Raw genomic sequence first — 72,089 nt, forward strand, 5'->3', positions numbered from 1 at the left:
CATTTAGAATAGGAAAGCAAACAGTACAATAAAATTTATTAAAGCCTATTATAGTACCTGAGAATAGTTTTGGCAAATCAATATTAGATAGAGATTTTCAATAGATTTTGGCAATGTATACCATTCTTAAAGAAAAATGAAATTTTAACACCACCAATAATGCTTGAACAAAAAGGATCAACAAAGAAAATCCACTTAGAAGGAAGTCATGTTTTAAAGAAAAGTTCAAGGCTCAAAATCATAATTCATATCACATCTAAATTGGTAATTTTGTTTGAATTCACAAATAAACTAAAAAGGAATGTAACAATTGATGTGAATGTTATATACATGACAAAACAACCAGAAAACCCCACCTGATCAATTTTCAATGGTTTCCCCTCAAAGAGACAAGCATCTGTTGGTATTATATGTCTAAGTTTAATATTGATGATTTACTTAAAACCAAGATTGATGCATCTTGCTCATTCCACCTATCATCTCGAGGAATTAGGAATGAAACTATGACGAAATCATTTCATGAGGCAAAGAAAAGAAAAATAGAAAGAGAAAACTAAATTGCATCGATAATTAAGCTAAATTAGAGTTGGCAACCATTAATATGAAATGAATTAAATGCTAATAAGCCACCTTTGCTTCTAGAGAAAGACGAACTATAAGAGCAGTTATAACATTAGCCACATTGTTTTTCTTGATCAAACTAATTGTTGAACTGATGAGAAGCAAAGTGATAATACCATAAAGTATTTCTAGTTAGGGAGCTTCACCTACATACAAAAGTTTAAGAAACAATTAAAATCCTTAATAACAAAAGCATTAGAGGCTCGAAGAAGATGTTCTAGAAGCTTTAGCAACAAGAACTTTAAAAGCTGAACATACAAGTGCAACTGTCATTATATAGCAGCGACCTCTATAACCCATAACAGAGGATTCCATATAAAAATCAAGAACTTCAAAAATTTGCTCTTTTGAAAGATAATTTACTACAAAAACCAGCACTTTTTATTTTTTACTCAATTTTGATTGAAAAACAGCATTGGGAGAACAGAAAGGTGCAGGATAGGATGAGTTTTGAACCTTTTTTTTTTCTCTTCAAACTTGTTATGCTTGAAAATGGTGAGTCTCTTCTCATCTCTGCTTCCGAGAAAGGTGATGGTTAAAAACTAAATGAAAAGAAAACATATGCAATGAAACTAAAAGAAGTGGAAAAAGAGAATGAAATCAATGGTGAGTTAATGGAACCACTTGGTAGCAAGAAAGTGAAAAAATGTTTGGTCGACATCAAAGCCGTCTCATCAAAGCTTAGCTAGTGATTTTGCAATGAAGGTTGATACCATCTCAACTCGTGGGACAAGGCAGCACCGTTGATCAAGGAGTTAACGACAGTGACATCAGCAATGCAACGATGACCTGAATGAGAAATTGATAGGGTATAGGGGTATTTTAGTCAGATAAGGAAGTATTTAAATAAATAAAATAATAACTTTGATCATTCAATGACATTTGGTTTTTAGGATCAATTTCTATTTCAACTAGGTCTTTTCACTAAATTTTTCTAAAAATTTTTCAGTTTAATAAATTTAAAATTTAAAAAAAAATTAAATGTGTGCTGCAGAGATTAATTTAGACGGCCCTACTCTACACCTATCTCAACGGAGGTGCGGAGGAGGCTTCCTCCTCTGAGGGAAGAGGGAAGCCAACTCCGGATTCCAGAACACTGGCCATGCTCCACCGAAAGTACGAAACCTAGCTCTACCTCATCTCAGAACGCTGTCTCTCGTCAACACAAGCTACACGAAGCCGTTGACCAACCATAGCCGCTGTGATCCCACTTTTCCGACACGGTGGTTATCGGAGGAATATCTTATAAGTCATATCAGCTGCGTTATTGTCTTTAACTTTGTCTTCCTTTCTCTTGCTCATTTTTGGACTTAGCAAGGCTTGTTGGAGAAGGGTAAGTTTCCTCCTTCATTATCCACCTTCTTTCTTCCACTATCCTTCTTGTTTTTTTTCCCCTCGTGGTTGAAGCATGACATGGTTGTAGCTCTTACTTTTTCATTTTGAACACGTAGGAGCTCTAAATTTGAGGATTTCCTGTTGGAGCTTCAAAGTGTCAAATTTACACTTCAATCCTTGTGCCACAAGCTCCTTAAATGATTAAATTTCAATTTTAATTAAGGTTTAGAGTCTATCTTGGACGTCGCAGATTTGGGGTTGTTGGAGGCTAGTAGAAGTTAGAGTGTTTTTCATGTGATTGATTGAATTGTTGCGTGTTGTTCTCTTCGAGATTGATTCACATCAGGATTATGGTTGGAGAAGAGTTCAATAAATAGCAGTGTGGCGGGTATGCACAGCGTGCATTCGATAAAATGTTTGAAATAATGACTTGCAATTGGAAAAGTAGCCCCTAATGATTGCAATTCTTACTTGGCCATAATTTTTATGACGCTTGTGGTATTTACTAACTTGGAAGTATTAGATTGGTATCATCTAAACTTCATTAAAATTGCAAGATGGTACTTCCATTCCAATAAAAATTTCTATTTCAATATTAGGAGTTGACTTATGGAACAGGTAATTCACTTAACCTGTCAGATTAAGAAAATAGCATGATGATCTCTGGTGAATGTTAAAGTTGAAGAGAAATTAAAATTCTCAATGATGACTTGTTTTGAAGTTAAAAGTGTGATTCTACATGCAGTCATGTGGTTTTGTTGTGATGTTTCTGGGGATGCAATTTAGCATATAAATGATGATATTTGGCTGGGAATTTGGTAGTGCCTTGGATTGGTTATGTACTTTGGATTATAATTATAAATTAATCAATTTATGGGCTATACAAGACCTTAGTTTTAAGTTTACTTTATTGTGTAATTGCTGTCTATGATGCTAAATTGATATTGCAATTGGGATGTTTTGGACCTGTTGAATTGCTGGAAAATATGCAGAAATTATCTGGTTTATGGTGTTATGATACAGAACTCTGATGAAAATTTGAGCTTCTAGTTTTATGATTGAGATGGAGAATTAGTGGCCAATGATATTGCAAAATATAATGTTGAAATCAAATTTTGATTTGAAATTTGTAGTGCAAAGCCGTGTCATGCAGATCCTTATCATGCAGGACTGTGGTGTTTTATTGTGATATTCATGAAAGCTTTATTGTTGCTGTTTCAGACATTTTTCAAGGTGTTTTGAAATTATGGTATTTCTGCATATTTCTTCATGACAGTTTGGTTTAGATATTTTCTTTACTAGTTGTTTTGGTTTGTCGAATCAAACTTATGTATTTTTAAGATATAGTTTTATTTATTTTTTGTCAATATCATTTAACAGTTCCAAGTCCTTATTTGTTCAACTTGATCTTAAATGTTTTGATGGAACATATTCAAGGGAAAATTTCGAAATGTATGCTCTTCGCGGATGATATAGTTTTTATAGCAGAGACAAGAGAAGAGGTTAATTGCAAACTTGAGTTATGGAGGAGGACATTGAAGTCGAAAGGTTTTCGTCTGAGTAGAAGTAAGACGGAATATTTATATTGTAAATTTGGTAAAGAACTATTCGACAATAATTTGAAAGTGAAATTGGGAGACCACATTATACCTTAAGTGGAAAAGTTTAGATATTTGGGAGCCATTATTCAAAATGATGGCGAAATCAATGGAGATATTTCACATAGAATTCAAGTTGGGTGGTTTAATTGGAGAAAAGCTAAAGGAGTTATTTGCGACCGTAAGGTGCCTAATAAACTTAAAGGAAAGTTTTATCACACTGCTATCAGACCGGCAATGTTATATAGTAGTGAATGCTGGGCTCTCACGGGATAGCAAGAGCATAAAGTTGGAGTAACAGAGATGAGAATGTTACGATAGATGTGCGGACATACACGTAAAGATAAAATTCGAAATGAGCATGTACGCGAAAAAGTGAGGGTGGCACCTATTGAGGAAAAAATGGTAGAAAATCGGTTGAGATGGTTTGGGTATGTACAAAGAAGACCAAGGGAGGCACCAGTGAGAAGAGTGGAACATATAACTTTGAGTCCGATTAAGAGAGGTAGAGGAAGGCTTAAGAGAACACTCTTGGAAGTTATTGAACGCAATCTCTTAATTAATAATATTCCTAAAAGCTTGATAGATGATAGAGCACAATGGTGTCTTGCAATCCATGTAGCCGACCCCACCTAGTGAGATAAAGGTTTGTTGTTATATCATTTAACAGTTCTAGCAATGTGTGTGTGTTTTGTATTTCAGTTCAATTTATGCAATTAAAAATAGATGGGAGACCTACTTTTCTAAACTTTTCAATGATGGAGAGGATTCATCTAGTAACTTGGAGGATTTAATAACTGGTGAAGGAGAACAAAGTTTGTCATTTTATCGAATAATACGTGATAAGGAGGTAAAGGAAGCTCTTAAGAAAATGGCAAATGGTAGAGCCAACGGACCTGATTGTATATCTATCGAAGTGTGGAAATGTTTAGGTGAAGAAGGGGTGAGATGGTTAACTAAGTTATTTAATGTGATTTTACGGTCCAAGAAAATGCTTGATGAGTGGAGGAGAAGTACATTAATTCCTATTTATAAAAATAAAGGAGATATTCAGAATTGTACTAACTATAGAGGGATTAAACTCATGAGCCACACAATGAAATTATGGGAGAAAGTAATTGAGCACAGGTTGAGATTGGAGACAAGTATTTCTGAGAATCAATTTGGTTTTATGCCAGGTAGATCAACTACAGAGGCGATTTATCTACTAAGGGGATTAATGGAAAAGTATCGTTGTAAAGATAAAGATCTACACATGGTTTTTATTGATTTGGAAAAAGCTTATGACCGTATATCAAGAGAAGTGCTTTGGAAAGCGTTGGAAAAAAAGGGAGTACGGATTGCTTATATTAAAGTCATACAAGATATGTATGAGGGGGTAAAAACTAGTATAAGAACGCCTAGTGGTCAAACAAAGGATTTTCCTATAAAGATTGGACTACATCAGGGATCATCTCTGAGTCCTTATTTGTTCAACTTGATTTTAAATGTTTTGACGGAACATATTCAAGAGGAAATCCCGAAATGTATGCTTTTCGCGGATGATATAGTTCTTATAGCAGAGACAAGAGAAGAGGTTAATTGCAAACTTGAGCTATGGAGGAGGACATTGGAGTCGAAAGGTTTTCGTCTGAGTAGAAGTAAGACGGAATATTTATATTGTAAATTTGGTAAAGGACTATTCGAAAATAATTTGGAAGTGAAATTGGGAGATCAAATTATACCTCAAGTGGAAAAGTTTAGATATTTGGGAGCCATTATTCAAAATGATGGCGAAATCAGTGGAGATATTTCACATAGAATTCAAGCTGGGTGGTTTAATTGGAGAAAAGCTGAAGGAGTTATTTGCGACCGTAAGGTGCCTAATAAACTTAAAGGAAAGTTTTATCACACTGCTATCAGACTGGCAATGTTATATAGTAGTGAATGTTGGGCTCTAACGGGATAGCAAGAGCATAAAGTTGGAGTAACAGAGATGAGAATGTTACGATAGATGTGTGGACATACACGTAAAAATAAAATTCGAAATGAGTATGTACGCGAAAAAGTGAGGGTGGTACCTATTGAGGAAAAAATGGTAGAAAATCGGTTGAGATGGTTTGGGTATGTACAAAGAAGACCAAGGGAGGCACCAGTGAAAAGAGTGGAACATATAACTTTGAGTCCGATTAAGAGAGGTAGAGGAAGGCCTAAGAGAACACTTTTGGAAGTTGTTGAACGCGATCTCTTAATTAATAATATTCCTAAAAGTTTGATAAATGATAGAGCACAATGGCGTCTTGCAATCCATGTAGCCGACCCCACCTAGTAGGATAAAGGCTTGTTGTTGTTGTTGTTGTTGTTGTATTAGACTGTTAGTGTGTCTTAAACCTTATAAATTTGGGTGCAATATGGCTATTTGACTGCTTTTGCTTGAAGGCCAAATTATTAAATTGTAATTTTTATTTGCTGATCAGGGTTTTGTTGTATAAAAGGCCAAATTACCCTTCTTCTTTTTTTCTTTGTCACTAATCAGGGGTTTGATGAATACAAGAATTAGTTGTGGATGATGCTGTAGAAGTTAATATTTAGAGCAGAATGTTTCTTGGAGAGTTGTGAGATTTTGTACTTTTTATCGTGTTATGGACTAATAGTTTGAACTTTTCTTTCCTTGATTGATTTTATGAATTAAAACATCACATAGGTTTTCGACTTTGACATGTGGAGCTCTTACTATTCATATCACTGTTCTTGTCTCAGTTCACTTTTATTTTGTTCTGTTTCAAATTTCCAATTTTTGGACCCATTTTTGTGTTAGTGATATTTGTAATAATGACAACACTACAAAGTTTAGTACCGTAATTGTACCAGACCAGCTCATGCGTGCCTAAGTTTCATCTTTTCTCTTGAGCTATGAGAACTCACTCTTGTTGTTTGGAGATCAAGATTTGTTTGTGAACCTCTTTAGTTCCAAGGGTGGTTAGATTGAACTTTGGCCATAAGTACAAAATATCTGTGATGTCCTAATTGTGCAGCAATAAAATGAATTGGTTTATGTTTGTTTCATCTACTTCCTCTTAAAAGTGGATTACCATGTTATAAGTTCATTTGCAATATTGTATGACTTAAGTTTGTTTCCTCTATATGAATATGCAGGAGTTGTGTAGAATAAGGATGGGGAGTGTTACTGAAGGAAAGCTGAAGTTTTGTATTGACAGAGGGGGCACATTCACTGACGTTTATGGGGAAATCCCTGGTCAGTCTGATGGCCGAGTGTTGAAGCTCTTGTCTGTTGACCCATCAAACTATGATGATGCACCAGTAGAAGGGATCCGAAGGATTCTTGAAGAATTCACAGGGGAGAAAATTCCAAGGAGTTCAAAAATACCCACTGAGAAGATAGAGTGGATAAGGATGGGTACAACTGTGGCAACAAATGCACTTTTGGAGCGAAAGGGAGAAAGGATTGCTGTGTGTGTTACTCAAGGTTTCCGAGATTTACTCCAGATTGGTAACCAGGCTCGCCCCAACATATTTGACCTCACTGTATCAAAACCATCAAATCTGTATGAGGAGATTGTAGAGGTGGAAGAGAGAGTCCAGTTGGTGCAAGATGAGGAGTTAGAACATCAGGCTAGTTCATCATTGGTTAAAGGTATTTCTGGGGAGCTTGTGAGAATTGTGAAGCCTCTTAATGAAGAAGCACTGAAGCCAGCACTGAAAAGATTGTTGGACAAAGGAATCTGTTGCTTGGCTGTTGTGTTGATTCATTCATACACTTTTCCACAGCACGAGCAACAGGTTGAGAAGTTAGCTTTGAGTCTGGGATTTAGACATGTTTCTATTTCATCTGCTTTGACTCCTATGGTTCGTGCTGTTCCTCGAGGTTTAACAGCAAGCGTAGATGCTTATTTGACCCCAGTTATTAAAGAGTACTTATCAGGATTCATGTCCAAATTTGATGAGGGACTGGGGAAGTTAAATGTATTGTTTATGCAATCAGATGGTGGGCTTGCTCCTGAGAGTTCCTTTTCAGGGCATAAAGCTATTTTGTCTGGACCTGCTGGTGGCGTTGTTGGTTACTCACAAACTCTTTTTGGACTTGAAACAGATAAGCCACTAATTGGATTTGATATGGGAGGTACATCTACCGATGTAAGTCGTTATGCTGGAAGTTATGAGCAAGTGCTGGAAACTCAGATTGCTGGTGCTATAATACAAGCTCCCCAGCTTGACATAAACACTGTTGCTGCTGGTGGAGGATCAAAATTGAAGTTCCAATTTGGAGCATTTCGAGTTGGACCAGAGTCAGTTGGAGCACACCCAGGTCCTGTGTGTTATCGGAAAGGTGGGGAGCTGGCAATTACTGATGCCAACCTGGTTCTGGGATATATTATTCCTGATTATTTTCCATCGATCTTTGGGCCAAATGAGGATCAACCTCTCGATGTGAAGTCTACGAGAGAAGAATTTGAGAAGCTTGCTGGACAAATAAATGCTTACCGAAAGAACCACGATCCATCTGCAAAATACATGACAGTGGAAGAGATTGCACTTGGTTTTGTGAATGTTGCTAATGAGACAATGTGTCGTCCAATAAGACAGCTGACTGAAATGAAGGGCCATGAGACTAAAAATCATGCACTTGCATGCTTTGGAGGTGCTGGACCTCAACATGCTTGTGCTATTGCTAGATCGTTGGGTATGAAAGAAGTGTTGATTCACAAATTTTGTGGAATATTAAGTGCATATGGCATGGGGTTGGCAAATGTTGTGGAAGAGATGCAAGAGCCTTATTCTGCAGTCTATGGAGCTGAATCTATTGTTGAGGTCTCTCAACGAGAAGCTGTATTGTTGAAGCAGGTAAAGCAAAAGCTACAGAATCAAGGGTTCAGAGAGGGAGGAATTTCAATAGAGACATATCTAAACTTGAGATATGAAGGTACAGATACTGCTATCATGGTTAAAAGACAAATAAATGAAGATGGAAAACCATGTGATTATGCAATTGAGTTTGTGAAGCTCTTTCAACAGGAGTATGGCTTTAAACTTCTGAATAGAAAGATAATGATTTGTGATGTTCGTGTTCGTGGTATAGGAGTTACCAATATACTGAAGCCATGGGATTTAGAGCCAGCATCTGGTAGTCCTAAGTCTGATGGCTACTATAAGGTATACTTTGGAAATGCTTGGCAAGAAACTCCTCTATATAAGCTTGAAAACCTGGGTTATGGCCACACAATGCTTGGCCCTGCAATCATTATGAATGGAAATAGCACTGTGATTGTGGAGCCCAACTGTAGGGCCATTATAACCAAATATGGCAACATCAAGATTGAAATTGAATCTTCTTTAAGAAGTGTTAAAATATCTGATAAGGTTGCAGATGTTGTACAGCTTTCCATATTCAATCACAGATTTATGGGAATAGCTGAGCAGATGGGAAGAACACTGCAAAGAACTTCCATTTCAACAAACATAAAAGAACGACTTGATTTTTCTTGTGCTCTCTTTGATCCTACTGGTGGCCTAGTTGCAAACGCTCCTCATGTCCCTGTGCATCTAGGGGCCATGTCTGCTACAGTTCGGTGGCAGCTCAACTATTGGGGTGACAATTTAAAGGAAGGAGATGTTTTGGTTACTAATCATCCTTGTGCTGGAGGTAGTCATCTTCCTGACATAACTGTTGTTACGCCAGTTTTCTACGATGGAAAGTTAGTGTTTTTTGTTGCAAACAGAGGGCATCATGCAGAAGTTGGGGGTATCACTCCTGGCAGTATGCCGCCATTTTCAAAGTCCATATTAGAGGAGGGAGCTTCCATTAAAGCATTTAAGCTTGTTGAAAAGGGGATTTTCCAAGAAGGGATCACCAAACTACTTCAGTTCCCTGGCACTGATGAACAGGGAAATAAAATCTCAGGAACTCGAAGGATTCAGGATAACTTATCAGACCTGCGAGCACAAGTAGCAGCAAATCAGAGAGGAATTTCTCTTGTCCAAGAGCTCATTGAACAGTATGGTCTGGAAATTGTTCAGGCATACATGACTTATGTACAGATGAATGCAGAAGAAGCAGTGAGAGAGATGCTCAAGACAGTCGGTAATAAGGTTTCGTGTAAGTCAAATGACAATTTTGTGACTGTTGTAGAAGAGGACTACATGGATGATGGATCTGTCATTCACTTGAAACTAAGCATTGATTCTAATAAAGGAGAAGCTATTTTTGATTTTGGTGGGACCAGCTCAGAAGTTTATGGTAACTGGAATGCACCAGAAGCTGTTACAGCTGCTGCAGTAATATATTGTGTTCGATGTCTGGTAGATGTTGACATTCCTCTCAATCAAGGTTGTTTGGCTCCTGTGAAGATTGCTATCCCCGAAGGCTCATTCCTTTCCCCGAGCGATGTGGCTGCTGTTGTAGGAGGTAATGTTCTGACATCTCAAAGGATAACTGATGTGATATTTTCTGCATTTCAGGCCTGTTCTTGTTCACAAGGTTGTATGAATAACCTCACTTTTGGGGATAATACTTTCGGCTACTATGAAACCATTGGTGGTGGGAGTGGGGCTGGCCCTACTTGGGATGGTACTAGTGGAGTCCAATGTCACATGACAAACACAAGAATGACTGATCCGGAGATTTTTGAGCAAAGATATCCAGTAATTCTGCACAAGTTTGGACTAAGAGAAAACAGTGGAGGTGCAGGATTTCATAGAGGTGGTGATGGGCTTATAAGAGAAATAGAGTTTAGGCGTCCAGTTACTGTCAGCATTCTTTCTGAGAGACGTGTCCATGCACCGAGAGGGCTGAAAGGGGGGAAAGATGGTGCTCGTGGGGCTAATTATCTTGTAAAGAAAGATAAACGAAGGATTTATCTTGGTGGTAAGAATTCTATTGAGGCGCAACCAGGTGATACTCTTCAGATTTTGACTCCTGGTGGTGGTGGATGGGGTTATCCGTCATAAGAACTTGTTGAATTTCTACTGTGATAAATTTGATGTTCCACGATGGGGGTAAACTGTATTACATAGTAATGTAGGATGCTCTCACATGCCAATTGAATAATGTTTGGATAGTATCATAATGCTATACAAATAAAGTTCATCATCAATTTGTCTTTGCTAAAATAATCTAGCACTAGCAGTAGTGCAGCATTACTTCCAAGAAATAGTGGGATTGTTAACAGAAGATTGTTGTATAATTGCTCTGTATATTTTTGCTGTGAATCATAGGATCCTTTTGCTGTCAAATCTCTGCTGTGTCTGAGTGAGTCAAAATCTAGCTCGTTCTTAATCCTCTTGAAAGAATGACACTTGCAATTTTAAAATTTAAACTTACACGGGAAAGGGTAAAAAAATTAATCTTCCTCTGCTGTAAATTGCGTCCTAGCTCCTCAGTAACTGAACCAAATAACTGCAGTAACTATTTGTAATCTATTCTCACTGCCTGTTGGAGAGTTGTGGGCCTGCTAAGCCTGGGGCTGATCTTTTGGGCTTTATGGCGGTGCCCCTTAAATCATCATCACCAGTATACGTACTACAATTTGTAATTTTCCTCAGTTTTTCTTTTTATATTAATTATTTTTAATTTTTATATATTTTTTCTGTCTCAAATTATAAGATAACTAGTATACTCCCTTGTGTGATGTACAGGGTTGTGGGTAATAAGTTTTATAATCACAAAGGTTGAGAAGCTAAAAGTATGTTTGGATTGAAGAGAATAGAAAAAATGAAAAGCTTATGTCAATATATCTAAATTTCTTCTGATGAATAGAAGGGGGAAAAAATCTCTTGGACTTTTTTTATGTGTCTCATCCGAACAAGTCTTTAGCCCCTAAGGATACGTGTAAGCTCAAGAATGGCTATGTTGCTAGGTTGAGAACAAGTTTCTTCTAAACCAGTTGTAATAAAGTAATAAATATATTATTTCCTTCTCTTCTATTCGCCCTTTGACAAAAATTGCTTCTATTTATCTGAATTTTAGAAGTCCAAGGCAAAATTAAGTATTATTTTTTCAACCACTTTCTTATCTTTGCTAATTTTACTAATTTTCGAAATTCAGGACAATAAATATTACATCTCATGATTATTATTTTTAATTTTTTTAAAATTATAAAATATTTATTTTTTAATTACACATTTGAGTTTGCTAAATTGAAGAGGTGGCAACCTCTCATTCTCTTGCCTTCCAATTTTTGTATATTAATAGAATGATATTTGATAATAAAAATAGCAAATAAAATTATTAAAATTCATCCTAAAAATTTAATTTTGAAAAGTAATATTTTATAAAAATATTTCCTCTAATGTAATATTTAATATATAAACTTAGAAATATATTATATTAATTATGACCAATCCATCCACAATTTAACCATAGTTGTAGGTGAACCAAAACATGTCTATCAGCAAAGGAGTCCAGGAGACAAAGTAACACATGCCCTATGTTTTATCGTTGTCATCTATTTATTATTATCATATTGTATGTGCCCTATGACAAAACACAAGAAGTCGTCAGCAACACAACAACGGTTCAAAATTAATGAAATATTTAAATAAAATTTTAAATATTTTAAAAATAAAAAATATTTTATACATTTAAAAGTTATTATTTGTATTTTGTAAAGTTATTATAATTTGACATGTTAAAACCTTGGTGGTTGTGGGGTGGAACCACCTTTCTATTGATAGGAATTAGGGGACAAAGTGACACGCGCCCTATGTTTTATCGTTGTTATTATTTATTATTATTTATGTTATATTGTATGTAACTTTTTTTTTAATATTTTAAAATTTAGCTATAACATAGTCATGCCTCATTAAAAATGAAACACAAACGTTTACATACACATAAATTGCCAATATCAGTTGAATGCAAAAACTCAAAAAAAAAAAAAACAAGAAGAGGGAGAGAGCTTGCCTTTGACATATTATGTGTCTGTTAATAATTAACAAAAAATTATCAACTAAAGTTAATATAAGTGATATTATAAAGATAATTAGGGTTTGAATTACCTTTATATATATATAATAATTTAGTTGAGAATGGTCTATTAATTGCTCTTAGTACCTTAGGAAGATATTATGTGCTGTAGGTGAATCTTATACTTACCAAAAGGAAAAAAAATCAACATCAACAATAATTTTTAAAATTAATAAATTACTTTAATAACATTGTAAATATTTAAAAAATAAACATTTAATATAATATTTAATGTGTGTGTGTGTGTTATTATTTGTATTTTGTAAAGTTATTATAATTTGATTTTTTTTTTTTTGATATAAGAATGTCTTGAGATTAAGATATCACCTAAATTTAAAAAACCATATTGTAATTTTTGATACAACCATTTATTTATATAGACTTCCAAGAAACTTAACTTTTTAAAAATCTTTTAATCCCAATAATACAAATTAAAGATCCTTAGTTTTCAAATATATTTTTTTTTTACCTTACAAAAGATAACGGATTATACCAATAAAGCAACAACCTTGTACAATTTTTTTCTTCTTTCGAATCAAAGTGGCAAATGACAAATATAAAAACAAAAGATCAAAAAGTAAATTACTTTCTTCAACTATACGCCTGAAAGTGGATTTAAACCAAGTATTCCCATCACTGATATTTCTAACTGTACAAAAAATGGACATTAACGTAACAAGGCTCCTACATCAGCAGTGGCACCACTTCGATTCAATTCATTCGTGATCATAATAATAATAATCTACAATCTACAATCTACAATTCTACAAAAATACAAGAATTCATCAGGTTCAAGGAGGAACCCCATGAAATTTTTACACAAATTCCCCACCACCATAGGATCAAATCAGTTAATATCAGTTGAGCTGATAATAGAACCTGAGGGCCAAGGCTCTATCATCTTCCTCACAATCCCATTAGAAGCCATTACTCTGAAGTGAAGCGCAAGTCATCAATGGCAATGGACAGATCGGATTCCAGCACCTCCATGTTAGTAGTCTCCTTTTGCTCAGTACTGCCATTGATGATGCCATTCTCTTCTTTCGCTTCTGGTGGTGGTGGAGCTGCTGCTATAATACAGTCCTGGAACCTGAAGCAGGTGATGAGATGGTCATTTGTTAACCCAGCAACCTGCATGAAGGAGTACACGACGGTGGGGCCCACACTGCGGAATCCCCTCCTCACCAGGTCTTTGCTGATAACATCTGCTTTTGGGGTTTTCACAGGAACCTGTCTAGGGTACCTGAATCTGCTCACTATGGGCTGTGGTTCACAAAGCTCCAAATATACTTCTCAAATGACCCAAACTCACTGTGACCTGGCATATCGTTAAAAACCTGCAGAATGTTAGGTGTGGTGATGATCATCATATCTACAAAAGCTTTCTGCAATTATGGCTGTTCAGTACAAAACGGGAATTTTCGTGGCAAAATTCTCAGGTAGGTAGATCCAATCCGAGCTATAAAATGTTTTAAGAATACATCACTCATTAACGAATATGTAAGCATACTAATTAGCTTTATAGTGAGGCCCACTTCTGATGCACCCATATTTTTGGTTTAACGTTAGGACAATCCAGCTAAGCAACATGGCAGGTTAAAGAATCCAAAATAATTAGTTATAACTGCTATTGCATAATTTGGATTCCTGAGAGATCAGGTTCACAGAAGATCATGCCATTCATCGTTCGTCCCATATGGATCTTGCATATTGAATAAGGAACAGGACCACCACCATCATCCCATTACTTTAGCACTGAATCTACCAAACCAAATGATCACAAAATAACAATTTTAGGCCATTCAATTGATTGAGCAGAAAATTCAAGACACACTGCCTATCTGTCACATTGTCACAACTTACAACGATGAGGCAAAAAGACAGCGCCCAAATTAAACTCAAGCACAATGCTGAAATATATGTGCAACAGTACAGAAAATACCACCAAACCTTGCAAGACATAAACTTGCGGACTTACTTGTCTAACTAGTGTAACATTGTAAGTATACAATCAAGCCTGTGGTTCATGGTTTCTCTTCGCTTCTAATGGGTCCAAGAATTAAGTATAAAACTTAGGAACCAATTACCAAGGTGCATGTTTTGTTATTTGATAATCTACCTTTGTTATTTGACGCGCATTCTCAATTATAGCACGCAGTTTAAGTTCTGAGAGTAGAGAGCTCGCAGCAGTTCCCGGTGCCATTATTTTCTTCTCATTCATATTTGAGACAGAAACCGGATCAAATTCTGCAAAAACTTCCCTGCAAATAACCTCTAGTAAAAAAATACTGCAAGCAAAATCGTGGGGAAAGATGTTACGGATGAGGGCAAAGGTTTCTCAAGAAGCCAGTTCATATTTGAGGCTTGAAATTAATTTTGAAGTTAAAATGAAAAGAAAAGGCAGTATGCGATTTGTAGAGAAGCAATACCTAAAAATATGTCTTTTGCTTAGAATGGTCGGCCAACTGAGTTCTCCCAGAGCACTTGAAAATACAAGAAGCTCAAATAATTTCCTGCATGAATAAAGTGTCAAGATAAACATCTACCTGAGGAGGAATATTCTTATTTTCCTTTAGAAGGACTTGACAGTCAAAATTTGCATCACATACTTGTCATCATGAACCGGAACTCCCCATTCTTCATCGTGAAAAGTAGCATAACACGGCTCTATTGTCAACAGTTGAACTTAGTTAGGAAGCAAAACTGAGAAAAATGCTAATCAAGTTCAAAACAAATCTTATGAAGACTTTCTGGAAAAGATAAGACCTGGCATCTTGCTATAAAGACCACTCAGGTTAATAACCATCAATATGTCAGGACCAGGCACATACCATTTCATACTAACTAATAGGTATGATACTATATATTTCATTTTTTATCCTGAAAGCATCAAACGAAATCTATGAGGGGGGAAGAGCAAACATTGAAGTGTCATACATGATAATTTGAAGCACAACACAATAAAATTAAAGGGACTCAAATATCTTACGGAAGCAACCAAGCATCAGAAAACTGAAATCCAAGCCCATTTGACGACTTATAGGGAAAAGAGTACAATCAAATCCAAATGTGACAGTTTGAAGAACCCAAAATGTTTAATCTATAATCTCAATCTTGATGAACTGGAATTCATCTCCAAGCCCAACGAAAATCATACAGTAGCTATATAAGCTCTGGATAAATTTGAAGTCAACTACCATGTGGATATTCCTGATTGAAATTTGAGATAATACCAAATCATGGGCCGTGTCAGTTCCAAAATCAGTATTCGGTAATAAATGTCTTCTTATGCATTCAGGAAAAGTAAAAGAGAAGAACAAACCAGTATTTGGCGTAACCCAGGCACACCGCTTCTTGGACTGCAAATCATCAGGAGGAAGAGATTCTAAAACACCGTCAGAAGCAACACTCCTTGGCTTTGTCACAATCAGCTTCCTTCTACTACCTAGACTATTTGACCGAATCAATCTGCCAGTAGATGCTCGACTATGAAATGAATCTGTGGAGGCATCAGACGAACATGAAGCGTTCAAGGACAAATTGCAATGCAACAACTGCTCATGCCGACGGAGTACTGAAGCAACACTTGAAGGATGTGACTGAGGAGAGGAAGTGACAATTGTGGAAAATTGACGCGATTTCTTCTCTTTTGATGACACAATCTCGTCCCGCAATTTATCAGCATTCCTCAGTGGTTTCGAAGTTGGTTTCCTCGAACTATATGATCCAGACTTGTTTCCAGCAGGTCCAAGCACAGGCCTTGCTTCTGAATCAGCAACATTCATAGACCTAAATCTTGGAGCTCCAGACATTGATTTGGGTTCCAGAACTTTCCAAACAGTCACAAAAAATATTCCAATTTAACCGGCCACCACCCAGTGGGTTCTTTAAGCGCCAATATATATCAGCAGCCTATGAAACTCAATGAAACCCTCATTTTTACAGTAGTTGAACTCTTCAACACTCCCAAACACAGATCTTAGGTTCTTGCATCCAAAATCCTATGACTGTAGTCTCAGGCTCTTGGATACGTGGGAATCAGTCAAAGTTCTCAAATTACTCTCAGAGACGCTCTGAGCCACCCAAAACCTAAAATTTAACAGACAACAAAGCCACTGACCCCGTTCCTCTCATGCCCAAAATTCCAAACAGCCCAAACCCGGAAAACTTGAAGCCAGTAGGGTTTAGGACTATAACATGATCGAAGCCAAAATGGGTTCACCTTTTTTTTTTTTAACCAAAGTTAGGGTTTAAATGGGCAAAAAAGGGGTTGCATTCTATCTATATTCCCGATAACTTTCAAAACGAGCTTACGAAAGCCTCGAAACTCTGAGATTCCATTCTGCATTGTGGAAAACGAGAGCACTCTGCAACCTCAAAAAGAAAGAAAATACGGGCGTTCAACTGTGCCGCGTATTATTCATCTCTCTGTTTTTCCCCACTTCAGTCGCTCCACATGGAGAAAAAGCTGACACATTCCTTTGCAGCCACCATGCTTTTTTTCCCCAGAAATTAGTAGGGAAAGTTTCCCAGAAAATGCGAGGAAAAGGGTGTCTTCCTCCAAGTGACACAAACACACTGAAAAGCAATGGGTTTGATCTTTGATATTCGAACTAATATTTTGATGTCCGAAGTTGATTTGAATTTGATGTAGTGAACTAAGTTTAATTAGCGAAAAGTTGAGGAGACGGAGAGAGAGAATCAAGGAGCAAGTGAAGGTTGGGACAGGGACAAGATTAAGCTTTACCCGCAAATCCGGTTCTTGCAGTGCATTTTTACCGGCTACGTCCGGTACTTTCCTTGTCGTTTTGCTATGAAAAACTCTTGTCGTTTTTGCTTGTTGTTTTCTTCCACTTTTTCTAATTCTGCTTTTTAAACATTGTTAGTGGAAAATGAGAATTTCATTGTTATGATAATGCAAGACAAAGAATATAATAAAACTTTAGGTTAAAGAACAGAATGGAAAAATTAAAAAAAATGTTATGAATATTATAATTAGTTTTGACGTCCCAACCTTTCACATTAGAGAGTAAGTACTAATATTTTAAAGTTACAAGTAAAATTGAACTCACGATCTTTTATTTTTGAAAACATACTTATTATTAAACTATTTAAATTGCATAACTTTCAATTTCAATTATACAATTATATTGTTTAATTTGCTTCTTTACATGTTTGTAACTCTTGGAGTTAATCTTTCATGTTGAGGTCATATAAATAAAGGTAATGTAGACACATGGGGGATAAAAAAAAAAGAATAAGAATCACTCCTTCTTTACTGAACAATTCTCTCTTATTTTCTTCATTTCTTTCATCTCAATTTCTTATTCTTTCTACTTTAAAAACATTTTATCAACACTATACTTAACCAAATTATTCCATGGCACAAGTTTTTAGATTTTCTTATCGATCATTTGTTGATTCCTATTGATTATGTGGAAATAAGTCAATCAATCCAATACAATAAAATTTTTCAGGTTTCTTTAGACACAATGATGGCCTTGCAATTTCAAAGAAGGTATATCAATTATATTTATTCATGGCTAAATTGAAATTTATGTTGAGTAATATAAAAATTTACCTTATTTTATTTTTACTCTATGGCATTCTTATATTTTTCATAGTTTATCACTTAAAAGTTTAAGCTTTATTCTTATATGTTTGTAATAATGAATTTGATTCGTATTGATATTTTAAATTCATGTTATTGAATGGCCATGAGCCATAATACTACTTTTGATATTATGATTAAATGTCTAGAAGTTATATCACTTTTGATAATAGTCTTTTGTAAAAGACAACTTCATGGTTGCAATAAAGATGAAAAAAAATTGTTGCTACAAATAATGTAATCTTAAAGGATAATGATTCAATCATTTCGCCACAAAAAAAAAATTGATAGCATTAAAAATATTTTATCTACAATCCTAAAGACTAATAGCTTATAAAGAATTGTGTCATCGAGAGATAATAGTTATGAAGACTAATTAAAATGTTTGTTTTGTTATGATCACAAATTGAGAATTAAAGGCAATAATGTTTTGCCATGTATATTAAAATAATGATATTCTGCCGTCGTTATTAAAATTTTGATCAATAGTTTCAACATGATGTGAAGCCATTTAAGCAAATGGGTAACAATTTTATTAAAAGTAAATGCCAAAGAAGTTATGAAACTAAAAAAAATTATGAGATATTGAAGAAAATATAAACCAAGTGTGGCATAAAATTAAATAGACTAAAAAAAGCAATTAGTAGTCATATCATTATTGATCATATCAAGATATTAATATATTGTGTCAATTTATTTTCAAATTTAAAAATATGAAAATTAAATATGATGATATTCCATGGAAATTAAATATTAATTTCATGAATTTTAAACATTTATCATAATAGTATACATGTATATTCGAGGAATTAAACTTGTTGTACGTGATACTTGAGGGAAAATATAAAATGAGAAATTGTTTAATTTTTTGAGAAAGTTTATTATGAGTAGGTGATAGTTGATGTTGATGGACAAAATTATTTTTGTGATATTGTGAAACTATGTGGGTATTGTAAGTTAAATTCAAGAATGTTTAAATAGTTTGGATAATTTAATTTATTTTATATTATAATATTCATAATATGTTGGATGTTATTCTTCATTTCACTCTAACCCTTACACATCATAAATTAATTATAAAGTATTGAACTTTAATCTTTATATATAGTCTTTATGGAATTTTTTTACATGCTCCTATAAATTTCTTCGTTAGTTCAAGAAATAGATCTTGTGTGTGTGTATTATAAGGAATATTAATTATATTTTGGATAAGGAAATTTTTAAAAAAAATATGTGACGAAAAAAAAAATTGAATCATTTCATATTCATACCTTGAATGCAAAAAAGAAAGTAAATTAAATTGAATGTGTTATTAGTGAATAATGAGAACATATATTTATGTGTTTGCTTATGTGTGTTAGCCATCGATACATGGTAGTTCTTGAAGAATTAATGAAGATTTTTTTTTGGATAAAAATATGATTAGAAGTGAAAAATATGATCGATATATCTAAATTATAGCTTCATTTTGCCAAAGGTATGAAAATAATAGCTTAATTAAATGGTTGTCTATTAATTGAAAAGTACTTGGGCATCCAAGTGAAAAGCATATTATCTTTTGGCTATATGCTAGTTGTCTTTGAAATTTGGGAAGGATAGAAATAAGGGAAGTCTGTTTGCATAATTCACATGTGAGAAAGACATTATTGGAATACAAGTGTTTGTTAATGTTGGATAAAGTTTCACTTATTTATTTATATATTTTTTCTTAAAGCATAATAGATATCCTAAATTAATATTATTTTGAGATTATAAATCGGATTAGAGAATTAAAAATTTTACTATTGGTTAAAAAAATGTTACAATAAACTAGAAGTTTGTTGATTGAAAAAAATATATTTTGGGCATAATTTTTTATTTATTTTGGATCATACATATGATAAAAAGAATTATTGAAAACATATGTTGATACTAATTGAAGAACTAAGAGATTCTTCATGAATAGCCAACATACATATTATGTAATTTGATAATTAGTACATGCTACTTGTTGTCAAAGAGTTGATGATAAGAAAATTACTAGTTATGATTTGGAATATAAATCTTTGCATTTCTAAAAATATATTAAATCTATATGGATAATTAGTATTTGATAAATTTTGTCAGATACATTTCTAAGATGGTTTGAGGTATTACTATTTCTAATTTGCAACTTGAAACTTGTAAAATTGTTTGAATAAAGCATTATATTGAATACAAATTTTTAGAATATGTGATCAAGGCATTTCATATTGAAAATTCTAGTGAAATTATGTCTCAAGCTTTCAACAATTATCATATGTTTATCAAAAAAACTAGTTAAAAGGCCTAATTTTAAATTAATGATCTAGCACAATTATTTATCAAAGCCTTCAAAAGAAGCTAGATTAATACTTATAAGAACAAAATTAATACTTATAAGAACAAACTTTCCATTTTAGTGTTGACATATGTGATCTTATGTATTGCTACACTTATACATATATTAAGTTAAAAAACTTCTCATACTAAAATTCACCTTTGGCCAAGAGCCAGATATATTTTTTATGTTAAAATTATTGAATGTCTAATGTTTATTCTTATTGTCTCACCATACTGCACAAGGATGAGTACGCCTTGTTTGTCTCTAAATGAAACAAAAGATTTCTAAAGGAAATAAATAGAATTAAGAGACATGTCTATATGAGAGTTTGTTATCAATTAACCAAGTTTTTTCAACATGAAGGGAAGAAAAAGATAGTCGAAAAAAAATATATGAAATGTATTATCATTATTTTATAGATCCTCTCAAACAACAATATGAATACAAAATTCATCAAATGTATTCATAAAATATTGCAAAATATCAGCTAGATGCCATTGTTGATCTAAATGAAAATTATTAAATCTCATATTCCAACTGAAGATGCTCCAATGATTATTAAAAAAAAATGAGACATGTCTGAAACATGAGAAGGTCAATCGGTTCCAAATATAAATATGTGGGAAAAAGAGGAGCATATAATGATCATAGAGGGTTAACATTTGGGGATTTAATAAATTAGTCAATCTTGAACCAACTTAAGTAATATTATGGATATCTTATCATTTTTTTCACTTTATGTTACTAAATACTTTTAGCTAATGAATTCATAAGTATTTTTACTCTTTTGTCCATGATTTAAATCATCACGTGGACTTTTATAATTAATCAATTACATTACTTATTAAATATTTTACTTCATTCATAAATTTTCTTATGTTACTTATTACATTGTAGCATACTGAAAAATGATATTTCTCTCATTTTGTTTTATAGTAATTTTATTTTAATTCAGGCCCAACATGTTGTAGTGAGATTTCAAAATATTTTGGTGATAATTTGAAAATATGTCACATTCATGATCCTTAGATAAAATTCTTCCCATCATTTCCCGTGATCAAATGCCCGAGTAATATTCTTGTTAAGACTGACTCCAAAAGTCGAATAGAAATTATCATATTCGTTCAGAAAATATTCTCAATGCTATTGAAAATAAATTTATCTTTTGCTATAAGAACAAAAATTACAATTTTAAATATATTAAATCATTTCAAAGGATATATACATAGAATATAATTGAAGAAAAGAATAGAGGAAAGAAATTATAATAACCAAACAGTTGTAGACCCAAAAGTAAACTCATAAACTACACTATTCATAGGTTATAAAAAATACTTTGTATAGAATTTATGTTATCTATTGATAGATACAAAAATAAAGGGGAAAAAAGAACATACACAACGTCTCATTTGTATGACTATCTCTCCTATCTTATGTCAGGGATGTTCATGAAATCTCAATCTCAATCTCAACTTACTCATCTTCATCTTAACCATGCCAAGACGAGTTAAGTTTGGTCTGAAAAATATTTGAGACAAAACGGGACATGATTTGGGCATTGAAACATCTTATCTTGTCCCCAATATACATGTATTATTTTATTAATTTTATATGATAGATGCATTTTAATTTTTTTCTTGAAATTCACCTTTCTAACATTTCATCACTTGTAAATGCAAAAATGATAGAGAAGTTCTAAAAAAATTAATTAATTTAACTTAAGTTTCAAATGTTAAATTTGAATTTATAAGTTCAACCTTAATTTTATAATTTTATTGTGATGAATTTATAACTGATTTTTTAAATTTTAATATATTTAAAAAGTAAACAAATTTATTTTTCATGTTAAAATTTAAAACATAAGTTATAAATTCATCACAACAAAATTATAAAATTGAGAACCAAATTACAAATTCCTATAATTTAACGCTTGAGACTTAAGTTAAATTAATTAATCCCTTGAGACTTATTTATCATTCTCTCCTTGTAAATTATGATTTACTTGTATTGTTTTGAACTTAAATGTGGTTTGATAAATATTATGCTGGAGATAAGTTATATATTTGGTTTATTGTGATCATGTTAGTTTTATTACTCCCTTTATAAGAATTTCAAGTTTGCTATTTTAGTACTATGTCTAGTGCACTTTAATTTGTAATTTAAAACAATATATTAATTTTTTATGAGAATATTTTAAGCTTACAACATGATATATTTTATATTAAATTCACAAGATTTCTTATTATTTTACATTTTGACGAGATTACTAAATGCTGATACTTTAAAACAAGGGTTAATGAGTAAATAGGATTTTAAAATATTGCTTGAAAATCATTAAGAATCCTGAACTTTTAAAATATACAAAATAAATTTTAAACTTTTAAATTCATATTAAAATAAATTTTGACCGTTAACTTTTTAACACTATTACTGTTCACACAAATACTATTTAAAATTTGTTTTTCTACAAATTTAACTCTAAGTGTTACAGTATCTGCATGGACAATCATAATATTAAAAAAATTAATGGTCAAAGTTTATTTTATTATGACTTTAAACGTTTAAAGTTTATTTTATATATTTTAAGAGTTTTATATTCAAGACAATTTTCAAGTAAAAGTTAAAAACCTTATTTGATCATTAATCCTCAAAACAAATAATGTAAACAACAGAACAAATACACTTGATTACTCAATTTAAATATGTGGATATTATCACAGAAACTAATTGCTTAATTCTTACTTTTTCATATCTTTTCTTTTTCAGCTCTATCTCATTTACTTAGATTTGTCAGTCCCATCACCTCTTGTCCCATTCCAATCCCAAACAAGATAAGACATGAGAGAAAAATTTAATCCCAGCCAGCCCATTTCAGGACAGGACATGGGATAGAGTCATCCCAATCTCGTGCACACCACTAATTCTCGTAAGTGCAAAAAATCCTAAAGGAAAAAAAGTTGAACTAATGCAAACGTTCATACCTACACCTTGCAGGTTGAACCAAGTGGAGCAAGACAACTTTGAAATCCTAAGTAAGCTCATCCACCAAACTTTATCAGAATGTTTTGAGTAATTGCTGCCATCAATCGGAATAAAGGGGATGTCAATCAGCCCTATTTTCATTACAACGCTACCAAACACTTTTAGCCAACTTGGAAGGTTGTACAACCAAAATATTAACAAATTGTTCCACTGAAACACTACGTGGAAAGAAAACTAAAGGGAAAAAAATTTAGTAAGTGAAAAAAAAAAAATTACACAATACCCGCCAATTAATTTATACAGATACAACTGCAGGTTTTTCTGGGAGATCTTTCAGCAAGGCTTTATTTCAAAACCGATGCTCAAGAGAGTTCGAGCTGATTCCATTGCTTTCTCACCCCCAAGTTCCAAGGCTTCCCCGGTTAATTCGCCTTCAGTGTCCACCGACCACTGCGTAGAAGATTTTTGCTTCTGCAGTTTGTCTATTTTCTTTAACTGTTGTGAATTGTTCATTGAAGCAGGTGCTGCTGCAGCCACGAGAGGAGCACTCGGCGGGCCATGCCGTTTCTTAGGCACCGGCATGTCATGATCATGAACTCCCTTGTATGTAATGATTACAGCATTAGAGTTATCTACGGCAGTCTCGATGTGTTTACGGACCGGACATCCAGCAGAAGTGCATCTGTAGTAGTTTCTGAAAATTCAAACTGTTCATCAGAAGAAATGGAAGACAATCATAGGCCAGAATGAAATAAGGGGAAGAGGCACAACACATCATAGATGTGCTACTTATTTGCATCCCACATATCCATCTCCATGTTATTCCTCTTATAGCATGTAGGCCTTCAAAAGCCACAAATATGAAGGACAAGTACAATCTAAGTACACCATAAGATATAATTACTACTACCTTCAAACCTATTCATAAGAAACAACTTATAGTTAAATCGGGCCGCAGGTAGCATACATTCAACAGTCAAAAGTTTTTTTTTATTAATGGAAATCACAAGACATATATGCCCCAGCCGTTAACTCTCACTATTTTATCATATCTCTTTGGGTGCAACCGCCAACATGTTTGAAGTTTCAAGCAAAGCTAGAGAGACCGCCTTAAAACTAAAACAGTTGCAATGATCACATGGAACCTAAAACCCTAGAACTTTATACTGGAACATATTAAATAGCCAAGGCGAGTCTAAAGATGTCTGTTTTTCATTATGTTCCTGGCACGCAAGAAAATATAGAACTCAAGTTCTTAAAATTGATTTCTCCACGCAGACTCTGAAACACTGTAACAACCATATATAGATAATAAAACCTTAGCCTAGAATATTCCTAAGCTCCAATCCGCCAATGTGGAAAGCCCACTACAAAAATTGATGAGTCATCCCTAAAACTAATCCTATCCAATAATAATAATCATTATACAACAACAAGAAGAAGCTTTATTCCACTAGGTAAGGTTGGCTATATGGATTATATGATCCCATTGTGCTATATCATTTCTTAAACTTTTAAAAATATTATTAATTAAAAAGTCTCCATCAACAACTTTCAAAAACATTCTCTTTGGCCTTCCTTTATCCCTTTTGACAGGGCTCAAAGTTAAATGTTCTACTTTCCACACAAGTGTTTCCCATAATCTTTTTTGTACATGTCCAAACCATCTTAAATAATAATCACTATATATATATATATATATATTATATTTTGCCACCGTAACAATTCCTTTAAGCCCTTACAAAGAGAAGTCAAAGCTCTAGACTACAAAAAGTTATACAGTCCATCGTACTTGAACTTCCTCAACATCAAAATTGTCATAACATATCATTCCTGGAACAACGCTAAAAAGGGTGAACATGAACACAATAATTCACATGCTTTGAATTCTCAACATTTGCTGGATTACCAATACTCAACCAATTGTTTTCCAAATAAACCTCATTGAAAAGCCTGGATGCATAAAGCAAGCTATGGGATATACTGACACTTCATTTGCATACTAGAAACTGCATTTGAATCCTAAGGAGAAAAAAAAAATTGAGGAAAACAATGCATCACTAGATAAAGAGGAAAAAAATCAGCAAAAATAGAAAACATTTATGGCTTGGACCATGCAGAGAGGTTTTACCTAACTGAGTAGTGACTTTTCTCTGGTAAATAAGGATATGCTATAGGCCAATTACATTAAAGATGACACAGGTCTGGGGACTGAAATCCTATCCCAGTACATTCATTTAGAATCAATTCCCTAATAATTCTTCATATTGAAGAAATAAAATGGTTCTTATCATTGCACCATGGAACCATGGCAACCATAGGTTTTCGTATGAAGAAAGACTCAATTTACTCTGCCATTCACATTTGAGACTCTGCTTTGATACTGTCAAGCTTTGGGTCATATTGAAGAACTAGTGACATTTTCAGCTCGATATCTATTATCATCTAATCTTTTACCAATCTATCTGCCACTAATTTTAACTTTTCTACTGAAAGAAATAAGAAAATAAAAAAAAAAAAAACTTCATATGAGCCACCAGCTTGGGATTTAACTATATATATATATATATATATTCCCTTTTCCAGCATTGCCATTAGTTAGTGGAAGCTGCAACAAATTTTGGAAACAGAAAATTAGAGGAATGGATTTGTCAATCTTAATTGACGATGAGTATTAATTCAGTTTTAACATAAGTTGACTAGTAGATGATAGCCAACTCATGGTCCCAAAAATAATCAATTTTATAAGCATCCAAAATTGACACACTCGTGCAAGCAAGGTGAAGAAAGCCAGAAAGATTTAGGAATGCACCTTGGATGAGGGTTTCCCTTCACCATTTTCTGCCCATACTTGCGCCATCGATATCCATCACCCGATATCCCCACATCCCCTGCTGCATGTACAACAAACTTCTGTTTCTTTCCAGGTTTTACTGGAGAATCCAAGCACGTATAGTCACCTTTTTTCACTCTGATTATCAAATTTGAAGAGAATTAGACCACATGCTAATGAATCCTTCCAAAATGAAAAGAACAATATATTATGCATTAATTTTTGTTTTCAGAGAAAATAAATCTATGCATTAATTTTTGTCTTCAGAGATAATGAATTCTTCCAAAATGAAAAGAAAAGGATATTATGCATTAATTTTTGTCTTCAAGGAAAATAAATCTTTGCAACAACTCACCTTTTTTTGGGCTCTGTCACAATAGCATGCTCATCCTTCAAGGCAGCTTTACCATTCTCACTTTGATCAGATGAGTTTTGTCTTTTCCTATCAGCACTGCATGGTGCTTCTTGTGGAGGTTCCTTTGAAGAAGGGCACGGATTTGAATCATTAAGCACTCTGATGGGATTCTCAAGAACAATGTTCTCTAGATTAGGCCGTTTGGATGGTGCAAACTTACTTTCTCTACCAGAGTTAGTCTTTTGCGGTGGATCATGGCTGTGTTGACTTTTATATACAACCTCTACTACATGGCCTGAATGGTCACAGCACTCAATCTTCTTTGCACAACATTCTGAATGAGTACACCTGTAATAACTTCGAGACCCTGTAGGACTTTTAACTTGCTTCTGGCCATACTTACGCCAGTTGTATCCATCAGATGTGGATGTCCTCACAATAGAAAGAAGAGATAAGGTATTACGGTGAGCAGGCTTTTTCTGGTCTACTTCCAGCACATTTACCTTGTTAACCTTTGAAGAAGACTTTCTTTGTTCTGGTACAGCTGGACTAGGAGCAGATGATAAAGATTGTGTTACAGATGTTGGAGACAATTCAGACAATGCACTTGAACACACTGACACCTGAAGTTGACTTTCTATCTGAGTTTGAGTTGTCTGGACTGCTTCTCTTTTCGTAAGTTCCTTGCCAGAAGATCCAACTGGCTCCTGAGAAAGGTTAGCTCATGAAAAGGCCTATTTTTATACCTCAATAAATAAGTGAGCAGGTAGCTTTCTAATGCTTGACTCAAAATAGTAATACAGATATTTTGTTCTTTTAGGTTAGACCCAGTTCATTTAAGAACAGTTAAGTAGGTTGCAGTTTGGAATCATCATTGATAGACTGAAATGTTCATAAACCAATGCAGAAACCAAAGTACAAGCCTGGACCCATCATGAATGCATGTTGACTGACTTAAGATGTACCCAAATTAAGCATATTGATTCTTAAGAAACAACATATTTCTGACTACTAAATGAACCTCAGATAGACGCTTTATCAGTACATAAAATAACATAATGGAAGTGTATTTATGCCATGTTAGCCACATGCCTAAATCAATAGGGGAAGTATTTTAAAAACCCTGCCAACATCATTAAGAAGTCAGAAAGATTCAAGTCTGACTTTCGCCAGCACAAATAAATGAAGCAAGCAGTTCATAGACAGCTCCAAGTAAGCACCAGAGACATGGACCATCTCTTATGAAAAGGACAAGTGCAATAGATCCATTTTCATCTAATATGCAACAAATAACTTTCAATTGGTCTTTGTTTTCTTCTCTAGAGTTTTTTTATAACCACTTCATCATTTTAGAGTCTGCAAAACAGTTTTCCCAGAGGGCTGATTTGGACTTTTTTTCAAGCTTATGGTAAGCTTCTACGCATCTGCTTTCATTGTGAACAGATAAAACCAGGCAGTTGTTGTAGGATGGCGTAACCATCATTATCAGTCCCTTAACTTTCAATTTTTCCTTCAAAATTTGGAACACTAAAGAAAAATAAGGGATGAGAGTTCATTTTGAATTACTAAGAAAAAAAAGTTAAGGGGCCATTTTTAAACAATAAAATTAAGGAATGAATCTGAAACAGATTGAAAGTTAAGGGACCAAATTGTAACACACACACTGACTAAATTTTAAAAAATAAGCAACCAAAATGGTATCAAACCAGAGAAAGAAAAGGTAATGCATGAAAAGGCTAACAATGATTTTTTCAGAAGACAGCTTTTCCAAGTCTTAACCCAGTGGTTACACTTAAGTGATCCTTCAATAGTTTTATTCTAGTTTATCTGTTTAGTTCACAGACTGAAACTGCACATTTACAACATCAATCTCGTCAATCTAAAAAAAGGAAAAACAAGTTAAGAAAAGGATGAATACCGACGCCTTATTTTGATAGCTAAAGACTTTAAAGCCATTCACGGGTCCTGAACTGTACATCCCTACAAAAGCTTGTGTGTTTAAAACAGAGGAATATACCAAAGTTCCGTGAACCAACACACAGGAAGCCATTAGACGAGAAGATTTCTTCAATTAAGCACATACTAATTCCCTATTTAGTACGATTTCTAGAATCTCTTTCTACTAAAGAATTCTAGAAGGGCGAACAAACCAAACAGAATAAATATCGCATCACATTCGCAGCTTCATGCATTTGCTCTCATCTAGAAATCTTGCCAGCGAACATTCAAGACAGGTTTTCTAATTGGACCTTAAACTATGAACTCACTTCTGGACAAGCAGAGTTCAAAACTTCAAGCAGAAAGACACGAAACTCACACAATTTAAACGATGACACCAAACTAGCTATGATATTTATATATAACTCAAAATTGCCCAAGTATAAACGTTCTAACCTTCTTTTCGCCTTCCAAAGCCTCCTGCGTACCAGAGCTCGCCTGCAAATCTGCAGGACAAACCACGCAACTCATTACCAACTCGAAAAGCCATTAAAAATGGAAAAAGGCAAAAAAAAAAAAAAAACTAAAGTAAAAAACTTTCTGATTTCAGCAAAAAGGACAACTGTCAACACTCAAGCTCACCGGCACTCTGATCTTTCTCGTCGGTTTCAAGCGAAGTGGGCACAGCTAGGGTTTCCAAATTAGGCTCTGCTTCCTGGGAAGGTTCAGAACTCTGCAACTTGCCTTGATGCCACTCGCTAAGCCGTGCTTCAAAGACTCGATTTCGTTCCTCTCCCTTTTCTTGCTCTTCTTCTACTGCTGCTGTTGATTCGTTGCTTTCTGGGTGTTCAGAATTATCGTCCATGAGAGCTCCGGAGCTCTCACGGTCAGCCATGGATGGTCCTCCAGCGGAGAGTAAAGTAAGGAATAGTGAAGTTCCCTTTTATAGTGTCTGAAACAAACGCAAACGTGCTTAGGATTTCGCGAAGCGGCAGAGATGAGAGAGAGAGAGAGAGAGAGAGAGAGAGAGATTGCTTTAAAGCAACGAGACGGAGGGTATCTGTGTCTTTGACTTCTCTTGACTCAGGTGATTCTTTCTCATGGAAGGTAACGTCCATTTCTCCGTTACATGACCTGTACGGAGGATGGCCGTTGCTTCCGTTAACTTGACGGTTTCATTTAACGGCGTCACTGTCCAAGTATCCCTTGACTTCGCACATAATTATTTTTGAGACAAAAGGTTAATGGCAGATGAGCCTCTGATGAATTTTTTAAAAAATAAATCAAAATATTGGTTCAAATTATTGCAGAGTAAAAATTTTTAATTATAAATAAATATTTAAATATCAAATATAATTGTTAAATTATAATAAAAAATTTTATTATAACTATTTAAATTGATATTTATAATTGATTTTATAAAAAATTTTATTTAGGAATCTAACTATCATTAATTCATTCCTTTAAGATCTAACTGTCATTCTTTCTCCTCTTCCTTAAAAAAATAAATATTGATTTAAAATATATCCCCACATTTTAAAATTATACAGCATTTTATAAATTTATATTTTTAATAAGATAGTGCACACTTTTTTTTCATGTTCATTCTTATTTAAATTATTTTATTTAAAAAAATTCATTAATTATACTCCTAATTAAGAGGATTTAAATTTGGCAAAAAATAACTAACAGAATCTTAAAAACAAAGTAATTACAAAAGACACAAAACATATCATAATTTTAAAATGATACTTCAGAGAAAAATGTCTTATAATACTAAATGAAGAAACTAATGTTTAATATTTAGTTTTAAAAAAGAAATATTAAATCATGTTCTTTACTTTTCGTATTTCTAAATAACACATAATTTCCTAAAAAAGTTGCTCCTATTATTAATATGACATGTTTTACGTTTTACGTTTTACATTTTATTCATTTTATTAATATATAAATATAGAAAAGAATTACAGTGGCATAAAAACAATTTTATTATTTTAAAGTTTATATTCTCCATTATTTTTATTTTTTCCTCCTTGTATTAATGTATTTCCTTTTTGGCCCATCTATTAATTAATGACAATGCACAACAATAGTGTAAAGAAAACAATTTAAAATAAGCGTTGGGTTTTCTTGCAGCAAACAAGGCTCGCACTAAAGCCCACTTGAAATCTTAAAATGCCATAGGGAAGGGATCCTATGTGCAAATTAATAATTCGGTAAATATTATTTATTCAATTCAATATTTTAAATGGCTAGATTCAAGATTGTTAAACTCATAAATTTAAATAAATTTATGATAAATATATAAATTTAAAATATAAATTTAGATCATAAACTCTTGAGTTTATGTCTATTCATAAATAACATTTTAAAGTACATGATTAAATAATTAAAATATAAAATGTAACTATAATTTAATTTAAATATATTTCAAGTATAAATTATTGACATTAAATCCATCTATATTTATATATTATTATACTCAATATAAATTTTTTTTAAATAGAGCAACTTATTTTTGGTATTTTTTCTTTTTTATTACTATTTGTTTTTTTAGTTTTATTTTTTTTGCACCGGATTCTACCACTTCTATTAATTAAGTTCTACACAATATATACAGATCTTACTCAACAAGTTTATAAATAAATTGGCACAATTTTATAAAATAGAAATATAAAAATAGTAAACTTAAAAAGTCAACTCATGAGTATAATCGAGTTTTATCTAATTTAAACTTATAAATAAATTAACATAATTTTATAAGTTAGAAATGTAAAAATGATATGTTCCTATTTTATTATTCTGAGAACTGATACTTTGTAGAGCATATTCTAAAAATAAAATAGTAATAAAAATATATGTTTTTTTCATTCTTTCTTATTCTTTGAAACAATAATCCCAAAATATCTAAAAATGTTTTTGTTTTTCTATTTTTCGTAACAATATTTTATTTTTATTTTTCAAAATATTTTTTAAAAACATGTTATCAAATCAATTTTTTATTTTTTTTATTCTGCAAAATAAAAAATTATTCTCAAAATAAATTACCAAGTAGGCCCACAAACTCTTAAAGTTAACTTGAAAGTTTGACAATAACCATTAACTAATATTATATTTTGATAAAAGAAATAAAACCTTATTTTTAACTTGTTCTTTCGAAGTCCATGTTTTTAGTCAAATTAACCATAATAATCATAAAGATTCAACTATGCATTTTTAAACTATAAAAATCAAACCATAGATTGAATGAAAAATTATAGAAACTAAAAACATGATTTTTCTTAAAAATTAAATTAAGAGTGCATTATTTTGATCAAATTAATAGTTAATAAATATGATGGAGGTGGCTTTAGGTGAATCATGTCAAATCTGCAATTAAGAGCTACTCTCTCCATCCCAGTTTATAAAATATATATTTTTTGAGGTGATTCAGTATTATAAGATATAAAATACTTTGATAAAACTTAAATTTTATTATATTTGTGCCGAAGTTAGCATTCTCTCCTTATTATATTTTCTTACTCTAATTAATATTTTACAAATAAATTTATATTAAATTAAGGGTATTTTAAAGACTTATATTTATACTTTTAAAAAAATAAAATTGTAAAGCGTATTTGATGAACATTATTGATATGTGTAATTTTTTTCAAAAATATTTTTATAAACTAGGATGGTGGAGTATCATTTTACAATAACATACTCCCTCCGTTCAAAAACATAAGGCATTTTTTGAGGAATTGAATGTTAAAAAATATAAGGCATTTTTAATCTTTCGAGGTGTAATTATTGTCTTTTTTTTTAAAGTATCCCTATTGATAATGATTTTATATTTATTATAAGGTATTTAATAAGGATAAATATGAAAAAGATAAGATTAGTTTGAAAGTAGATAACTATTTTATTCGGGTGAGATTCTATTAAAAATGCCTTATATTTTTTAACGGATAGAGTATTATTTTATCATTTTTGTTGTTATAATTAATAAAACAGCGCATGCATACTAATTAGTACTAAGATAATATATAGTTATCTCAACAAAATCTATATTTATATATCCTCTCCACATGTGAAAGAAGCCTCATTATTTAATTTATATAAACAATGTAATGCAACCCTTCTCCAACTTCATAGAGATGGGGCATAATCTAGATTAATATTAAAAAAGTATTCACTAGATTTTGATACTTGTGATTAATTAAAAAATTTAACAAACAGTAGAAATCAAGTATATGAATGAAATTTTGAAACTAAAAACATGTATTTCCTAGATAAATTAACAGTGGATTAAATATGTTATATTCAAATTAAAGCATACCTCAAAAAAAATATGATAACAAATTCTACTCCCTTCATTAAAAAATATAAAGAATTTTTTAAGGGCTTAATATTAAAAAATGTAAAATATTTTTAGTATTTTAAAGTGTAATTAATGTATTTTTTTAAATATCATTAATAAATAAAAAATTTTATATTTCATTTTAAATAAAACGTTCTATTAAATAAGGATAAATATAAAAAGATGATATTAGTTGAAGAATAATTAACTAAAGTATTAAAAATAAAATTTAATTAAAAATGTTTTAAATTTTTTCACCAATGAAATATATCCAAGTCTATTACTTGTTTTGGCCCCCAAAAAAAAAAAACTACCACTTGTTTCTTGCAAATTGGTTTGGAGTTAGAGCGATTGAAGTGGTTTTAGGTGAATGAATCAATTGTTGTGGTTAAGAACTTAGCTATTATTAAATCGGCATCACGTAGCTTAAACATGTTTTGTTGCATTTAACAATTACTTTTCTGTCACGTTTTATAATATGTTTTTTAAAGAAATTTGATTTGATGTTTTATAATATAATATATTTTGAAAAAATAATTATTTATTAATGAAACTTGTTCTAAAATTAATTCTTATTATTTCACTATTTAAATATATTAAATTTTTTAAATGAATAATATTTTTAAAAATTTATATTTCTTTTTGAAGAAATTAATATTTCAGCCCTTATTTAATTGATTTATTGGTATTCATAATGTTATCCCAAAAAAAAAAATTCTCTCAAAATGGGGTGAACGGAGTAATTAATTCACAGCATCCTTCTGTTTTAATTTAATTATTAAAATAAAAGTAAAATACATTGATTACCCTTCTACTGTGCTTTAATTATACAAATCTCCCCTTTATTTTAAAAGCTCATATAAACCTCCTTTAAAATTAAAATATATGTTACGTAAACCTCTCTTATATATTTGAGATTTAATTTTCATTCATCCAACCATTAGTTAACTGTTAAGTTTGACTTTTAAGCTTTTAATTTAGCCAAAATATCTCTCTTTACTATAAGAATTATCTAAAAATATATATTTTCCAAAAAATATTTTTATATACAACTAAAAAATATAAAAAAATGTAAATTTTGAAATTTTTATTATATTATTAAATTTATTAATTTATCATATTATAAAATTTCAATTTTTTTAAATTTATTGAAACTTTATTTATGTTTTTTAAATTTGCTAAAAGCATATTTGAAACACATATTTTTTTCATCATATAAAATGAAATGATATAAGTTTGAGAGATTATATAAATACTTTAAATTTAAAATTTAAAAATTTGTAAACGTGTTTTTACAATCAAATTATATAACTATTAAAATAATATAATTTATGATTTATTAGGATGAGGGATAAATTATTAAATAAAATTTATTTTTAAATAAATTTTAATTTAAAATTAATTTTTTATATTTTTAAAATATTTTTAATGGAGTCAACAGTTTGAATTAGATTGTATGTTTTTAAAATAGAGAGAAAGGCTGTGTAATTAAGAAAAAAATAGAAGAATGGTAAGAATATTTTACTTAAAAAACAATTTTCAGGAGGTTTAACGTTTTTAGGAGTATTGCAATACGATATGTACATAAAATAAGTTTCTATAACTTTGACCAAAAAGAAAAAAAGAAAAGAAAAGTTTCCATGCCATACCCGGTTTGGGGATAAAATAAAAAATATATATATAATTGTTAGTCCTTATATTTTTAGTATATTTTGGTATTAATCCATATGCTTTTATTTTATTATTTCAAGTCTTTAAGTTTTGTATATCTGTAATGTTATTCCTTATCATCGTTGTTAGAGTTAACTTTGCTTATATATACATAAATTTGTTTAATTTTGCTAGCAAGTTGATAAAATTATATTGAGTTGGACATTATATGAACAAAATGGCTACTAATCATTCTGTTTGGCTGCCTTAGCTATGTGTTTTCTTCTTTCTGAAACTTGAACCGTTTTATGTTTAAGAGTTCTAATTTATTATCATACTTATGTTTTTTGTCTTCTAGTCATTTTTTTATAAAACTCATCATAACTTTAACAAGTCGCAAAAGTTAATAGGGTTTATGCATATTTTAATCAATATTAAGTCTTTATGGTCATATTTAAAAATATAAGGACTAATTTTGCAAACATATGAAACTTAAAGGACTTAAAATAACAAAATAAAAATACAAAAACTAGTGCCAAAATAAGTAAAGAATTTAGGGATCAAAAGTTATATTTTCTCAATAAAATAAATAAATTTCTATTCTTAAGGTCTAAAATTAGGAAGCATGTAAGTATTTTTGAAATAAAATTCATTATTATGTAAGTATTCAACAATAATTTTATTTATTTATTTATTTATGAAAAATATAGCTTTGGATCAATACACTTTACTTACATTTTGTTATTAGTTCTTGAACTTTTTTTTAGCGTTTTAGCTTTCTAAACCTTTATTTTTATTATTTTATATTTCTCCAAGGTCCCTATACTTTGTTCATAAAGAAACTTAAAATAATAAAAAATAAAAGTGTAGATGTCTAAAACATAAAAAAAAGTACAGAGATTAAAAGCAAAATACAAGCAAAGTGTAGGAATTAAAATTTATGTTTTTTATTTATTTTATTAGACTATGCATACCAATTAACACTTCATGTTTTTTACATTGTCACAAATAGTGTATTAAAGTATAAACTAAATACAAAACAATTTTTGTGCCATAAAATGATAAGAAATTAATAAAAAAGAAGAAAAACAGTTGGCATCTCATGACAACTCCAAGTCTCCCCATATGTAATTGTATTTCCTGTAATAAATAATAAAAAGTAACATGGTAAGAGTGAATACTTTACAATACATGTAATATTTTAGGCACAATATATATATATATATATATATATAAATATAGGAAAAATGATAGTTAACTCTCAGAACACTGAATTAATGATAGTTAGATCTCCAATAAAATATCCTGCAAAATGAATTGTAAATATTAATTTAAATAATTACAAATAAAAATTTCTATTTCAATCTAAGAGTTATATTTAGTACTTAAATATTTATTTCCTATTGAAATTTCTGGATTTATAATTATTTAGATTGATGTTTTCAACTAATTTTTCAAAAAAATTATCAAATATTTAATTGTCATTAATTTAGATTTTTGGGACCTAACTATTATTTTTCTTATAATATATGAATCTAAGTATTACATCAAGTTCAAAAAATAATTTGTTCGGTTTAGAAAATAAAATAATGATGGTGTGAAGAGACATTGAACATCTTGAAAAACAATAGCAATAAAAGAAGAATAAAAAGATAATTAAAAGTTGACTCTTTCAGCAAGTGTTTGAAATGGAGATTCCTCTTTGATAGAAGACAAAATTCAAAATATTCCCTTAGGATGAGAATATATGTATCTATATATATGATGAAAATGTTAGCATTGACCTGCATTGCCTGCATCTTTTATCGATCATATATTTTTTTGTTGAGTACATTAGAATGGATAACCCCCAATACTTAATATTTGGATCTATTTTATTTAAATGACTTATTTCAAATTTATTTTTGTCATTCAATTAGTTTGGATGATCAGAATTATTCTTTTATTAATTAAAAAATAGAATTCATATTAATTAATGGAAATTTTAAATGTAATCAAAATTATGATTATTCACAAATATATATATATATATATATATATGCACTTTTTTTATGTACATGTGAGAGGGAGATTGAAACAAAAACATAATCATCAATTTAATTTAACTTTTATTAAAATATTTTTACCATTCAAAATAATATTGTTAAACTAAAAACTTAAATAAAAGGTATTTTAATTAAATTTTGAAATTTGATTATTATAGCTACTTTTTTTTAAGAAGAAATATTTATATATTTATATATTTTGGGCCAAAAATACATAAGTTAAGACACTTGAATTGTAATATCTTGAATTTTAATCCTCTAATTTAGTAAGATTAATTATGTTAATTAAGTAGTTGAAGTGGTGTGTAGCCAGGGAGGTTTAATAATCATATTTAATTGTGTTTTTGGCCCTAATTATGTGTCTAGTATTAAGTCAGGCCATTCAACCATTGAAAGGAGAAGAAAATGAAGTGTTAGTGCTGCTGTGCCATATGTTGTGACATGGAGTGCATCTGCTGCAATGTACAAACACTACAAATGTAAGAAGGGGACCTCTTTGTGCCATGCACTGTGATGCACGGCCCCTTTTTGTAGAAATAAGTCACAAACTGAGATAGAAATGGAGAAGAGAAAAAAGAGAAATCGAAGAAGGCGACCAAGCTCTGCTAGGGCTCATTCTGGGACAACTTTGGGAGTATTTTGGAAGTTACAAACACCCAAGATAAGTAGCACACTCATTAATCTCCCCATTTCTTTGACATTATGAGTTTATAGCTAGGGTTTGATAGTGAAAGATGATTTTCAGTCTATATAGATTATGGGTTTGAATTCATTAACTTAAATGAAGTTAATGAAAGTAAATTAGAGTATCTAAATCTAGATATAATGAATTTTAGTGTCTTTAGTTGTTAGACTTTATAAATTCTAAAAATTACATTAATATGGGTTGTTGGAAGCGTGTGATGTCATTAATGAGAATTTAATGGCTCATTAATGTTAATGGAGACTAAACATAGTTAATAAACTTAATAGATAGGCTTGAACTCATATAAAGTAGGCATCGGGCAATTTAGAAGTGGAGAAATGATAGTTGAATGCTTGAGTTTGGCAATATTAATAGAGATTAACTTAGTTAATTGTAAATTAAGCTCTTGGGCATCAATTTAGCTTGGGAATTCAAACTTGAAAGCTATAATATTGAGGATAAACCTTTAACCTCTCAAAAGTTTGAAGTAATTGAGATAACCTTATTTTGGATAGTTATATATTAATTATATCATGATATTAAATATGTGTTGAACTTGTGAGTTGTGACTGGCAAATGTGTGTATCATGCAATGACAAGTTTTGTTCATATACTTGCTTCAAAAATAAAATCATTAATGTTGCAAAGGTGATCTTTTGAAATGAATGGCAATTAAAATGATATGTGAAATTGAATAGTTGATGATGATTGTGATATTAAGGGATGTTTGGATTTGAAAATAGTGGATTAAGTGATAAGTATAAAAAGGAGTAGTGATGCTCACTTGGGTAGCGCATTATTGTGAGTCTAATGTGTTGTTTTCAATAATGCCTAAATGAGCTTTGAAAAATGAATGAGTATCATACATGGCATAATTGGTGGGCGAGAGTTTGCTTAGGGATTGGAAGTAGAGAAAATTCATATGGTATTTAGGCTACCCTCCGGTGCACAGGGATATAGCCTTATCCCACTGTTTGTCAAGGGACTGTCTCATAGTTTATTGAGAGACTAGAACCTAACTATATCTACTAGTTCAATAAGGAGAATAGCTTAGAGTATATGATACCCTAAAGATTCGAGAATGGGAGAAGCCATAGTTTGAGAGTGACTTTTGGTCAAGTCACACCTCATAATTAGTGAGTTTGAATAGTCTAATCACATGGATGGAGCTTTATTCAGTGTTATAGCCTATGGTTTCAATTTGAGAAAATAAGAAGGGTATAAAGTTGTTTGATCATTGCCTATGTAAAATATATAATGTGTTACATGTTTTGAGTTATGGCAAGTTGCATGTTGTGGTGGTCATGATCACATGTCTAAGTGTCTTGTGATTATGCACCTAGCATATGTGAGATGAAGATGTGTTAACTGAATTAATAAGTTATGATATGTGCTCAAGTATGTTTTATGAGCTTGTTTTCATATGCATATATTTGATTTACAATTAATATATAACTATATAAGGTAGATTTTACTTTAGTTATTGAGTGGCTAGATTTACCCTTTTCATTCAACACTTTACAAGCTCTAGCTCTGATGCAGAGAGGGAGAAGGCTCAAAAGGTTAAAAGTTTATTCATTCCTACTATATGTCTCTAGTTTACATTTATTTTGTGTAATAAAATATTGTTGCTATATCTAGGTTGCATACTATCGCAATTATACTATTTTGTTGTAGCAATTATCTGAAATGTATTTTGAGCCCTAAGTAATTGTGTATGATGAGAATTATATGTTGATAGGGTCAAAATACTAGTGTAAATGTAGAAATAGTGTTTTGAACATGTTGTGAGTGATTTATGAGTAAATGCAATGAAATTTCCTCTCCTTTTCGTTTTTGGTGAAAAAGGGGTTGAGGAGTGATTTTGTGCTATGTTGTTGATTGAGTGTGAATAATGTGATATACCGATAGTCTTAAGTTCAATAGACATGGTCCAGGTGTTAAGAAATGATTTTGGCACTTGTTTTGGATTTTTGGACACCCTTTATTGTGAAAGGTTGTGAAAAGCGATCAAAATGTGTTTGGGTGTCCAACTTTCTAATGTGATTTATTTTGAAAGTGAAACTCATGCCATCAACTAGTTTATGAAAAGAGCTTTTCGTAGACATCTAAATTATGTCATTCAGATGTCAGACGAAGAATTAGAACACATCGAAACTTCCCTGATTTGCCAATAAAAAATGATAGCAAAATCTGCTATCATTTGCATGCAATACACCACGGCGCATGGCACCTGAGCCGCAGTGCATGGCACCTGAGCCATTGTGCATGACACAAAAACCAACACGCAGCGGCGCAATGTACAGGAGCCGCGGTGCATTGCTTTGTCTCATAGCAAACATGTTGTTTTTCAACTAATTTTGATTTCTCTAACTTTTTCAGAATATCTCATGCTTCCGTAGCATTTTTTACTCTAATATATGAGTTATGATTGTTTTAAACTCATTTTAATTATGAAAACTTGAGATCCCTTAATTTTGAATTAAAACTTGGTAATTGCTTTTATAAGTTAATCTTTTAATTATCATGAATTTTATTGGTTAATTGTAGTTAGTAGAGTGAGATATTACATGAATCATCAAATTACTTTATATTTGTATAACAAAAAACTAAAACATTACCTCACTAACATGTGACTGGAGAGTGGTTTTTTTTTTTTATTAGTGTAACTATCATATATCGTAGTACGAGTTCAAAAAATAATTATGTTACACTATAACAACATGAAAATGCCATTTATATTAAGATGATCCAAAGTACACTATCATGAATCTCACACACAATTTTGACATAAGGCAGATCTAGAATTCTCTGGATAGATTATCATCTATAAATTATCTAGAAGTTAAATTAAAGTCTAATATTTAAAGTTATATTAAAATTAAAATACATTGATTATTTATATGGAGAGATAGAGTCATAGAGACATACACAGATCTGTAGATAGTTTATTCCACAAAAAGATGGGGGCATGTCTCTCTCATCACAATTTCCACTTACAATTTAAAAAAAAAATAAAATATGAATTTTGAATTAAAAATATTAAAATATAACCATTTAAAATTTTAAATTATGTAATTTTGAAATTTAAAAAATGAACTCATGACTTGAATTGTAATTTCTTAAGTAATTAACTGCTTCACTCTAGAATATTAAAAATGATTTTAAATTTTTAAATTTTTCAATATAAGTACTCCCTCTGTTAAAAAATAAAGCATTTTTTGAGGAGTTTAATGTTAAAAAATATAAGGTATTTTTAGTTTTTTGAGTTATAATCATTGCCTTTTATTCAAAAGTGCCACTATTGATAAAATTTTATATTTATTATAAGGTGTTTAATAGGTGTAAATATAAAAAAATAGTATTAATTTTAAAGTAGGCAATACTTTATTGAAAAAAAAAATTAATTAAAAATACTTTATATTTTTAAAAAGAGAAAATATATAAATAACTTCAAACTAGAAATATCCCTAACTTCCAGCAAGACAAATATTCGCTTATCCTAGACGAAATGCAAACTCCAATATGTATAGTATCTGTGTATTTTAAAATTATTTTATTAAATAATAAATGAGGGGTGATGGATGATTCTATTTTATTTAACATGTCCAAATTTAACTATTTAAGTAAGGAGCCATTGGTCCACAAAAAAAAAAAAAGGTACTGTATCAGGAGCACTTTATTTTGTTGAAGGTAAGCATCTCATAAATGAAAAAGGGGCAAAATTACATGTTGTTAAGGAAAGAGTGGCCCGTTGGCCAAAAAGAAAGGAACGAGTGCCCTGTTCTTTCCACATCAGGAGCCCCTGAACTAGGGAAAAAAAAAAAAAAGGGAAATAAAAGTAAAGAAAAGAAAAAAAAATGGAATAAGGTATAATTTTTTCTCTAAATTATTATCAGAAAGGTAATGCTACTCCTAAACTATTTATTATAGCATTGTTATTTCTAAGCTAATTAAGTCAGAGTAATGTTATCCCTACTATTTAAACATCCATTACTATAACTAGTGAAACTTATTTTTCATGAGTTAAGATATAATTTTATTTTTAAATTATTTTTAAGAGAACAATGTTGCCCTTATCGTTTAAAAATTAAGTGAGATTCACTTTTTATTATCTCTTTTTACTTAACATTAAATCAAGTCAGGATTTCAACTAAACTATGATAGTTCAGTTGCTAAATTAATTTTTGGGTTACTACTTATGATGGTTTATGTATATACTTTTTTTATTTTTAATGCATATGAGAGAAGATATTTATTTATGATACTCAATCTTGTATGCTAATTCACTCAAGATGATAAGAAGCGACCTTTTTCCCCTGAAAATGTTATTTATATGCTTTTTGTTAGATCAAGAGCTCTTCTTCCAGTATTATCCATGTGAATTTGTACTTCAACTATTTTCATATTTGTCACTGAAGAAAGTTAGTATAAAAATTGAGTTTCTTCTAGATGTATAATTCATAAATTGTTGGAATGTTGGTGGAAAACATGACAGATAAATGTTTTTACATAAATATTGAATGTTAGAAAGAATGTGAATAGAATGGTACTAATATAAAAAGCACTTTTCATTATCTCTTTAATTAACAAACATTTAGGTGACATTGTTTAGATTTAATTAGTTTAAGGAGAACATTGTTCCGTTGAGAATAGTTTAAGGGTAAAAAATTACATCTTAACTTATAAAAAGTAAGCCCACAAACTACACTTAACAGATGTTTAAATGACGGAGACAACATTGTTCTAATTCAATTAGTTTAAAGGCAACATTACTACAATAAGTAGTTAAAGGCAACATTACTCCTTTAAGGATAATTTAAGGGTGAAATTGCATCTTAGTTCAAAAAATAACAACTCAGTTCACCTTGTAAGAGAGTAATATTAATTTAATCAAAAATGAGAGAGTAATACTAATTTAATCCGAAATCTAGAGTTTAAATCCAAGAAATGTAGTCACCATTGTGATAGAACTTTCATCTAAAATGGTCATGTCCTAACTCGGTCTAGATTAATCTGACTCTATTAAATCCTTTCCATCTTGATATGTGGTAGGTTTAAGATACCAACGCTATATATTGCTCTCTCTGTTAAAAAATATAAGACATTTTTTGAGAAGTCAGCTGTTAAGACATTTTTTGAGGAGTTGGATGTTCAAAAATATAAGACATTTTTAGTCTTTTGAGGTGTAATCATTTCTTTTTTTTAAAAGTGCCCCTATTAATAATGACTTTATATTTATTATAGGGTATTTGATATGGATTAATATAAAAAGATTTAAAAAGTAAGTAATTACTTTATTGATGTTGATATTTGATTAGAAATACCTTGTATTTTTTAACAGAGGGAGTCAAAGAAAAAAATACAAAGAAAGAAGGAAAAAAGGTGGAGACTAGAGCTAGAGGATGATATTATTAGTGATTGCTGGTTTCATTTCACATCCCCAACAAGTTTCTTTCCAGTTGCCAACTCAATGTATGTTTGGATAGCAAAAATAATAAATTTTTGGCCCAAAAAAACTAATTTACCATAAAATTATCCAAACACTCACTTTTTTGGTTAATTCATTCTTGAGCCAAAAATTGTTTATTTTTGAAAGCCGAGAATCGGTGCTTGGAAAAAGCTTGTCAAAAAATATTGGAGAAAATTATAAAGACTGGCCCAAAAAAAATTATAAAAAAGCACATAATTTAATAAAAATAAAATCAAACTTTCTTCTTTTTTCTTTTTTTTAATTAAATTAAAACTTTGTATCTTTAAAAAATTGATGTTTAGTATTTAAGAATTAAATTATATAATAATTTATATAGTTAAAAATTAATTCTAATTAAATTATCCAAACATCTTCAATTCTATTAAAATTAATTTTAAAAAAATAGTATTAAAATAGATTGCGTTATAACACATAATTCAATAAAAATAAAATCAAACTCTCTTCTTCTTTTTTTCCTTAATCAAATTAAAATTTTGTATCTTCAAAAAATTGATGTTTAGTATTTAAGAATTAAATTATATAGTAATTTATGTAGTTAAAAATTGATTCTAATTAAATTATCTAAATATATTCAATTCTATTGAAATTAATTTTAAAAAAATAATATTGAAATAGATTGCGTTATAACATAATCAATTATGATTAAAATCTATTACTTAATTAATTATTTTCATAATTTATTATACTCAATTGAAATCTAAATGGGCACTCAAACATATTAAATGCAAGTTCACATAATGCCAATGTATCACTTTAACTACATTTACTTTCAAACTTTAAACCCTTTCCAAATGATTTTGTCCTTATCTACTAAAGTAAAAAGGATTGCTAAAATTCCCTTTCAATTCAAGCATAGGACATGTTTAAAAGTGGAAATACCAAGAGAAAAGCACTTCAATTAAATTTTTCTAAGTTGTGGAGAAAAAGGGGTTGGGTTTGGTGGAATTGACTTTCAATGTAAAGAGGAGACCAAAGGAACAGATAAATTAATGACTAAAGTGAATGAACAAGTACAAGCAATAACATGTAAAAGATCACGTTCTGAGTGTATTCTCATCAAAGCTTTCATCTGCCAAAGATGGGTAGGTAAAAAGGAGAAGAGCTTATCAATCTCAAAAGAACACATCAACACAATCTCAGACTTGTTTTCTTTACATTTTCCACATGGGAAACTCCCATCCAGTGGTAAAATTAAACTAAGAACAAAAACAAACTCAATTCCTTCTCTTCTTTTCCTTCACTAAGTTAACTAGCAGAAGGCTCAATATCTTTAAGCAGTCCAACTACCTGCTGCATGCTAGGTCGCTTCAATGGAAGATCAGCTGTGCAAAGATAACCGATCTTGATGGCCTCCTCCATCTGTTCTTCTGACCCTGTGTCGCGAATTTTCTGATCAATTGCTCTTGAAGCTTCGTTCTTTCTCACCAATCCTCTCACCCAACTAACCAAAGTTCCTTCCTTTTCATCATGATAATCATCCCCAACAGGTTTCTTTCCAGTTATCAACTCAAACAGCACAACCCCAAAACAGTACACATCAGATTTCTGTGTTGGGGAGTTCTGTTCAGGTTGGGAAAACTCTGGTGGAACATAACCAGGTGAGCCACGTGCAATTTCGTCGTCCAAGCCATCTCCAAAAACCTTAGCTAGACCAAAATCAGACAGCCTTGGCTCTAGGTTGTAGTCTAGATAAACACTACTAGCCTTGACATCTCTGTGAACAATTGGAGGTGAGCAGCCATGGTGAAGAAAGGCCAGTGCTCGAGCAGTGCCAAGGGCAATCTTGTGACGAAATCTCCAAGATGTGAGTAATCCCTCAGAGCCAGCATTTTGAATCCCACCACCGTTGTCATCTTCCTCCCATGTGTCTGTGCTCCAATCTTCTGGACTATGCACCCCAAGTGGCAAGTCATGGAGCAAGTTTTGCAGGTTCCCATTCTCCATGTATTCATAAATAGCAATCCTCTGATCTCCAGCTAGACAATACCCAGTTAAAGGAACAAGATTGGGATGCTTGATCCGACCAAGATATTCGAGCTCCCTTGCAGCTTCTTGATCTGTCAATGTAGAGCCAACAACCAGAACCTTAACTGCTACATGAATCCCACCAGGTAGAAAGCCTCTATAAACAGGCCCAAACTTCCCTTCAGCCAGAAGGGTATCTCTGTCAAAGTTTGAAGTTGCAGACAATAGGTCTGCGAATGTGATGTTCAACAGTGGCTTCTCAAAAATTACTACCGGGACCAAAGTTGCTTGCTTGACATCAGCCACCCAGGTTGTTGAATCAGTCTGGAATTCAAAGGGCCCTGAGATGTTCTGTTCTTCTTTGTATGAAGCTTGCTTCACTGCCCACATTTTTCTTTTCCTCCTACAGCCAAATGCTAGAAATAAAAGCCCAGCAAGAAGACAGACCATTGCTAGAGTTAATCCAAGAGCCAGCTTCATTCCATTTCGATCAGTGTCTCTTTTTCTTAAAATTGGGGGGTTTACAGCAATTGGGCAGCTGTTAACCGATCCATAGAATGCCGTCTTGAGGATTTCAGGGGTAAATGTTGAATCACAGAAGGTGAAGTTATTGTATGAGAAGTTATATTTCACCATTCGTGGGAGATTGTCTAAGAGAGATTGAGGTATGTCACCACTCAAATTGTTCACAGAAAGATCAAGAATTTGGAGGTTTTTGTTGCTCAGTAAGGGGATTCTCCCTGTGAGATGATTCATAGAGATGTCCAGAGCATTCAAATGCTTCAGTTGTGAGATTTCATCAGGAATGTGACCAACAAGGCTAGTTCTAGACAAGTTCAAGTATTCCAGCACAGAGAGCTTTCTAATCCGTGGGAATTTCTGTCTGGTAAATCTATTGTGCGCAAGATTTAGGTATTTCAGATTTTGGGCTTCATTCAAATTATGGAAAATTTCACCACTAAACTGATTCTCGGACAAATCCAGATAAACTATGCAAGACCAGTTAAAGTCAGAATTGAATTGTACTTGAGAAATGTGACCCTGAAATTGGTTCTTACTAAGATCAATGACCTCCAAGCTTTCCTGAAATGCACCCATGGGCGAACCCTGAAACAAATTTCCAGACAAATTGAGAGCAACAATTGACTTCAACCCAGAAAAGTTAAAATCTCGACCATGAATGCTATTCCCTGCAAGGTTCAACATTTGAAGCTTTGGGAAGGAAGCACCAAAACCCTCTGGAAGTGTCCCATTTAGACGATTTGATGAAAGATCAATTGAGACAAGAGACAGACACTTTAAAATCCCCCAAGGAATGGTTTGTTCGAACCTGTTCCGGCTAAGGTTGAGGAAGCGAAGACTGACAAGGGAGCCTATAGTTTCAGGAATTTCTTCAGAGAGATTGTTGTTAGATAAGTCTAAGGTTGCCAAGGAACCAAAATTGCCAATGTTGTTTGACAGTGAACCAGAAATCTGGTTGAAAGAAAGGTTAAGACTCTTGAGAGAGGTTAAACTCCAGAAATCTGAAGGCAACCCTGTGATTTTGTTGCTGCTAAGATCCAAAGATTGAAGCTTGTTGAGCTTGCCAATGGTATTATCAGGAAAAGGACCAGAGAGGCCTAACCCAGAAGCTTTGAACTCAACGATATGTTCTTTTTGAGCATCACAGAGAACACCATGCCATGAACAGAAAGAACCAGAGAAGTTGTAGGATTTGGAAAAAGTTGAAGATGAACCTGTCTTGGTCAAGAATTCAGACACAAAGAATCCATCGGTATTTGGCTGCTGGCATGCAAGGTGCTTCAAGAAAAGCGTCAGAATCAAAACAGAACCAAATAATCCCAAACCCATTTAGGAAAAATGACTCAGTATAAACCACAAAGAAAAGCCTTTCTCAAAACTTCAAAATCAGCGTGACCATGGAAGAAGCCTTTGCTTTTTCTGCAGCATGGACTCCATAAGTGAACCCAACAGCAGTAAATTCTGAGTTTTAACAGAAGAAGATTAAAAAAGAAAATCAACACTAGAGAAGAATAGTAAAAGCTAGAAACTGGGGAAAAAAAGTTAGTGGTCTTTAACGAGAGAATGTGAGCGAACTTTTGTCTAGATTTGGTTGCAGATCGTGAAAGGCGACGAAAAGGAATTAACAGAAGAAACAAAAAGTTCTGGAACAAGAAGTACTGTCTCGTTGTGGACAAATAAAAGCTGTGAAGCGTTGCTTGTGAAGCTGAGTTGCAAGTTCCCAGGTAGAGCTGGTGCTTCAGCCCTCAAATGAAGAAGAGACAAGGCAACATTTTCAGGGAGACGAGTTCAATTGGAGTGGAGTTGAGGAGTGGCTTTGAGGCTCATAAATGAAAATGAAAGAGTCGAATTGATTTAGTATAAAAATTGAAATATCGTTGAGGAGGTGAATTTATGAAAGCTTTCTGGTGAGGATTTAATGAGTTCTTCAGTGTGCCGATCATCATTGGTCACCCAAGGAGGGCCCCAAAATAACAAGGTTGCCTTAATCGAATTACTCTTTAAAATTAATTTATATTTATTTATAAAGTAACTCAATTAAAAATTTTTATTAATAATATGTTAAAAGATTCAAAATATCCTATATTATTTAACATCATATTGTATTTATCAAAATATATCTTATATTTTTTATAAAAAAATATTTTATTTTCTCTTAATCATAATATAGAACTTTTTAAAAAAAATTTATTTAATTTAAAATATATGACATTTAGTGCACTTTATATTTTTTTAATTATACCTTTACTTTATCATATTTCATTTAAATAATTAATGAGTGTATTTTGAATAAGTCAAAATTATATTTATTTTACTTAAGGATATGATTAAATGGAAGTGAATTTTTTTAAAATTAAAATTTTAATATTGTTTAGAAACGTAAGTTAATTAACAATAAATGTGAAAAGAGCTTATTTTAAATTGAATAAATTATAAAATATGAAAATTAATAGTAAAAGGGAGCTTTATTGAAGTAGGAAAGAAAAATTACCCAAAAGAAACTCCTTTTTAGCCAAAATCAAAACAACTAACTACCTGGAACTTAAACTAATTAATGCATCAGATTTTCACATAAACTTGAGAAATCACTATAATAATTAATTAGTTAATGAATGAAAATTAATGCAAAGTTCAACCGCCAGGTGTTTTGCCTTTCACAAGTGGATGACATGCTTCTTCTGTTAAAGTTTTCTTGGTGGGTTGGTTCATGTTCTATCTTCCTCTGTTCTTTTCTTCTTCTTTTAAACCAAACCTTCATAAAGGAAACAAAGCAGTTTTGGACTAAGTGACAAAAAATTCCAAGTTAGGGTATTAGATCATAATTTTATGACCACTAACAAATCAACTTTCCACCACCAAACTTAAAAATCATGTCTTTCCTTTTTCCTTCCATGCCAATAGAAGACAAAAAAAGTGCATTTTGGGAGGTACAAAAAAGGAGAGTGATTGGATTAATTTGGATCTAAAACATGAAATATTGGAGTTTATGAGAAAAAATAGAGAGGATTAAAATATTTATAATATGTAAATCCCATATGCAATAATAATTACACACTCTCTCTTGTTTAGACTCGCTTGTTTTTAGTTTGATTTGATTTGGAACAAACTGAACCACATCCATAAAAGTGAAACTTAATTATATATATATATATATATATTATTTTTGAAATGAAAGATGGAAAAACATTAAAGTGGGGATCATCTCTCTTGATTTGTTGATGGTGATTTAATGGGGTATTGGTATTAAACTATATTTTGTTGACTCAAATAATAAAAAGAAACAAATTAGAAAAAAGTTAAGCCTGTCCCCTATTTTCTTAATTTTCTCTAAAATGGGGACCACTTCTTCAAAAGCAGGGCCCGAGGGATAATGAGTTAATAACATCTACCAACAATCTAACAATGTGTGGGTCCTACCAAGCGGTCCATTCCTTTTCCTTCGTTTGACAAAACAAATTAAAACAAAATTATATAGTTGTGACCAGAGTGGGATGAGAAATAGCAGGAAGATCTAACTCAAAAGCTTAATCAGCTAGCCGGAATAATTTCAAAAAATTTTAAGATTAAATTTAAGAATTTAAAATAATTTTTTACTTTGAACTTATTTAAGATCAACCGAATAATTTGAATAAATTTGAATAATCCAAATGGATTTAGTTGGAATACTTAAATTCTTTATTTATTAGTAATAAAATAAGATAAAAATTAAAAATATTAATTTTTTAAAATTAAAATTAGATAAAAATAAAAATAAAATAATATTTAATAATTTGAGTATTTATGTAGGTCTGAATAAACCTGAATACCCGAAGTATAAGGATCAAACTTGGCTATATTGATTTTTTTTATATGTTCAAGTATTTTGAGCTTGATCTGAATAAGTCTAATCCAAATTGAATCCGACCTAAATAAGTTTAACCTACTCAAATTACTTACTCTAATTTAATGTTTAAACTCTTATAATTAAATAATACATATTGGTTCCATATTTCATGAAAACCCAACATAGGTAATGTATTTTGTGCCAAGTCTAGCAAACTATAATAGCTTATGAACATTAAATATTATAACTCAATAACTTGCTACTCCGTTTCTATTTGTAAGAAAAACTGTCACTTTTTATCTTTTTTTATATAAGTAAAATCACATATTTCAATAAATATTTATTATATATTTTTTAAATCGCCCCTCATGATTTACATTAATGAGAAATAATTAATGCATACTTATATTGAGTAACATAGGGCATTTTAGTCAAATTTTTTTATTTTTAAATATAATTATTATAATTAATTAATTTTTTTAAATTATGTGATACAGTTTTTTTTATGTATAAAAATGGACGGAGTATGATATATCATGTTATATCTATATATGATTTATAAAAAGTAATATTATTTGTAAATTATAAATTAAAAAAACCTTATTGGTCACTTTTGAAGTATCAGAAGTATCATGTCACTCATACTTCATCCAATCAAAATATTCAAACCAAGTAAAAAAAAAAATTAGTCCTTTATCTTTTTAATACATATATTATCTTTCTTTATATAACTATTTTTATTTTTTCATATGACTATTTGATTTGAGTCACATTGGAACACTCCCAAACTCAATTATATTAACCCTTCTAGAGACATTTTTTTTTTTCATATAACTATTTCTATTTTAATGTTTATTGGATAGAATATTAATTACATAGTAGTGCCTTAAGACTATGTGATAGTTTTCAAGAGAATGTAATAATTTCTTCTACTAACGTAAACACTCGTCTCAAATTTCATACTATCTCCGTATTAAATTATAATATATTTTTAAATAAAATTTTATATAATAATAAACCTCATTAAATATACTTAACAACCTTATCTTTTCAAAATAAAAATATAAACCTTCTAAAATACTCATTATTTAATGCATTAAAAAGAGAAGGGATGAAAATTTATTATAGAGAGAGAAAGAGTAATATTAAAATTAGTACATTTAATAAAACCTTAATCTATCTAAAGTGTCTTATATTTTGGGGTGAAAAACTCCTTTAAAAGTGTTCTATAATTTGGAGGGAGGGAGTATAAAAATTCGGCCTGTAATCTTGTTATTAGAAGTTTCCTTTTTATATCATTTTAAAATTAAAGGTTAAGTAGTTTAACCTTGCTGAATCTATCTATAATTAGAAACACTAAACTATGAAATCTAACTTAACTATCAATGAAGTGACTATTGAAAATTTATTTGTGAGCTCACGCTAATTATTTTATGATTTGTTAATTAAAATGGGTAATTAGTGGTTCTTGAAATATATTATAACCCTCTTATATTATGTAATCATCTACTTGATGGGATAAACACTTTGATATATTAAGTTTGGTTAGCGACTAAAGTGTGGGTCATTAACCTTACTAGAGTCTGTAGTGAGTGAAGCTAATAAGAATTATTAAATATGTTAGGCTTTTTTTTTTTAACCCTAACTCAATAGCTTAGTGACTATAGTGGAATCAAATACACAAGTGTTTGTTTGATTTCTTATCATATATACTGCATCTATATATCTAATATGCCAATTACATCTTACAATGTTATCATATGTGAGCCACATTATTAATTAATAGCTGTGGAATTGTTTAGAAATTTCATACTGCATATAGTTCTACCTCGTAATTAACATAATAGAGAGGAAGTTTTTTTAAATTTCTGATAGTTATGGGGATTAACATTCATCCTTTAAGAGATTGATAAAAGTAAGAATATGCATACTAAATTTAGATAATTATTTATTATTACACTAATATTTGATTGGTAAACTGTTATTTAGATGAAGATAATGAATGCATTTGATAATTGATTATCATGTTTAACAATACACAAATATGTCTTTAGTAGTATTAAAAATTTGTTCTTAATTATTCAATTAAAGTGGATTGAAATTTTGCAAAATTTGAGATAATTAACAAAACATTAATAGTTTTGAATTTATAGTATATATGGTAAGCCTGCCTAGTTATTAATAGTTACTCCCTCCATTTAAAAATGTAAGACATTTTTAACTAAATCTCACTTCTAATAAAATAGTTATTTATCTTTAAACTAATATTATATTTTTATATTTATCCCTATTTAATAAAATATTTCATCCTAAAAAAATATAAAGTAATCTATTTAATAAGAGTACTTTTTTTTAAAAAGCTAATGATTACACATTAGAAGACTTAAAATGTTTTATATTTTTAAATATCCAACTCCTCAAAAAATACCTTATATTTTTTAACAGAAAGAGTACTTCATTTTCTTTTTTATTCTAATTTTTTTAACTAATGATTCTATTTTTTTTTTGCCAGCGATTATAAATTTGTTTTAAAACTTTATAATTGCACAAGTAAGAATAAAATTTATATATAACTAAAAGTTTTATTAAAATATAAACAGTATTATTTCATTTACTTCAAGTAACATGAAGTGAAAACTGAAAAGTTCAAAAGCGACAAAGATAGAAACGCATGACGAGAGTGGACAGTAAAAAGTTTTTGGCAAAAAAAAAAAATCAATAAAAAGAAAAGGAAGAGGGGCAAAAAAAAAAGTAAAGATATGATGTGCATTGATTGAGAGATGAGGGGTTGAGGAGTGACGTGAAATCAACCCACACACTTATTATATTTTATCATAAATAATCATAACAACTCTTTTGTATTTCTTTTTCTTTTTTTTAATAAAAAGATCATGCGTACATTAACAAAAGAAAAAAGAAAAAAAAAAGTTACCACGAAACGAAAGAGCTAATAAATGCACATTATTAGATAAAAAAAAAGTAAAAGACTAAGTCTGATTACCACTACATTTCTAGAAGCCAATGTCGTCAAAGTATTTCAAGATAAAGAAAATAAAAAGAATAACAATTAAGTCTTAAAAATATTAAATTAATATTAATTAAATTTTTGACAAAATAATTTATAAAATAAATTATAAATATTAATTTAAATATAAAAATTTGTGTTGCAATTTAAAAATTATATTTAATATTTAAATATTTATTTATAATTAAAATTATTGGATTTATAATAATTTAAATTAATATTTTTAAATTATTTTTAAAAAAAATTATTAAAAATTTAATTGGTATTAATTCATTGTTTTGAGATATCATCCTCTCAGAAAAATATCACAGTCAATGGAAAACTTGTACCTTGTTGAAAATGGTGATTAGATTTCCCAAACCATCTCTCTTGCCTGTAAGTTCAAACAAGAAACTTATGATCCAGAATAGCAAACTCCTAACGCAAGAGGACGCAAAAAATTTTGAAGGTAAAGATCGAGAGCTGGAGAAAAGAAGATGTTGCAGCTCCTCTTCATTGAGAAAGATTCTAATAAGACATGTAGCTACTTTCTTTTTATATTTCCAAATCTTGATTTCCCAGATAAGCAAATGTCTGTGAGGATCAACTCGTGGCAAGACATTGCCAAGATCAGGATCATTTTGTTGTAACTCTTGTAAGAAATTTGAAATTCTCTTGGAAGTCCCAAATGATCTGATTAGCAGCAAACCTATTACCACTATGAAGAGCGACATTCCTTCTATGCCAAATAAGGTGTAAAAGGAAGAAGATACCTTCAAGAATCTTGGCTTCTCGGTTTTTGATTTAAACCATTCAAACTTGTAGCAGCCAATCTCTCAAAGCCTTGGCTAGAGATTATTGTAGAACGAATTGATACAGATTCAAACTAGATTGCTATAACTAGAGGGCAATCGCAAAAGATATGATGAAGAGTTTCGGGCACATCACAACTTAATCCAAAGTTAATATTAGAATTTACGCGATGCTCCCTAAAAATGTTCACTGTAGGAATGGCTTTTTGAATAAGCTTCTAGATGAAAAGGAGAGTTTTTTGTGGTAAGTACATCTTCCAAAAATAATTCCAAATCTCCTCATTTGCAAACGGGTTAGGTTGATTACCAAATGATAATTTGGAAAAACTTCCCTTGATTGCATATGATCCAGAACTCCATATGAGACTGTCAGAGTTTTCTGTGTAAGGAATGGGGGGTTTTTAGGATAGAATTAGCAGTATGTTCATCATAGATCCGTTTTATCAAAGAAGCATTCCATTTGAGAGTAGTCAAAGCATTTGGATTTTCAACAATAAGATCTGAAACCTTAGAAATGCTCAAACCTCAAACCAACTCCCTATTCGACGGCCATTTCCATCTTGCCAGTGAAGATGCTTAGCAAATATAGCCATATTCATTTGTTAGGTGTTACACAAACCCTAGCCCCAATCGTTGGTGGAAGAAAATAGCAAATCTTTTTTGGGCAAATGAATTTTTCTCTGTCTTATTGTAACCCCAAAAGAAATCCACAAGTTTAGCATCAATTAAATTACAAATCTTTTGAGGTAGGTTAACACAAGAGAGGGTATAAATATTAGAGGTAGAGAGTGTAACGTCATTCTCAATATTACCAAACATATAGGACACAAGACACAAATCACTGTTATGATAATCAAGACTAATTAAATCCTTTAAAAATAGTTATCATAACATAATGGTTATGAAATAGTTAAATAAGTCAGGATCTCAAGAAAAATTTTTTTAAAATGCCATTTGAGTTTAAAATATAATTTAAAACTAATTATACAAGATCACGAAAGCATAGGAACTCAGAATAGCTGTAAGAAAAATAATTGGAACAATTTGAAAAATTCTAGATTTTCGCTCTGTGCGCCGCTACACAGGCCTTTCCCCACATAAAGGAACTGCGTCCCTCTCTGTGTCTTGTGCCACGCTGCACTTGTCAATGTGCCACGATGCACATCTACTGTCACGATAGCAAATAGCTATCATGACAACACTCCAAAACTAACTTTTGGAGTGTGTCATTTCTTCGACCAACGTCTAATTTGAGCAATTTGAGTGTCTACATGTAGTTTTTAGAGTTGCCTAGCTATTGGCACTAGTCTCAACCAAAAATTAATCCAATTAAAAGTTGGATACCTGGACATAAAATGGTACCTTTTCTTTCCAAAACAACAACCAAGGTATCCAAACTCACATATTAAGTGTCAATAATTGTGGAACTATTTGAACCAACTCAAATGGACCATAAAAACTTGTTTGCACAGTTAAATCACAACAATATCAATCCATACAACATTTGGCCATCCAAACCCTTGATTAGCACAAACCCAAAAAAGGGTAACAATAATACAATAATCATTCTTATGGCCATTCAAATACACAAATTCACAAAACCAAGAAAAGGACTACACAAACACTAGTCCCCCTTAATGCTCAGCAGTACTTTTCTTTCCTTTGTCCCTATCGAAGCTTTCACCTGAAATATATCATGTGGTAACTACTCATGTGTAAGAACATATAGTGAGTTTACGAAGTGGCATTTAAAACATATATAACAAGTTGCATATACATACATATGACTACACAATGATATGCATGATCAATACACCGCCTTATACCCTCCTTATATCTTCTGACAAAATTTATGAGCTGACAATTCAACATAACCAGATCCATATGACTGGATAGGCTCAAGCTCACCAATCGTGGGAGGTAGTCCCGACCAAGAGCCCATTCACCCACTATGGATTGCAGATTTTTCTTGTCCACAAATACTCGAGGTGTCGATGCTCAATCTATTTCACATATTACTAAGACTTCTAAACAATATAGAATTGTGCATCAAGGCCTCCACAATGCTAGTATATCATATGAATTTTCAAACAATGTCCCTAACACAACATTAGGATGAACTCTCACCCTTTCACAATGAGTATGCCAAACATATGCTTAATGATTCCACATATAACATAATATATCATTTCCATTATGATAATCATTTCCACATAAACCATGAAATTCCACAAATACTTATACTTGGATATAGGATTTAGTCTTCAAAACCACAATGTTCAAAGCATAATTTTCCATTCCACTTCATATAAAGTTTCTAACTCATAATCATTTCATATTATTACTATACTAGTACAAAACTAGAGTATTAACTTTAAAAATAACCACGCAACCATCTAAACACACAAATAGAAAGTTTAAACAATTCGGTTATCCCAACCCTTTTGTCACTTAAAGGGTTACCATGGCCAAACAATAGCCCCACATGTGTCCACTCGTATGACAATGCTCAATCAATATTTAACCTACAAAATTAAACATTTAATCATTAATTATACACTAATTAACCCCTTTTTAACATAATTTCAGGTACTCACTATATCCAAAACCTTACTTTAACAACATGAACTCTCCCAACACTCTCTAATAATCTCATTTAATACTCAAACACACTAATAACCCCAAATCTTTACCCACATTACTCTTAACCTCCCAATTCCCACTTTGGGTTCCTCCAAACCCTATTTAAAAACTTCAAATCACTACATAATCCATAAACATTAGTTTAGAAGCTTGATTGAACTTCTCAAGACCTTAACTAAGGGTAATCAGTTCAGTCACAATCCAAGAAAAACTAAAATCAAGTCCCACATTACCCTAATCATACAAAATACTTACCTAATAATGAATCTAGTCTAAAATACTTCCAAGAGATGTAGGAAACTTACCTAAGGATGAATCTTGCCCAAAATTCTTCCAAATAACTCCTAATTTCAAGCTCTAGCGGACTACAAGCTTCCTCTGTTGTCTCTCTTGTGTTATCTCATTTTTCCTTCTAATTTTTGTTTGTTCGCATATCTGATATGCATAGATTTTTGCCCATCTACCACAGCACATAGTGCGTCCGTTGCAGTTGATGGCACAAAGAGGCTCAAACATATTTTGGGCCTTTCTTCGTGTCACAGTCCGCTTAAACTCTGACTTATCCCTCTTCTAAAGCTGTTCAACAATCCAAAGACTTTATTAGTGTTCCAAAATATTATTAGTTCATGAATCACTTATTTTGACCTAATTACCCTCCTAAAAATTAAAAATTTCAAGGTTTGAAACCTAGAATGCTACAGAGAGTACCAACTTGATCAAAGTGAGTTGAAAGGCTTGTGAAAGAAGCTTAGACTTCCATGAAGAGATTCTTTTGTCAATGGAGTCCACTATTTGTTCAAAAATTCTAGGTTTATCTTTTTTGGCACCAATTTATGTTCCAAAATATTAAGGTGTATCCCCAAAGAACTTGAAATTTCCTGTGGTGAAGGTGGGAGACATTAGGACTAATAATGAGAGAAGACATTTGCACATTAATTTGTTGACCAGACTAAGCATTGAAAGATCTAAAGACATCCTTTAACATCTCAAGACCATCGCTTGTATATTCAAAGAAAATGGTAGGGTCATCCACCAACAAGAGGTCAGACATTAGGTAGGACTGCTGCTGGCTCATCTTTATACCTTTAAAGTAGCCTTATTGCTCCTTGTGTATTTGCAAGCAAGAAAGGACATTATAGGCCAAAATAAACAAATAAGGGGATAAAGGATCACCCTGTCTAATCCCATTGGTAGGGAAAATTGATTGAGTAATTATACCATTGAAAATGATGTGCTATTCAACTGTTGATGCACATTGTAGAATCATGCTAATCCAATTGTCCAGAAAATTCATCCCCTTTAGAACAGCTTTAAGGAAATCCCAAGAGAGCTTATCAAAAGCTTTGGAGAAGTCATGCTTAAAAGCTCCTACTTTCTTCCCTTTTCCTTTTGTTGAATGAATTTGATGGACCAAGTTCGTTGCCACTAAAATTCCATCAGAAATAAACCTGTTGGGTAAGTAGGCACATTGGAAATGTGAGATAAGTCTTGGTAATACAGACCTAAGAATATTAATTAGGACTTTTGAGATAATTTTATAGGCCACATTGCATAGACTTATGGGCCTGATGTCCTTGAAAGTTCTAATCATCTGACCTTTTTGGGATTAGAGTGATAAAGGTCTTGCTTACAACCCTAAGAAGATGCTCTAAATACCAGAAAGAGGAGATCATGGAATATACATCTTCTCCAACAATGTGCCAGTAAGTATGGTAGAATTTAGCATGGAAACCAACCGGCCTAGGTGGGCTGTCCTTAAGGAGACTGAACATAGCATTTTTCACTACTTCTCTTGTGATAGGATTCAACTCTGGTACATAGAAGCCATTGAGCTCATTAACCAATTGATGGACATCTTGAACCAGATTAGCAGAATAGATAAAATTAAAATGCTCCCACGTAGTAGAAATCAATTCCTCCTGATCTTTAACCCATTTACCAGGGCCTAATTCCAAATTACTAATGAAATTTCTTTCTTTCCTTCGGTTTACAGTGATATGAAAGAACTTGATATTCCTTTCCCCTTCAATCTTCCATCCAATATTTTCCCCCTGAAACCCAAAAACTATTTTGACAATCATAAAAGAATTCCAGGAGATGTTTGCTATGATATAACTGTTGTAGGATATATTCATTAGCTGTAGCTTGAGCATTCAATATAGTAGTGAGCTTTTGTACCTTTTTTTACAGAGTGTCAATTTGACTACTTAAATTGCCTACTTTAGAGTGACTCCACCTCAGTAAACTAGAAATCACCATAGATAATTTGTTGTGTAACCTGAAGGAGGGGGATCTCTGAACAAATTGCTGCCAATTTGATGCAATGATTTCTCCACATTCTTGAAAATTTAGCCAATAGTTCTCAAAACATTTAAGCCTGAGGACAAATTGTAACTCTGAAGAAGTGGAAAAGATAATTAGACAATGATCAGAGGCAACACGGGTGAGATTGAGCAAATTTGACTTGGGAAAAGAAAGTTGCCATGCCCTGTTACAGAAAGTTCTGTCCAATCTTTCTAAAGTTAGATCTTGACCCTTTCTGTTATTTCTCGGAGGTTGGCCAACATTAAACAATCTTTAAAAGATGAGGAAGAGGAAGAGGAAGAACCTTTATATACACTCAATTTGTTAGATGATTGCAGGACTTGATTAAAATCACTAATAAGTCGCCAAGGTTCAAACATTGCAGATGCAATTTTAATCATCCAATCCCATAATAAATATCTTTCCTGGGTTTTAGGCGGGGCATCTACAAAAGAAACATAGCAGGATGTACCATTGACTAAAATTGCAATGACAAAAGTAAGGGGTACATTCCAAAACAACAGGAGCTAAAGAATTATTCCACGCTAAAATTGTCCCACCTCCCTTGTTCACAACATCAATCCCAATAGAAAATTCCAAATCCACAAATTCAACTTTAGATTTAGCCAGCACAAAGGAAATTTTAGTTTCCTGCAGAAAAATCAAGTTAGGCTGAAACTTTCGAACCAAGCGCTTCAGCCTCTGAACTGCTGTGATTTTTTTGAAGCCATGGCAGTTTCAACTAAGCAGTTTCATGGCTCTTAGGGAAGCTTTGAATGAGCAGCTTCCCAAGCCAACTTGACAGAAATGTGAGGCATGACGAAGTTCTCAATGAAATGTGAAGGATTAAAATGAAACCGCTTCAATTTTCTTCACCATATAGTCAAACATGCAAGAGGAATCAATTTGCCTTTTCATACCCAGAGAAAACATAAAATGGCCTAGAGTAGAAGAATCATTAAGAGTGGAGTGAGATTCAAAAGTAGATTCATCCCGATCTCTTGAAAATTTAGGCAATTTCCTTGAAAAGCCTATCATTAACTCCGGGTCTCTTCTGTCTTTTTTAATTTTAGACATTGACTTTCCAAATCCCTCATAAGGAGCTTATTGGAATTGTCTTCAGATCTCTTGCTATCTTTCATCTTGACTCCAGGATTAGAGATAGAGTTTTGTTTATTGGAACATTTAGAATTACTCATGAAAGATGATCCTTCCTGAGACTACTTTTCTTGCAAATTGTTGAATTGACCCTTTTCGACAGAGCATTCCACCTTTGTTTTCTTAACCCAACAAGCTTTTGAATGATATCTTTGGGTTTCTGTGTGAGTTGAGGATGATTGTTATTTATTATCGGCAGGTCTGGGAAACCTCCCAACTAAGAACTTTTTTCCAACTAGAAAAGCACAATGAGTATCCAGCGTTGCCTGAAGAATCTGCTCCTTTTTATGAAATATAGCCTCCCAATTACTCATGTTGATTGTCTTGCTCTAACACACTCCCAAAATACCAAAAGAGCTTTCAATTATCTTATCAGTTAAATCTCTTGAAAGACAATCATCATTAACTATCACCAATTTGGAAAGAATCTTTCCGAAAGATTAACCGGATTTTTCAACATTTGTAGATTATGTCTATTAATCCTCAACTTCCATCTATCGAAACAGTTACCAAAACCAACAAAACAATTGCAAAGATTCATAAGGAATTGTCGAAAACTTCCATCTATCCTTTTTCTTTTTCTTTTTTTTTTTGCCAATAAAAAATACTGGATAGAGGAAAATACATTGTCCTCCCTTTTGTTTTTCTAAAATTACAGAGACCTCTCATTTGTTTTAAAAACTTATACTTTAGTCTACTTTTTAACATCGTTAGAAATGCCCCATTAAAGATTTTAAAATACTTAATTTTTATTTATAATTATGTTAAAATTTTTAAAATTATTAATTTGTCCTCATAATCTAGGAAAACTTATTGTTAAGGACCTGGAGAAAATAATATTGGTTATAAAGGACCATGAAAATTAGAATAAGGCTGATGGACCAGGATAAATATAATTGACTATTGTAACCTTAATATAAAACTTGTTAATAATACCTCAAAATTAACGGTACTACATAAATTACAAGAAAAAAAAAATCAATATAATTTAAAGGCACAAGAAAATTTTTACTTGCTTTGATTTCTAGTATTATTTATTTATTTATTATTGCTAATTGTCAAATCCAATTTGAGATATGGTTAAAGAAAATATAGAAGATTTGATTAAGGACAATTTTTTATTTTAAAATTTATATTTTGGTAATTGGTCTAATAATTACTAATTTTAAGATCCTTCCTAATAAATCCAGGTCTTTAGCAATAAGTTTCCCAATAATCTAATTGTTTGGTTTCTCTACCAATTTAAAAACTTTGAATAATTAAGTATGTTGATATTTAAATAAATAATTTAATAATATTGTGTTAATATTAATAAAATTTTAAAAAATAAAAACAAATTATATTGATTAATTTATTATATTAAATTCTTATTTCATTAAGTTTTCAAAACTATGTTTTGAAATATTATTTTAGTCAATTTATGTATTTAAATTTTAAAATGATTACTAAATAAACATGCTTACATAACTAAAAAAGTAAAAAATATATGCATTGATTTTTTTTGGTAATTTGAATGAGTTTTAGGTAATATTTATATTTAAAGAGGGACTATTTTGCTCCAACATATGTGACTTAAAAGGGTATTTTGGCACCTTATGTCCGCTTCTTTTTTTTTTTTAATGGTAAACATCAATGTCTTAATAGACATCAAGCAAATTTAAAGAGATGGATAAAGTTACACATATTAAAATAAGTTCATAGGTATTCCAACATCTTTCTTCACTTAATAATATTAAGTGCTCCTAAAAAAAATATCGAGTGTTTTTGCCCTTTAATCCTCATAATAATTAATTAATTATGGATCCCTTACTATGCTTTTTTCATCTAGTGTTCAAATGTAGTTGTGAAGGAAATATTTTTATGTCATTTCTATATTTTTATTTCATTTATAATAGATTTATTTTTTGAGAGAATTACATCCAATTCTCCCATAACACAATTAAATATTTCATTAACAACTAAAGTTATCCTTTTGTTATACTCAATTATCAATAAACCCTATAGTATTTAATTGTACTGTGAGGGACCTAAATGTAATTGTCTCCTTTTGCTAACATTATCACTTGAACACCATGTAAAAGGGAACTACAAGATACCCTAATCCCTCAATGATGAACTTCCAAATCACATGGTACTCGACTTAAAAAGTTTAGGTTGTAGATTTGTCATAGCTTCAAAGATTATTGTATGTTTGGGAGATTTTACTTTTCAAACACTGATTTAACATATATGATCTTGAATCATGTGAAAAGAGGTGGAAAAAATCAGGAAAAACACTGAAAGACATTATCGAATGAGATTTTCTGATGAACAATGTACTTAAAGAATTGTTTATTGATAGATACAATGATATAATGCAATCCATATTTTTAACCCCTTTTGATGAAATAAAACACTTTGTACTTGTAAGTATTTCTACCTCTATATAAGGAAATACAATAATAGATTCCATATATTTGAATTGTGTTTTGTTTTTACTTTTTATAGTTTTATTCCATTATTCCCAGTTCCTTTAATTTGATTCGTCTATAACATTAGTTCATACAATTTTAAAAATGTACATGAACACTATGAGCTGGAGTTGGCAAATTAATTTTGCTAGCATATACTTAATTTTGTTAACCTTTTTTGCTGACATACTTAATCTCGCATATGTTTCCCATATTTTGTTTAAGCCAAATATAAAAAAGAAAAAAAAAAGCTTTTTCTCCTTACCCTTTATTTTTAATTATACCTGGTCAATTTATTTCCATGTTAGCAAGCGGTTAGTAGAGTCATAGTGAAATTAATTCCATTAGTGTCAGCTCATGATTTTTATATATATTTTAAAAATGATAGGAGCTAACATTACAAACTAATCAAATTAAAGGGATTGAGAACTACAAAATAAAATTATATGGACTAAAAATAAAAATAATCAAAGTGCATGGAACTAATGTTATATTTCCTCTCTCTCTCTCTCTATTTCAGTCAAACTTAATGTCTAGGAAGGAAAGAGAATAGTAAATGACAGTTCAACATTAGTCAGATAAAAACAGAGTTCATGTTTCCTTTTTAATCTTTTTCTTTTTTTTTTTAATCTCCTAAAGTACTAATCTTAATCTAAATTGACCACACTTAACTATTGATTTAAATATTAAAAGTGGGTTAGTATGATTTGCTGTTTTCGGTGGGGGATAAAAAGTACGAGCATTCTTCGAGAGTTCTCACTTTTTGTCAATTTGCTGATGTGGGATGGACAAGATTAATAATTATTGTTGTTATTTAATCATTAAGCCAAATTTAGTGTTCCAAAATACCAAGAGACTCACCATATAATCATTCTTTTCCAGTAATAATTTAAGATTCTAAAAGATTTATGAAATAAATTTATTACTCCCTCCATTTTAAAATATAAGTCTTTTAAGCTATCTGCACATAGATTACGAAATAAAAAATTAATATAAAAAAGTTTGACTACATTGCCAAATTTGTCTCTAAAGTTTAAGAAATGCTCTTTGAAATTGCGGCGGTAAATAAGGGCATATCATGAAAAAATATATAAAATGGAACAATTTTTTTCTCTTAAAAAGACATTTTGAAACAGAGGAACTATTTTTAAAACTATATAAATTGAAATTATCCAAATGAACCACGTTGATCTGTGAAATGAGTTATGGTTAGTTAACCATGAAATGGCTTTGCATTCGTGTGAATTCTAAAAATATCTTAGAAAAGCAATTGAGGTTGGGTCTAATGAAAAAGGCTAATTTCTCATAATATAGTGAATTAAAATTTGAATTCTCACTGACAAAGATACCCACATTTAATGCCTAACAGTACCTCAAATAAAATTGGCTCTAATAGAAAAATACTTATGAGTAACAAAAAAAAAAATCTTTGAAATAGTTATTCCTAATTAAACACAACAATACTCAAATTTAATTTAATTAAATAGTTATATAAAAAAGAAATCCATATCAACAATATATTAACATTGACCACACATGCACATCAAAAAATGCATGCGAAGAGCTTTGGTAGAGTTGGAAATAAGGGCCGCATTTGATAAGCCATCCGTTTAAGTGCATTTTTATAATAGTTCAAGTTTGAATAAATGACATTTTTTAAAAAAATCAGGCTTTGAAACCTAGCTCTAATAGACCTTAAAAGAATAGGATCAGACTTGGGGGTCCATTTTAGGCCCTTTTTTGTTTTATCTCTAAAAAATAAAATATTTTAATTTCTAAATTAAATTTAAACTTTAAAATACATATTTATATTTTAAAATTATAATTTTTATTATTTATTTTTAATTTTGGAATATTATAATTTGTATTTAAAAAATGAAATATTATAATTAAAATTTCTAATTTTTAAAAAATTTAAAAAAATAATAAAAACAAACTTATGGACCCAATCTTAAGCTTGAGCTTTAGAAATCAGTTATTTTTAAAAAAGTTGGACTTAAAGGCCTGAGCTCATAAAAACTGAGTTCATGTAATAAGCCAAGTCCACTTAAATCTCACCTCTAAACCCCGGCCTCTTGGAAATAATCCCGAGGCATAGGACACTACACAGGCTTAGAAGCCAAGAAAGAAGAAAATTATGTGATTGAGTTATGGTGTCCTGAACACTTCCTTGGAGGCCCAATGTATTGTTTTCACTTTTTTTCAACCCACTTGATTTTTTTTTTTGAATTGTATACAAATATCTTTTTATTAGAGACAATTTTCTATTAATCATCCATTCTTCTTCTTTTTTTTTATATGACTATTTGACTAAGTCAGAATCGAGCATTGTCAAATATAAATGAAAATAACTCAAAAATATTTTCTATATTCAAACTCAAAGCTCAAAATTTTGTACTTAAGCAACTATGGCCAATTCTTTTTTCAAAAGGCCAGGAAGGTGCTTTTAAATCCTTATTATGCTGTTTTTTAAAATCAGATTATGTTATTGCAGTTGAAATTAGGTGGTGTACAAAATCTCACTGAACCGAACCAAATCTGGTCTATCTTGGATGGTAATGTCAATTTTTTTGGGTCAGTTCAGTTATTTTTTTTTAGTTATTTTTGTCATTTTGATTTGAGTTAGTGTTTAAGCCGAAAAAACCTAAATAAATTCTCATTCTACTTCAAATCTATTTATTAATTTTTTTGAATCTTATCTTAATTTGTTAAATGAAATTATGTATACAGGTGGTTTTTTATTTTATGTAAACTATTGAGTATTGACAAATGTTTTCGTATTCTTTCTTTTTTTTTTTTCTTTTAAATGAAGTTCTAGGCACCAGGCTTCTAGCATCCATATTTGTTGGTTTGTATACAGCTAAACTTCAAATTTAATTAGATTTTTATTTTTGGCAAAGGAAAAAACCTGAGCAAGACGTTCCATACCCAAAAGCTCAATCATTTCAGTTCATTTTTTGACCCTGATAAATTGGTTTGTTCATTTGGTGGAAGTGTCCTGTTCAATTATTAGTGTCTTACAATTTACCATCTAAACAAATTAATATATGCTAACCTCTATTAAAAATTATCATTCCTTTACAAGAAAATAAAACTTAACCCACTGCACAATCAAATATCCAATAATGGTTCATGACTCTGAGAACACGAGAAAATTAGGATTATCATCATTTAAAAAAGAAAACTCAAATTTTACAATTATTAAATCAAGAGGGAAAACTAACTTGTAATTGTAAACCTACAAGCTGTGGGATAGAAAGACATGGAAATGACCATTACCATTCCACACGAAAATCATAAAATCAACAACCAACCAACTTCATCACGTGATAAAATCAGTAATATTTATATAAATTGCATGACATAATTTTGCTTCATTAACAAATAAAATGTGTTGCTTAAGAGCAACGATTAAACATTAGCAAAAGTACATAAAGGTACATCTATTGTCTATATTCATATAAAATTTGATAGTTTCACATTAATTATTATAAACCTAACACAACCACCCTCCTTTATCCACACTTAGAACTAACTACAAAACATAAGCAAAGTTAAAAGATGACGATGATGATGAAAATACGGATTATTGTCCTCAAGTACATAGCAAAATACATCTATCCAAATAATAAATGATACAAGGAACAGATTGACGTGTTAGAACATGATCGTGCATAGGTGAGAACTAAGGAACAAAATTTGTAAGCCACTCAAGGCAGCTAAATCAGAAGAAATACAAGGGTTTCGTTTCTCTTCAAGAACATCTCTGAAATGAGAAATGTCCTCCAAGACATATATATGGTAAAGCCTAATAGGGCAAAATAATGCAAGGAACTCAAAACTTTGAACTAGGAAAATGAGCAAGTGCTATTTTCCATTACAATTTCAGCTCGACAAATTACTAATTTCTACCACAAACAAACAATATCCAAAAGCATCATATCCTGAATGGGAGATTCCCTGACCTGCATCGGTCCAACTTCATCTTTTTAAGCTGAGATTTCTCAGAGGCAATTTCTTGGAAAAGGTTTGGCCCCCCAAAGCTGTGCTTAAACGGCCTTAACTTCTTTCTCTTCCCCCTATCATATTCTTCATCCCTAAATAATTTAAGACAACAGATTGCTTTGTAAGTAGTACACAAAATTACCAGCCAGTCACGTGCAGTTGCATTTAATAGTACAAAATTCAATGCTATGCACAGCAACTTATGCCAAAAAAAAAAGGGTATGGAAAAGCTATATGGCAATTTATTTTAATAAAAGTATTTTTCTATATTAATATACTGTATAATCAATATTAAATTGATAATCCAAAATTACTATTTATCCTTAAAAAAAAAATCTGATATTCTGATGCGTCCTGGAGACATTAAGCATGCGATGCCTTCCCACTTGAAAATTTTTCCACCAAAATATGGAGGAAAAAAAAAAAGATCTATGTCGGACATGTCACTGAAAACCACAAGGCAAAAAGGGGGGGGGGGAACTATCTGTATATATATGATTTACATGCACTATTTGAATATTTGGCTTCCCAGAGAGAATACCATTTGCCATGTCATCATTGCTTAATGATAAAAAGGAATTTTAAAATTAGACTTACCATTCATCCCCAACATATCCAATGCTCATGATCTCATTCTTCGGCTCAATGGACTGAAATGATGGCAATTCTTCATCATCCCAACGTGGAACTGCGCCAAAATAAAGAACAGTCACGTCAGATATTAAGAGGTATCAAGGCTTGAATCAGGAACCAGGAGAGAAGTAACAAGAACTCACCCTCTAGACCTTGGCTAAGCTTACTAATCATACTAAAATGCATTTGTTCTCTGTTACCATCTTGTAGCCTATTGGGCAATCTAGAATCACATTGGTTTGCAACTGTGCTATGCCCGGAGACCTTTTCTACAAGCTTGGCAGTAGCAAGCACAGCAGAGTCTTGATCAATCCTCTTTCTGAATTCTCCATTGGCAAATTTTCCCATCACTGGTTCACTAATAAAGTTCATTGACAGATGATTAGCAGCACGTTTATCAGATGTTCTGGTTCCAATACTCCCAACACTACTTGATGGCCCCACATCTGATGAGAAGATATGTTCATCCAGCTTTTCTTTACTTCGATTCTTTATATCAAAAGTCTGGTGTCTGATTTTTTTGTGTTTCTTTTTCTTCCGCAAACCTAAGTATGCCATCACAAGGAAGTTAGAGCCAACATGCAAACTTGAAACCTGGTACTTCAAAAGCTTCTTCCTTGACTTCTTGAAGCGCTTGTGGCCAAGGCCATCAATATCCATTGATCTTCCTGACTTATCAAGAATCATTGGTTGATTGCCAGCAACCTTTTCACACACTTGATTACCTGATTTGTCACATACTGAACCAGTTGCAGAACCTCCAACCTAAAAGGAAAAAGAAGAGGGTAAAGACACAGTCAACCAGGCCCAAAGTAAAGGCCATGTTAAGGGGAAAATATACCAGACAGCTGCTATTGCCTGGTTGAATTAGAGAAATTGTAGCAGTGCTCTTTGATGTATTCGTACTTGAACCTCCAACTGTAGCGACATCAACTTTCGTGACATCATTATTCTACATAAAGAGAGAATCACAGTTCAGTCACCAATATAATTTGAAGAGCACCAACTCTGCCCCAAACGTATATTAGCTTGTGAAATGAAATAATTTACCTTCCAAGAGGTTTCATCCGTAACAGGTTGAGAAGCAGCTTTTTCAGGGTCACTAACAGATGGTGCCAAGAAGAGAATGTCTTTCACATCCTCTTTGGAAACACCATTCTCTTTGCCCTTATTTATTGAGACAGCTGCTGAAGCAACTAAATTTTTCATATTATGAGGACAACTGTTGTTTACACGTTCACCTAATGGCAACAAGCCTTCTGGTTCTGGTTTAGCAACAGAGAGCACTTCAGATGACTGTTTTTGTGCCAATGGCTGAGAACACAGTTCGGATACAGATTGTTTATTTTGTATCAACTGATCTTTTAAAGAGCTATTTCTTTGCTGATTTGATGCTTCCTTTGATAAGGAACCCCTCAAAGAATCAATATTTAATGAACTTTTATGAGCTTCAGCAGTGGAAGATGTATTGCTGAGTAAATTTTCTGCTCGACCAGTTAGAACCAATTCTTTCTTCAAAGCTTGGTTTGAATTTACAGAAGCTTTACTTGCACTCACATTCACTTTCATATTCTCCTTCTGGGCCATGTCAACAGGCTTCTTTGGAACAATGTTTTTTCTATCCCGAACATAAAATAACATGTAAGCTTGCTGATTCAGAACTTCCCGCTCACTAACATGGCTCACCTGTGGTACCAAGTTACAGTGATGAGAAGCCCATAGAAGAACACAATTTAAACATCCTAGCATCTGCCCACATGTAAATATTCTTTCCAAGCACAGTCAACAAAAAGGAAGTTGAAAATGCATGCAGACCATCTTAAAGCCAATAATCCTCCAAAATTGTGCACATAGCAACCAATAAATATAAACATCATGCTCACAGGCTGCTATAATCAAGTACAATTGAAACATCAAAATGACAACTAATAGGTGCTATAGCTGTGAATGGAGTTTGAGGAAAACATGCATACTAAGTTCCCAATTCCAGGAAAAAATCTGGCTGCTTTTTCTTACTTCAACTTCATATTCATCTAAATCAGAGGCCAAGAATTCCATATAGAGATTGTTTTCCATACCCGATTGTCATCCAGGGTGTACCACATGTTATTTGCTGTGCGGACATAGCAGTAATAGTGGCCAGAATGAGTGCTGCTGCCAGAATGAACCAGCACCCCATAAAGAGAATACATTAAGTCTCCTTCCTGCCAAAGATTGTCAATAAATATGACTTAAACAAGATGACACGTTGTCAATACAGATAGGAGACAATCAAACAACATAGCTCAACATTTGACAATAAGCAAAACATCATTTGAGGATAGTTATTTGTGTAAAACACATTGTTACATGGTGTTAGTGTTGATTTACTGTTTTATGTAGTTTATTTGTTATCTGTGTGTTTTATGTGGTTTACATGTTATTTTCATGTATTCAGGAAAATGATCTTAGAAGAGGGTGGTTTCAGCAAATTTGGAAATTGAGAGAATGACTGCCTGTGTTTTGTGTCTGTAACCATTTCCCTGAAGCTTTATCCATTGTGGCGTGCAGAAATCATTTTTTAGTGAAGTGATATTGCGCTTTTGGGTCCTTCATACCTCATATAAGGGCTATATATCTAACATTTTATCTAATTGTAAGAAATTGGAAGAACAGCAAATAGCATGTGCAAAGAAAGTGTTGCAGCTTTTATCTAATGAAAAAAGTTACTCACATAGGAACCACTGACAAAAGGTTTCAAATCCAGTGCACAGCCAAACTGAACTCTTTTCTTAATCTTTTGTCCCGGATCATAAGCATAAAACCGCTTTAGATGAATGGTCAGAACATATGGTGCCTTATGAATAGTAAGCTGTTTGAGAGCTTTAACTTTCTGCTTGCATCGTTGGCACTGATACTGTCTTTCTCCTCCATCTAACCACTCAGCAGCTGTGAAATTTGAAAGTGCCTTCTGCAATGAATCTGCCTTGAATATTTCAAGACTTAAATCTAAGAATGGATCAAACTTGTTGGAGCAATTCAAACATTGATGACATTTGACCTGCAAAAGAAGCCAAAAACATGTTTGTCATTGAAAATGTGTCTGTTTTACGTAGACTCCCTGGTCATAGCCAAACAATAGTTATTGATCACAGGTTTCTCCAGAGAAACCCAACAGGAAGAAAACCAGAGATACCTGACTACGAAGGCGACCACCAAAGATCTTGTGAACCAAACTCCTTTCATAGGCACTAGGGGATTCACTTGGAACTCCAGAAGGCAGGCAGCATTTATGCATTGATTCAAGCAAGTTGACCATATACTCATGTGCATCCTCCTGCCTTGCATTTCGGAAATTCCGTGATATGCCTATCTCATTGTCAAGAAGTGCAAACTCTAATACAACTTAAGAGGAGATTATTATATAATCAAGAAACAATTACTGACATCAACCCAAGAAGGCTTCATAATGCCTCAGCTAACATAATCTAGTGCATAGAGTGTTGTTTCACAGATCAAGCCATCTTCAACAAAAGAGTAAATGAAATTTTCCTTCACACCAAAATCTAATCAACTGATATTATACCCCAAAAGAAATAGCAGAAGTAGAACACAACATGCTGTAACCAATGCACAAACTATATGATGAAATATATAGCTAATAGTTCCACGTCAATTGTAAGGAAGAATTTTTTTTTTTTTAAATCATAACCAAAATCAATTCCTAACAATTTGGGGGCCAATTGATATTTTGGCATCCCAATAAGAACAATCATTTGTGCCAAGATCCTCCATTATGCAAAAAGATTAAATTCTAAATTCACATTCAGGGCAGGAGTAAAAAATTAGTTTTCACAAATTCACATATGGCCTAATGAAATTAAATTCTAATTTCCATTGTGCTCTCTGTTTTCTCTAATTCATAAAAAAGAATCACAACAATTGAAGATGGGCAGTTTCAACTCTTATCAAATAACCAACATCAGAAGGAAATGGAAAATTAGTTTTCTCTAACCATCCATTCAAAAAGCATAGAATCAAACACAAGGATACAGCGCAGGTTCATAACCAGATCCTCTGGAGATAATATTCTCCCAGTTGATTGAAGTGCACGACTGACATGATTCTGTATTGCACACAAAGCACAAAATCCAGCAACATGACCTACAATGATTATAAAATGTAAGAAGAAATTAAATGAAATAATACCTTCCTTCACACACTCATACACATGCAAACTTCATTTGCAGCAGCTTAACAATTATGAAAACTTAATTAACAATGTTACCCCAGAGCAAGAGGGAAACATAAAGTACTTCATAAACAAAACCTGTACAAGGTACATGTCACAAAATAGAATAGAAAATGAAGCTGAGAGTAGCTCACAAGAACTTTTATGCTTTCCACTTTGCAGGTATGCAGCTAAAGGCTCTGTATATGTCAAACACTGCAATACTGAATTAAGGAAGCAAGTATTTCCCAAATTTCGCAAGCCAGCTCCCTGAAAATAACAAATACCAAGTTGTAATCAAACCCACAGACAACTTAAAACCATATCATGCCATGTCCTTACCCAGAATAAACAAATAAAGAGCTATGATAGTATCAAACAAAAGCATTTACAATTATGCTAGCATTGTGAAAGGTTTGAAGAGTGAGCCCCAAAAAATTAGTTGAACTGATAACATTTTAACGATTAAATCAAATATGCAGGATTAACACTGCATTTATGAAACATTGTCCAGAACCCATAAACAGAGTCATGATGAGCACATGAGAAGCTTCACTCAGGGAGAAGCTATCATCATCTGTCTGCCGTTGACAGGAGAAGAAGACTATGTTCCACTAATTCAAAAGCTAGAATACTGATTCCTATGACAATCAAGCAAGCAACACAACGGAACCTACAATAATTCAATGAACATACCAAAATGACAAATTTCACTATTGAAGAGCATTTTTTAACCCAACATTGACAAGCATTCACAAAAACGCAAGATGTGCCAACCATGGAAATATGAAATAAAACAAAATTGGAGTACTAGGTAACGAAGGTGGAAGATAGAGAGAGGGAGCAGAAACAGACAAGTTTCAGTTTTCACTCATAAGAAAGAGAAGATTAAGAGTATCTCTAATTGAAATTATAGAAATCAACTGGGAATAACATGGAGGTTGAGAAAGCAGTGTAATTGGGGAAGCCTCTCATTGAGAAGAAAAAGTAGACAATTGCTGGCTAAACCTCTGGGCTCTCTTTCTGCAAAGATTCTCTTCTTAAAGGGACATTATATATACACATATAAACAAAAAATATAGCTAAAAAAATTTCTGTGTGAATGGACAAATTTAAATCAATACTCAACACCAGTGGCTTTTCCGGTCAACCAAACAAACCATGTCCAGACAGTGGAACCAACTATTTCTTCTAATCCTATTTATAAGTCACTTCCAACATATTTCATTGGAACAAAGAAAACCTTAAATTTTATTAACTTTATCTTAAAATTTAATAAGTTTGTACCTTTATCTCTAATAAATATTTTTAAACCTCATTATTGATATTTTTATTCAAAACATTTAATAAGAGCAAAAATGTAAAGAAGAGCATTGAAAATTAGTAAATGCCCTATAAATAGGATCAAATTTTTTCTTCTCTCCCTGCCTTATAAATAAAATCAAAGGAGTATCATATAGTGTTCCATGAGGGCTGTATTGCAGGAATAGTCAGTCGTGATTACAATGTTATTTTATTGGTTTAGTTCCATATCAACCGGACCAAATGCCCAGCCGTTGGGCGTTGTTCTGTCATATCAATAAAGCTCAGCCTCCCAAAAGCAACAGCACCTATACTCAATCATGGAGGCAACTGCTGTGACTGGCATTGGATTCAGCCGCCAGTTGTTTTGCTATTGGTAGCATGTGATCCCTGTATGAGCTTTATCCCAGATTATTAACAATTATATTGTCGCATTGTCTGACGTGGTAATCATTATCATAATGTCAAG

At 31.6% G+C, this 72,089-nt stretch overlaps 4 protein-coding genes and 1 pseudogene across 4 annotated transcripts in view; 1 reads left to right on the top strand and 4 right to left on the bottom strand.

The window, feature by feature from the left end:
• The first annotated feature begins 1,636 nt into the window (after positions 1-1,636).
• LOC129308588 (5-oxoprolinase 1-like) lies at positions 1,637-10,784 on the top strand. The gene is made up of 2 exons (XM_054949813.1): positions 1,637-1,954; positions 6,690-10,784. Exon 2 carries the CDS (start codon positions 6,708-6,710, stop codon positions 10,497-10,499), a length of 3,792 nt encoding a protein of 1,263 aa, XP_054805788.1. The 5' UTR covers positions 1,637-1,954; positions 6,690-6,707; the 3' UTR covers positions 10,500-10,784.
• Positions 10,785-13,088: 2,304 nt separating this feature from the next.
• Positions 13,089-17,224, bottom strand: LOC129309428 (uncharacterized; annotated as a pseudogene).
• Positions 17,225-23,556: 6,332 nt separating this feature from the next.
• Positions 23,557-29,607, bottom strand: LOC129309179 (probable WRKY transcription factor 32). The gene is made up of 5 exons (XM_054950586.1): positions 29,219-29,607; positions 29,033-29,082; positions 26,639-27,345; positions 26,263-26,421; positions 23,557-24,144 (listed from the first exon to the last, which is right to left on the bottom strand). Exons 1-5 carry the CDS (start codon positions 29,469-29,471, stop codon positions 23,784-23,786), a joined length of 1,530 nt encoding a protein of 509 aa, XP_054806561.1. The 5' UTR covers positions 29,472-29,607; the 3' UTR covers positions 23,557-23,783.
• Positions 29,608-43,747: 14,140 nt separating this feature from the next.
• LOC129307787 (probable LRR receptor-like serine/threonine-protein kinase At2g24230) lies at positions 43,748-47,138 on the bottom strand. The gene is made up of 2 exons (XM_054948697.1): positions 46,852-47,138; positions 43,748-46,737 (listed from the first exon to the last, which is right to left on the bottom strand). The coding sequence occupies exon 2, from the start codon at positions 46,603-46,605 to the stop codon at positions 44,035-44,037; it is 2,571 nt and encodes an 856-aa protein (XP_054804672.1). The 5' UTR covers positions 46,606-46,737; positions 46,852-47,138; the 3' UTR covers positions 43,748-44,034.
• A 17,900-nt stretch (positions 47,139-65,038) lies between these two features.
• The window catches only part of LOC129309053 (ubiquitin carboxyl-terminal hydrolase 23), a 7,941-nt gene continuing 890 nt past the window's right edge, over positions 65,039-72,089 (bottom strand). Inside the window, exons 2-11 of the mRNA XM_054950397.1 lie at positions 70,474-70,588; positions 70,141-70,251; positions 69,284-69,456; positions 68,822-69,148; positions 68,187-68,312; positions 67,159-67,794; positions 66,950-67,060; positions 66,252-66,873; positions 66,073-66,163; positions 65,039-65,567 (exon numbers count right to left, since the gene is read on the bottom strand). Of these exons, the coding sequence (XP_054806372.1) occupies positions 65,408-65,567; positions 66,073-66,163; positions 66,252-66,873; positions 66,950-67,060; positions 67,159-67,794; positions 68,187-68,312; positions 68,822-69,148; positions 69,284-69,456; positions 70,141-70,251; positions 70,474-70,588 (2,472 nt within the window). The 3' untranslated portion in view covers positions 65,039-65,407. The remainder of the gene's footprint in view (positions 65,568-66,072; positions 66,164-66,251; positions 66,874-66,949; positions 67,061-67,158; positions 67,795-68,186; positions 68,313-68,821; positions 69,149-69,283; positions 69,457-70,140; positions 70,252-70,473; positions 70,589-72,089) is intronic.

This window comes from Prosopis cineraria, unplaced genomic scaffold (assembly GCF_029017545.1).
Source record: "Prosopis cineraria cultivar Desert tree isolate PC_DT_omini unplaced genomic scaffold, ASM2901754v1 PC4, whole genome shotgun sequence".
NCBI lineage: Eukaryota > Viridiplantae > Streptophyta > Magnoliopsida > Fabales > Fabaceae > Prosopis > Prosopis cineraria.

What these genes read in the sequence shown, in the direction of transcription:
- LOC129308588 (XM_054949813.1), top strand. Translation starts at nt 6,708, where the DNA reads ATGGGGAGTGTTACTGAAGGAAAGCTGAAGTTTTGTATTGACAGAGGG.
- LOC129309179 (XM_054950586.1), bottom strand. Translation starts at nt 29,471, where the DNA reads ATGGCTGACCGTGAGAGCTCCGGAGCTCTCATGGACGATAATTCTGAA. An exon ending in CGAGAAAGATCAGAGTGCCG is followed by an intron (nt 29,083 to 29,218) that starts GTGAGCTTGAGT and finishes TTTGTCCTGCAG; the next exon opens with ATTTGCAGGCGAGCTCTGGT. An exon ending in CTTTGGAAGGCGAAAAGAAG is followed by an intron (nt 27,346 to 29,032) that starts GTTAGAACGTTT and finishes AACCTTTCTCAG; the next exon opens with GAGCCAGTTGGATCTTCTGG.
- LOC129307787 (XM_054948697.1), bottom strand. Translation starts at nt 46,605, where the DNA reads ATGGGTTTGGGATTATTTGGTTCTGTTTTGATTCTGACGCTTTTCTTG.